A 67,434-nucleotide genomic window follows, 5' to 3' on the forward strand; every position below is an offset into this window, starting at 1 on the left:
AGACTATACTCTCCGATGTTTAGCGAAGGACATGTCCAAACCATTTCCATCTTTCGTCATGATCTCATCTGCGTGTGGAACTTCCGTAATTTTCTTTATGGTATCAGTTCTCCCTGTGTCCAGTCATCTGACCTCCAATAGGCCTATTCTTCTTGAAACTTCATTCTCAAGGCTAAAACATACTTCCATGTCCACACAGCAACTCAGGTATTACTAGACTTAGGTAGTCATGTTCCTTTATGCAATTTAAGGCTATTTTATTCCCAAATCTTTCTCAGTCTGCCGAATATTTGATTCACCTTTTTCGTCCGCACACTAAATTCCAACTCAAGAGAACCAGACCTGGATCTGATTCCTCCAAGATATTAGAAAAAGTCGTCCTCTTTAATTCTTTCTTTTGTCTAGCTTTATTTCATCATTATGTGCATACTGTCTCCTCATTACTTCAGTTTTTTATATTTATTTTTAGTCCCATCCCTTTAGATATGTGATTAATTGTGTAAAGCAAACTTTGTAAATCTTGCGGTGTTTGTTATTTAAAACAGCATCAACTTCGTATTTTAAGTCTGTCAACTTTCTGTCGCTACTCCAGTCCATACCTCTTCCAAACAATAAAGGTGAAATAGCATTCCCTTGTAGTACCCCACTATTTACTTCGAACTGAATGCTATAGTGACGCAAGGCCTTCTAAAATATTGGTCTGCTGACGCTGCCAAATGCCTTTCCGTAATCAATAAAAGCCATCAGATGTGGGATTTTTAAATTCCATACACTACACAGTATTGTTTAACACAGAAATTTTATCCGTGCGACGCTTTTCTAAAACCTTCTTGTTCATCTGAAACCTTCTTATCTATTTCTTTCTCTAGGCTGTTTGGCATGAGCATATTGAATGTATATATTACAGCCGAGGTAAGCGCAATGCTTCTGTAGTTTCAATCAGCCAGGTCACCTTTTTTAGGTACCCTTGCTCTAACTTCCAGTTCCATATGCTGCAAAACAGTCTGATCTGTGTATGAGGTGTCATTTCAGTTTCATCTAAAATCATCTCTGAATTTCAAGAACCTTTCCAATCATATCACAAGACCATTCAAGAAAGTTGGGCTAAGCATACATGTAAAACCTTCATGATAAAAATTCTGTACTTTTGCAACAGACATTACAGGTCTTGTGCGAGCAGTAATGGGTGGCAATAATACCCGAGTCACTCGATTGTGTGAGTGTTTTTCCATTGCTGCAAAGCTTTCAACAAAAACACTACATTTAAAGAGAATGTATGCCTAATCAACACAATAAACACATCAGAACTTTAGGAACGTCTATGAACCTCGCTATTCATTTGCAGCAAAACGTAATAATAAGAGGAAACTCTCTAACACAGTTCGCGAAGATGAATGAGGAGATAGTCTAATGCGTCCCTCAAATGACCTCTGGAAGCCGAAGGCATTTTGGTGTGAAATTCAAGCGTTTTTGCGACCCGCTCGGGTACCGAGAGAACCCCCCAGACTTCGAGGCAACTAGGAAAGATCGAGAGTTGAAAATAAATACCTTATTTGGTTGACTGTTCTTTCCTTCATCCGCCCCCGCAATGATATATGTATATACATCAGAAGATCGATATCACGAACCTGGAGTTACGAAAAAGGCGTCTGCCTGTGTTAAGCGTTTTTGCGGACGTGCGCTCCGCTCTGTTGGCGGACGAGCGGACGGGAGTCCTCTCCGGAATGATCTTTTCTGCGGATTCGTATGTAATCATGTCGTGAGAATCATCGGTTGTGCCGAATGAAACGGATATGCTTAAACACAGCCTGCGACATTAAATTGGAGCTTCCAAAAGGGCGACTAGGATAGAAGAGAAAAAATTTCCTTTTCATCGTCACTCGCCGAATGTCTGAAATGCTGCGAGGCGGTTTACGTCTAATTTATGCTCCATTGCTTAGTTTTGCCGTCTTCTGTCCCTTCCCTCCCCCCTACCCAACACACCCTTTCCCTTAGCAGTACCCCAACACCTCCCCCACCCCACTGGATAATCCCCTCCACGACGAAGAACAGCTTTTTTCTTTATTTTCTTCAGTGACTGTTATTACTTCTAATGCCACTGTCGTCTTTATCCTGTCATCATCGAATACAACACGGCCACCATCGCTATTGATTCGGGTGTTACCATTGTCATTAATGACCTGGTAATTGAAAAGCAAATGCTACTGCTTCCATCTGCAATGCCTGTTATTGCAGTGAGGAGTGTTAAAGTAATTGCGCGAAATTTGGTGGAGTTTGCTTTCGTGTGATGAGCAGAAGTCAAGAGGTTTTTAAAAATATTATATATATAGAGGGAGAAATGAGCTTAGGCAAACTTGATTGTTTATTCGGTTTATATTTTTTCCTCATATATATATATATATATATATATATATATATATATATATATATATATATATATATATATATATATATATATATATATATATCTTCTTCTTCGTTTTTAACGTGCATTTTTTTTTCATTATTACATGGGGTCAAGATGTTTTTTGAAGGACTTGGATTTGGCGGTGGGGGTAGGCCGTATCGATCGGCTGCCCTGCCTGACATCGCTTAGACCCTGGTAGCGAATGTGTACATGTTAAAATCCCCAGCTCCCTTTCTCCCAGCAGCGAGGAGAACTGGGCGATTGTTTTTATATATATATATATATTTTATATATATATATATATATATATATATATATATATATATATATATATATATATATATATATATTGTACATAATATATATATTATATTGTGTATATATGTATATATTAAAAATAAAAGTAAATAAATGATTAATTAGGTAGCGTTATTGTTATTGAACAAGTACATAAAATGGGTATCAGTAAATTACGAAAGATGTAAACAGAGAACAGATAGGGAAAGATATACACTGCCAGATAGCAGATGAAAAATTAATTGAGAAAAAAAATATATATGTGTATATATGTTCCCAAATCATTTTTATCTACTTTTTGACAGCGTATATATTTCCTATCTGTTTTGTGTCTACATCTTAATTTCTTTCTTAATAGACTATACCCTTTTTATGTACTTGTTGAGTGGCGCTACCTGTTTATTAATTTATTTATTTTTGTTTGTAAGTTTGCAGTTAATTTATTTGTTTTTATTAAGTCCCTTTGTCCTAACCTGATAAAGGTATACAGTAAGGTTTCCCGTCCCATCGGACTCTCGATTAGTATTAAGTTTTGTATTTATTTATTTCTTGATGTTTTCATGAAGGTCTTTACATCCCTATATTTACTTTTCCATTCGTTTTTCTCTTTACTTTTTTATTTCCTTTTACCAAGGACGCCGAATTGCATGTCTTTGCGAAAGAACATCGTGCTCCCATCCGTCATATATTTTTTTTCGTACTTCTTATCACTTCTTGCTGAAGATATCATTCCTAATTGAAAGCAGTTGCGAAACGAGATCCTCTTTGCAGTTTGCTGCCTTCTGGATGGTGAGGCTGATAAACTAGATTGCTGCCGGTTGTGCGGAGATGCGATGCCCAGCTGATGTCCGAGATTAGCCATCTGGGTATTGTTGCACTGCAATATTCTTTGCTTTTGATCGCAGGTTTTGCATAGTTTTTTTTTTTTTTTAATCATCTCTCTCTCTCTCTCTCTCTCTCTCTCTCTCTCTCTCTCTCTCTCTCTCTCATTACCCAAATCTCTTTCAAGTGCTTGGTCAGTCGGAACTTTTTTCACCCCCATTTCCAGGGAGATGAACTGGATATTTCCTTTAATATTTTAGCGGAAGTATAAAAGCAAGTAGTTACGTATTAATTTCGTTTTATGTTAATTCTACGTCAATTTACAGGTGCTGCTTCATGAGAGAAAGAAGACTAGTTATCAGTGGCAATTTCTGATATGAGAGAATTTCATTCAAGAATGCAAACAATATTTTTTTAAATATTTGGGACATAACTGGGAGTCATCACTCATGTAGCTAAAACTCTCTAAGAATATGTTTTAACTCATTCTTTACGAACAGGTTTTATAAAAGTCGCTTTAAAATAAAAAGTCAAATTGGTGTGAATAAATAGCGCGAGTGAACCACTCTACTCTTTACTTGATTTTAGACGTTGTTTAGAGATTTTCCTTATGACAGCATGGTTTGCTTTTCTTCAGAGTAGCCATTATGGTCATTAGAGAAAAAGTTACACCATTTCGATTCCATCGACAACAAGAATAAAATACGAAGGAACGTATGATTGAACTTGTTCAAGGGAAGGCGCCCAGGTACAAGGTAGGAACATACGGGGAGAAGGCAATCATGAACGTAAGGGTGAGGAAGATTGGGAGTGGGGATGGCTGAGGAGTAGGAGGAGAGGAGGCAGAAGAGGTTGTAAACCTGATAAAATAGTTGAAGAGTTGAGAGATTTCCTCCCGAGATGAGATACGCGAGAGGAGGGTGCTAAACACAGCCCCGGCGGGCGGACTTCAAAGCCCACCGCGCCCATCTAGACTAATTACAATCAATTAGGTGCGGTCTAGCCCGCCACGCCACCCTGAGAGCTCGCACCTAGCTTTTGTTGTTTAAAGCTGCATGAATATCTCGCCCCTTGCGTACTTTGCAAGCGTTAACTCTCGTTGCCAGAATTTGCACGCTCAGGGCGGCCATTGTGTCGAATGGCTATAACCCCCGCACGTTTTCTTTGTTCTGCAGAATATGTGTGACAGAAAATGGGAAATTTCTCCCCAGTGAATAGAAGATGGGAATTTCATGCCTACCAATTACATCAGAAAGGACAATAAAGATGCGTTAAAGTGTGCAAATGCCATTGTTTTAGTACAATGGGGGGAGGTGTCAAGGCATAAATTAGGGGTTGCCTCTAGGGCGGGAGCTGCACTCACACTGTTGGTTTTGTCCAAGCAGGAAACAATGGGTAGAGATGGTGCTGTGACATTGCCAACATAGTGATCATTTCCACGCAAGAAAAGCAGAATAAAGAAGTGTAGCCGCTGATAATGACATTGATCTATTATTTTTCTTTATTCTGTAAGATTAAAATTAGAGTACAATGACATTGTCGTCATTGTAATTTCAGGGCATGGTAAGGGTGCTGATCTTTTTTAGTGCATTTTATTTCTTTATTTTTTTGACGGCGTAAGGTCGATAATTAATTGATGTTATTGCTCGGTTTGAGGTCGTCCGCAGCCACTTGTCGATAGCTTCCAAGAAAAACGAAGATGGTTATCAAATGAAAATTTCAAGGAGTCTTTCTGACCCTTTAATTAAAATATATATATATTCCTTATCTTATTTAATTAACTAAAACATGTGCCTTTAAAGCCATTCCCGTGTCTTTAAACTGTTAAATATGGCAATAAATAAAAAAAGATCATAAGATCTGCAATTTCTCTTTATTTTTCGTACGGCAGCGCGCAGGGACGCAAAATGTGACAAAAAATATCTTGCAATATCAGTGCTTGGTCGTAGAAAAGAAGAGAAAACTGAATGTCGAAGGAACATGTTTTGCATTAGTTCCCAACTGCGCGAACTTCATATCATCTCTTAGTTATTAAATACGTCTTTGCAACTTCCCAGAGACTAACAGATGGCCAACTGACACCTGCAGAATTCTTGAATGATATGTGGATGAATTTACCCTCCTCTGCTTCTTTATCAAAATCGTGTTTGAGAAAAGGAAAGCGGTCTTAATGAGCGTTTGTATTGTTGAAATGTCTCTGGGTACCAGAAAACTAAGAGGAGATTTTTAATTGAGAATAGTATGGTTTGCTAAAATAAGTTAGTATTATGAAAGCATGCACATCGTACTAAAAGTGAAGTTTGAAGTAACTGAGCACAGTGAAAATGCTGCGCACTTTTTATAGCGAACTGGCAAAAGCAGTTCTCTTAAGGTGGTTTCGTGTGAATAGGCTTTTTGACATCTTTTAGCTTCTTGGTCCCGTTTTCTTACATTTTTTTAGTATCATGTCACCAAGTAGCCAAAAGATTTTCCCATGATTGTACAGAACAGAAGTCACAGACGGATATACGAACCATAAATGTTGTCACTAGTATGACTATATTTTAAAAAATATGGTGGTTAGGTGCTGGCAGATTCCAGAAAAAAAAAAGTTCTTAAATGGTAGCACCGACCTTATGAGCTTTCCCTGATAAAATATACCGAGTCATGATCATTAAAAAATGATAAATTTTTCTAATAAAGGAACAGCTTTTTACCTTGCTGAAAGGTAAAAAAACTGTTCCTTTATTAGTAAAATGTTCATATCTCCCCGCTGTGCATTGGTATATTTGAATTTTAGGAGAAGTACGGAATCACGTAATTCTTGAGCCTTATAATAGTGTCGCTTGGGCTCATTTTTGTGGCATCGTTCACCAGTATCCCACTAAACTTTGCAGACAAGCAGTTGATATCTATGTCAAAATTTAGTTTATTGGCGGTCCTGCGTAGATGTAGTTGAAACACTGTCAGTTGTGCTTTATTTTTAGATTGAAAGAGGGATATCTTATGTTCTCTCGAATGCGTTTCCTGCCACGAAATTATTTATATACACAAAATAGGCCTTTTCAACTTTTCCTATAATTTTTCTAAAAATATTGGTTAGTAACGTTTGTCTAAGTGATATAGTTATGTTGTGAATAAAGGTTGTAACTGCACACACACACACACTCATACACCATATATATATATATATATATATATATATATATATATATATATATATATATATATATATATATATATATATATATATATATATATATATATATATATATATATATATGACTATATATATATATCGATACCCATATCTATCAGGTGGAATATATAATATATATTTCTGTTCCATATATGATTGTGTATATGATGATTTATATATATATATATATATATATATATATATATATATATATATATATATTGCGTGTTTGTCTTCTATGACTCCAGTAAATGCTCTAAGTTACTGAATTTTTTTCATGTTTTCTGAATGAGATACTCAAATTCTTGTTGGCCATAAACACCAATGAAAATACCTTTCACACTGGTGGTCAGTTGAAGGTTCACCATGCCTGAAGATTTCAATGATATAATGTATATTGAAACTGCTGTTTTCCGTATTTTTTGGAATGGAATGGGGTATAGAGTTTTAGCCAAAGGCCAAACGATGGGACCTATGAGGCCATTCAGCGCTGAAAAGGAAATTGAGAGTAGGTAGGTCTGAAAGGTGTAACAGGAGGTAAATCTCACAGTTGACCTGTGAAATAATTGTTAGGAGAAGGTGGACAGCAAGATGGAAGAAAGATAATATGAAAGGGGGTACTTTAAAAGGAACGGAAGAGGTTGCAGCTAGGGACCGAAGGGACGCTGCAAAGACCCTTCAGTAATGCCTACAGTGTACCTCGTGAGGTGCATTGACGGCACTACCCCGCTACGGGGTGCGTATATTTTGCCACCGATATTATGACGCATGCAGCCGAGATATTTAGTACCTGTTAATTATGAATTCGACATCATTATCTCGACTCATATTTTCTCATCTTTATATGTGTTTTATTAACTCGGATTCCTAAATTGTTAGTGAAAATTTTTAACACCAAACTTTGTGATAATGTAAATAGAAACGTTATAAAGAAATCTTTTGGGTATTTATTTTTTAATTGCTCTTCTCATCAGTAACTGCGCATATGTTAATCCATGTCTTGCCATTTTATTTTTTAATTGCTCTTCCCATCAGTAACTCACTCTAAGTAGCTTTTTTTGACGCTGTTTCTCTTTTTCACGTATGGGTACTCCATTTTATGGAAAATTACATAATGAACTAATATTATCTTTTTTTGGTTTATTCCACATAATTGTAGAATAATAATAATAATAATAATAATAATAATAATAATAATAATAAGAAGAAGAAGAAGAAGAAGAAGAAGAAGAAGAAGAAGAAGAAGAAGAAGAAGAAGAAGAATGCACCTTGAAACTCCACATTAATCACTGGTGTTCGAATCTGTTTACCTAAGGCATTTGAACGCATGCCATACATTGCATCCGGTGTTCGAATAATTACTCCTGAAAATGAGTACTTTCGAAAAACATAAGATTAAATCGCTTGTAAACATGACATTCTTCTATTTTCTCCTGCTGAAGACCTTGATTGTTCTATTGTTTTTCAGTTACCTTTTTTTTTTTTGTGAAATATTCCATCTATTCATTGTTGCAGGAACCGGAACAAGACTCTTTCCTCCCATAGTGTTAAAAGAAGAAGAGGAGTGGTACTCGATCCCCTGTAAACAATAGATCCTGAAGATTACCGAGCGTATGGCATTCGATTCCCTTAGGAAATTGAAAGGAGGATTGAAATGAAAGTCTAGTGTTTGTAATCCTTATTATTTTCTTAGATTACATTGGCTTTCCGCCATATCTTCTAGTATACTAGGCCATAAACACAGTAAATACCCCCAAGAAACAGTTAATAACATTTCTAGATTCGCCGCTGCTATTTACGGTAAACGTCATATCTAAGAACGTAGCCTATACCGCTGGCAATTTTTCTGACAGGCCGTATGGGAGGAATCTAATGAACGGCGATATTATTTAAATTATGACTGTTTTCGTAATAGTTTTTATTATTATTATTATTATTATTATTATTATTATTATTATTATTATTATTATTATTATTATTATTATTGGCTATAACCAAATCTATCTCTACCATTATTTTTCAGCTATCACTGTACAGAACATTATTATTATTATTATTATTATTATTATTATTATTATTATTATTATTATTATTATTATTAATTGGCTATAACCAACTCTTTTTTACCATTGTTTTTTCACTACCATTTTACAGAAATCTAATTATTTTATTATTATTATTATTATTATTATTATTATTATTATTATTATTATTATTATTATTATTATTATTATTGTTATTATTATTATTATTATTATTTATAGGCTATAACCAACTCTTTTTTACCATTATTTTTTCACTACCATTTTACAGAAATCTAATTATTATTATTATTATTATTATTATTATTATTATTATTATTATTATTATTATTATTATTATTATTCAATGGCTATAGCCAACTATTTTTACCAATATTTTTTACACTACCATTTTACAGACATCTAATAATAATAATAATAATAATAATAATAATAATAATAATAATAATGATAATAATAATAATATTAATAATAATAATAATAATAATAATAATAATAATAATAATAATAATAATAATAATAATAATAATAATAATAATAATAATAATATTAATATTATTATTATTATTATTATTATTATTATTATTATTATTATTATTATTATTATTATTATTATTATTCACTGGTTATAAACAGATTCATCTCTACCACTATTTTGTTCCTAACATTTTTAGTATTATTCATGCTAGTAATGCATCAACCACAGTATTATGTGACAAAGGACACAACTATACATTTTCGTGAATTACGCCATTACTGGGATCATTTATACTGACAACACGAGTATACAATTTCCGCACATCGGAAAACTGTGCAACCTTTTTCCGCACCTCCCATATTGATGTTGTATCTCCTGCCGCAGCTGTCAGTATAAATAATCCCATTAATGGCATAATTCATGAGACTATAGTTATGTACTTCGTCACGTAATACTATGGTTAGAGCATTACTAGTATGAATAATACTAAAAATACTAGTAGGCAACAATGGTAGATCTGGATTTGGTTATAGCCAGGGAATAATAATAATAATAATAATAATAATAATAATAATAATAATAATAATAATAATAATAATAATAATAATAATTAGATATCTGTAAAATAGTCGTGGAAAAATAACGATAAAAATTATTTGGAAATATATATATATATATATATATATATATATATATATATATATATATATATATATATATATATATATTTATATATATATACATATATATATATATATTTATATATATATATATATTATAATATATATATATATTTATGTATATGTATATATACTGTATATATGTGTGTGTGTATATGTATGTATATTCAAGGATTCAAGGAGGTTGGGCAATGAGAAGAAAGATGTTTGGATGTGATCCTTTAAGAGTAAGGTATTTAATTCTCATCTTTTGTTTAACGATTTAGTAATAAAAAAGAATTAGATTGATGGCGTTTGCAAGACTTAATTTTTTCTTTCGGTAATTGGTATTCTGGTAATACTGTGAGGATGTTATTTCCAAAGGTAATTTCAACTACGACGGCAGTGCTGAGGTAAGGGTTCTGCACATATACATATATATATAAATTATATATATATATGTATGTATGTATATATATGTGTGTATATATACACACATATATATATATATATGTATGTATGTATGTATGTATGTATGTATGTATGTATGTATGTATGTATGTATGTATGTATGTATGTATATATATGTATGTATATATATGAAACGGATAAATATGCCATGGATATCCGTGTAAACATACACCAGTCAAGCAATGCATATGCGTAAAATGCATATATCATATACAGAACCCTTAGTTTAGCGTTGCCGTTATAGTTGAAATTACCCGTGGAATTAAAAAGAAAAAATATATATATACACACATACATTTATACATTATATATATATATATATATATATATATATATATATACATACATATATATGGTTATAAGTATATACGCCTAAACATACCTCAGTCAACCAACGCATATACTCTAAATATGTAGAGCGCGTACAGAACTCTTATACCTCAGCGCTGCCGTCTCGGTCGAAATAACTTACTGAACGAATATCCTCACAGCATTCCCATCATGCCAATTACAGACTAAGAATGAAGAAAAAACTCAGTCTCGCCAACGACCTCGAGCCAATTCCTTCTTGCTACCAAATCGTTAAATTAAGAGATGAAAACTGGACCTCTCTTTCCTTATATATAAGTTGCATGTGCAAACCTCTTCCTTCCAGGTTTTCCAACCTCCTTGAATATGAGGGTTTGATTAAGAGTTGGTTGATAGCACAAGTGTTTTATTCTCCTCGGGGGGTGATAGCAACTGGGTTGATAGCATCGCCGTAGCCTCGGGAGGCCTGTAAATATCAAAAGACAAGCGGGAGGAGATTAGTCGATGCGTAAGTGGTGCAATTAAGGGTCCTTTATCGCCCCCCACCCCCCCACCCGTAGATGAAAGAATTAACTACCGGTAAATGCCGGATTAAGGAAGCCATATAGCCGGGGTTCATTTTAGAGCGTAATTGAATGTTAGATCCATAAGGTCGTCATAACGGGAAATTATTTATTCTAGAGCTATTTTTTATTTTGTATTTATTTATTTTTGTTTATTATTTTGTGTTCATTTGCTTAGATTCATTTACCTTTTCTGTCATTGAAGTATTTTCATTAAATTGTATTGTCAGTTTTATTTTTCTTTATTTTAACATAGAAAAATCTTAATAATGTTGGCAAATTTAAAGACTTTGATTTTAGCATAAAAAGATGCAATTCTACTTGTTACAATTAGATTCGAAATCATTTCAGTTTCGTTACAGTGATTTACTTATATAGCCTTTCAGCCAATTAGAAATCATGATTTACAATACCTGGCCCGCTTTCTTATCCATGTTATAATTGTTCTTTTTTCAAATACCAATTCGAGAAAATACTAAGCCCTCTAAGAAATAGATTGCAACCAACCATAACATTTCAAGAAAATCATGATAGCTTAGGATACTACAAGATGTGATTGTGGACAGTTTCCCTTTATCTAAGATACATCAGCTGTCGAGAATAATAAAATACCAAGGCAGTTGTAAAATCAGGAAATCCTTCTACGAGTGAAACTAGCAAATTTACTCACAATTTGTATTCATTTGCCTATCACATGTACTTGAAACACAATATTTTTTTATAACAGGCAACAAATGACTGAAATTATAGACGAACTGACAAAACACTCCGCGTGATTTTTGTTTGGCTTATTTCAGATAAGCGGAATTTCTTTTATTTTGTTTTATTTACATACAGAAAGAAAATGTTAACCAATATATCTGTCTGATGGGTTGCTATTCTATCCTCCTGAAGTGCATTTGGAATTCCAGGGGTACAAGAGCCTGGAAGATGCATGGAAGAAAAACGTCGGCAAAAAATGCGGACCCTGGAGGTTGCAACAGCGATCGTCCAGAGTTCGGTGAGAGAGTCTACAGTGCGTCAGGGTTTGAGGAGTTATCGTCTAGTATTCGATAGATTAAAGCACTGACGTCGTTAATGACCGCCTCTATAAACAACCAACAGTTTGATTTACATATTACAAAACTGATGGGAAACATTCAACTTGAGAATCATCTTACTGTAGATAAGATTACACCACTTATCATAACTTATTTCTGATTGGTTAAAAAGGTACTTAGCGAATAGTTGTAGCGATAGGGTACCTTGATGAGTTTGATCTGGCAAATTTAACGTTTCATGGCGTGACGATGGTGCCCGTGGAAATTTAAATACTCACTGAAAAATGTGAACAGGTGAACCTGTTGTCTTAGACACCTGTTCTTCCCACCACAGATTATCTCAATCCTTTTATTTATAACTATACTAAAATAATTATTTTCTTTAAAAAAATAACTATTTCTCTTTCAGTTGTCTGTCAGTTTGCTCAATAATGATGATAATAATATTGTTATTATTACTATTACTGGTATGAGAATGAAATATTTTCAGTATTGCTGGTACTTTTCATGAGACAATCCCTTTAACTTAAATAAAAATCTACGTATGTCCTTTATGATTCCACCATGCATTTCAGATAACCTTCATTTTCAAAAGACTATACTCTCTATGACTGTTAATTTCACAAGCTCACTTAGTCATCTCGATAAAAAAGCTTCCTCGTATGTTCTGTTTTCCTTATTCGTTCCAAAACTCGTATTTTTTAGTCATTTTCTGACGCTCATTTAACCATGTGTATTTATTCATTTATTTGTGGTTGATGTGTGTATTTGTGATCGGAATAAGTCGACTCGAAGTTTAGTTAATAGTTTTTTTTCGTAAACTGCGATTCCCTGTTTTCAGTACCTCATAAAAGGCTTCACGACCTTATTTAAGTCCTTCATGACCTTGTCTGTGTCAGAAGAGCCAGTTTCTGAAATTACAGATTCGTTCAGCTTTACAGATATGACGGCGAGGCGATAGACAGGAGAGAGAGAGAGAGAGAGAGAGAGAGAGAGAGAGAGAGAGACATAAATATGACGACCTATATTTTGGATAGGCTCTCTCTCTCTCTCTCTCTCTCTCTCTCTCTCTCTCTCTCTCTCTCTGTTTCTTAAAAGTACGAAATAGACTTCTAAAATTCACCCCTCGGTCCTGTTGCTTACTTTATTCGACCTTTATTATTGTTATATCAGTTACTGATCTCTCTAAACTGCGTCATTCTTTTAAGCTAGCTTTCGGCATTCTTCGTCATTCGAACGCTTATTTCACCTTCTTGAGAGAGAGAGAGAGAGAGAGAGAGAGAGAGAGAGAGAGAGAGAGAGAGAGAGAGAGCTCAAACGCATCCCTTTCGGCTTGTGGGTTCCTCCGTCTCCCGTGTGGCCTCCCTTCGGGTCGTGATTAAAGACTACAGATCACTAGGATAAAAATTTATAACCATGATTACTGACATTACCCTTCACTCCACCCGCCTCGGCTTTTCAATTTGCTCCTCCGCTTCACACCTTTGGCCGAAGACTTCTTGCAGGGGCTTTAGGGAACTGCCGTCTCAGGCTTCCAGCACGCGATCCTCGGCCAATGAGAACGCGCCGGGACCAAGAACAATCGCTGTGATTGGCCAGCCCGTGCGTCTGGAAGGGAGGAGTTTATGGTTTCCATGCGGCGCTGGAGGGCACGACTCGTCACCTTGTAAAATACCTGGTGTGATGGAGGGCGGGTGTGAGTGGGGTGACGGGGTAATGAGCGATGGAGGCGTGAGGGGTGGGAGGGTGGTGGTGGGTGGAGGAGATGAGATGAGGTTAGGAAAATGATTATCATGGAGAAACAAACGATGGAAATGAAAGAGGGGAAAAAAGTAAAGACGCGGTCGTTGCTGTTCTTTTCCCGAAGAGAATTACACACGATAATGACCTCCGTTCAAATTCAAAATTTTGTTTTCCGGTGAATGTTTTGCCTTATCACCAAACAGCAGATTTGATCAAATACGAGCCGACGCTTGAACACTGAAAACAGACCATTCAAAGGGATTATTTTCTCCAAAATCTTTACACATTTCTCCTTCATTCCTAAATGCTCTGAAATGTAACCACATCTGGTTAGTTGTAGTGGCAATGACAAGTTATAAAGGGCTCAAACAATATGGCTAGTTGACCCAAGCATTACTTGCCCGTTTCACTTTCGAAAGTGAAAACCTGATAGTTCAGTTGTTTAGTATCTTGGAGTAAATTACCTGGATAATTTCACTTTCCCTGTGTATGTTAGTAAATTGATGATTTTCATTTTTTTCTCGCGATATTTCGAACGTGGCATAATCCCATCAGATAAGGAATATTTCATCACAGGTTCATTTCATAACGAATTTTATCATCAGTTGACGACCAATAGAAGGCTTTTAACCTTAATTGTTATTTTTTTCCTTGAACAATAAACATTTTAATTTTAGGCATGGGATTTGCTTAATTCTATGTGCTATGATCACAATATCTATGGTTATCGACGCTATTAAGACAAAGACTATTTTATTTAAAATGGAATTAATAAAATCGAGAGGGAAGTATTGGTATTTTGTGGTTACGGGTTTTCTTCAGTGTGAAACCAGAAAATTCACGAAGAGGCTGAAGACAATTTAAAAAGCAACGAATGCTAGAAAAAATGAGAAAAATAGAAAAATAAAAATATGTATTCATGTATATATGAATATTGTACGTCTATCTGAATGCGTATATTTGTGCAATTTTTTTAAAGTCGGACATTTCGAATTCGTGAGATTAATTTGACTGAGAATTAACAATGAATATGCACATAAGGAAGAACCTAACGTTTGTGACCACTAATAAACAATGATGTAAAAATTGAAAAGGCTTTTCTTAAGCAAAATCTGATTTTTCTTTACGATATGTATCGTAAACCGAAGTCTTTCATTTTCTGTACTAGACTTTTTTTTTTTTTTTTTTTTTTGTTATCCATTCAAGCTGTACGTCATTTGTAGATATGTTTCGTCAGGTGAAAATAATATTTGTCATCATTCCTTCCGGCGCAAGTTCTGAGTACTAGCATCTTCACTAGAAGTCTTGAGGCTAAGAGACTTCTAATGAATCTAGTTTATATATATATATATATATATATATATATATATATATATATATATATATATATATATATATATATATATATATATATATATATATATATATATATATATATATATATATATATATATACTGTATATATGGAAGTTGCATGCCTCTGTGAAATTAAAAGAAACAATTTTACTGTTACTCTTGATAGTCACTATAACGTAAAGGAATATATAGTACCAAAAATAATTTATTACTTATTTTTATTTATAACAAAGGCCTAAAATGATGCCCAAGATAAATTACGTATTGTAATCCGCGCACGGTTATTCGTCACAGTCATTTTCAGTACAGCTGTGACTTCTTTAAGTCCACTGCTTTTCAAATTCTTAAACAAAACATTAAAATTCTTTTAAACAATTGAGTAAGTTGAAGACAATTATTAGACAGAAACACTTGTTATGAAAAAGATGTAAACTAAGTCAGATACAATGCAAAGTACATTTCATCCTAAAAGAAAATAAAATCTGTTCAATAGAAACAGCTTAAGAATGCTTAAACGTCCTTCAGCAATAATAAACATTATTTTCAGTGTGTTATTTGAGACAAAGAATTTAATTCAGAATGTAGCGTAGCTTTATCTTAGCAAAACGTCAAAAATTTATGAAAAAAAAATCTGCTGTGACTGGTTACAGATACGAGAACTAGAAGCGATAAACACGATATAGAAGCGATAAACACGATATAGAAGCGATAAACACGATATAGAAGCGATAAACACGATATAGACTATTATCTTACAATTGACTGATTCAGAAAAAATGTCGAGATCATTCAGTGGTTCAAAAATAAGTTAAAGATAAAAAGCACATTCTCGATAAAAGTTTTATCTCAAAGAAAATATATATATATATATATATATATATATATATATATATATATATATATATATATATATATATATATATATATATATATATATATATGTGTGTGTGTGTGTGTGTATATATACATATATACATATTATATATATATATATATATATATATATATATATATATATATATATATATATATACATTATATATATATATATATATATATATATATATATATATATATATATTGATAACAAATGCATAGCATAAAAAATAGGAAAAGTCTAAGGTATAATAAATGTAAAACACTTCAATAGAGGGTTCGTGAACCTTTTGAAATACATGTAAAACTGTAGGTTTAAAGTTCTGAAAAGCTTTGATGAATAAGAGATATAAAAGTGGCAGGAATTATAAATGATTGGGCCTTGAAACATAGTGTAAAAGCGTGAAAAAAGTCCAAAGCAGGGGAAATAGGTAGACAGACAGAATTAATGTATAACTTGTGAACAAAGCAATATAAATTCGCAACAAACCATTGATTTTTTTTATCTAGTTATTGTAATTCATATTTCTGCTCTTCGCCTCGTACTCGACTTTCGAGTATCAAGGTGCTCCACGGACGAAATCACCAGCCTCCCCGCTATGTAATGATGAGTGAATATATAATGAAACGTAACGCGTTTCATATCATTCTGCCCGACACGAGAACTGGTGTAACCAGTCCTTTCGATGCTTCTTGCCTGCATTTTGCTTGCATATTTCTGTGACATTTCCTTTTCAATCCATCCCCCTTCCCTCAAGCTACTCTCTCGTAATCTCCTTGGTGCGTCCTCATTCTCGCCGTCTCCCTCTAGCGACGGACAGTAGTAATTGAGGAGCGTTCGACGGGCTGATGATGCGAGTGTCCGTCTTCTCAGATTTCCATATCGGGTCTGTTCCACTCTCGGTCCAGCATCCTGGACTCGATGCTCTGCCTCGCTGATGGCATGTTTGCGGACACTTACGGATTCGTTCCGTCTTGCGTAAAGGAGCCTTAGTCTTGCTATTAAAAATATTACTTTTCATTCACTTTCGTTTCTTCGCTCAATTATCATAGTTTGTTTTCATCGTTTGTCAACGTTAGGAAGGCCATGTTTTATATATATATATATATATATATATATATATATATATATATATATATATATATATATATATATATATATATATATATATATATATATATATATATATATATATATATAGATATATCAATGCAGCACGAAGGAACGCGTGCTTAAGAATATTATAAAATCCACGTCAGAAGGTGAGTGAAAACCGGGACTTTTGAGCAAGTACTTTCGTAGTTTATTCTACATTTTCAAGTTCACATTTGAACTTGAAAATGTAGAATAAACTAAAAAGTACTTGTTCAAAGTCCCGGTTTTCACTCACCCTCTGACGTGGATTTTATAATATATATATATATATATATATATATATATATATATATATATATATATATATATATATATATATATATATATATATATATATATATATCCTTTGTCCATAATGAACTTTACATCTTCAACAGGCGGGCGCACCTAAAAACAGTTGCATTCATAGTTTTTTAAATAAAAGTGATTTTGTATTAGTGACTGTCATGGTACTACTTTTACGAGGTACCTCTTTGAGGTCAGCCCTTCTGCCGGGGAAGCCTGTCCCTTCATGTTGCTGAAGTAGTCATTTAAATGGTGGCATAAGGCCAGCTGAATCCAACTGTAACGAAAAATGTATAGCCCAAGTAGCCCCTTTGAATAAGGATGGTGGGGGAAGCACGAAAAATTATTCATATACAACGAGATAGTCTGTCTAAAGGACACTAATTTCACCGCAGCTCCTTTAATGATTGTTGCATTTATAAAAGATAAGTAAAAGTGCAATGCTTTTAATGCTTTGTTAATTTTTTTTTAGAGAAACTAAGAATTTTCGAGCTTTACGGAAAGTATTGCTTTAATCAATTATTCACTTGGCGACGTAAAGGTGAAGTGCTTATCATGACGTCTCTTATACTGGAATGTTAGTTCATTTCTGATTAGCTTTTCAAGGTTCTTCATTGGAAGATACGAGGAATTTTTTCAACTTTTCTGACAACAGTCGAAACAGTGACTATGATAGTAAAGTCAAGAAAATTTAGGCATTACTAATGGTCAATACAAAACTTGAGTAAATATCGATTAGTAGGATTTCTTACAGTGAATCACTGGAGAGAGAGAGAGAGAGAGAGAGAGAGAGAGAGAGAGAGAGAGAGAGAGAGAATGTGCGTTATTTATGAAATAATCTGTGTAACATATAATATACACCAGGTTTTCAAATTAAGATTTAAGTAATTTTTTCATTAAATAAATTCTGATATTTTCAATATTCAGAAAGCTAGATGTAATTAGTGAGTGATCCTTTTCTGAACTGAAAATGAGATAACTTGTTGGATTTTTATGACTCACTCGTAATTTCAATGAAGGTTAGAATTATGAAAAAGAATATATAAATAAAGCATGAATTCATTCTGTCCATTGTGTCTTAAACTACGTGGAGGTTCTGTGGCCTTGCAACTGAAAGACATTTAGCAAAATATATCGCTTTGTTGACAATTTTTTTTTTTACCACTTAAATTATGAGGTCATTTTTAGGTTAAAAGTGGAAAGGGAAGCGCCGATATTAAATTTTCTCACTGATCATGATCGTCAGAAAGATAATCAAATGTAGCTTCTTTAATTTATTTTACGTCACCACTAAAATTGACAAAAAAAGATGTGTCAGTATTTCCAAGTTAACTGAAAACAAATGGAGGGGAAAAACTTAATTTACTTCTTTCTTTGTTATCGTGAACAGAACAATCACCAGAAATTTCTGTACTTTCAGTTACATGGGAAACTTTATTTCGAGTATTTCCTTTTTTCCTGGCGTTTTCCGCTAAGTTTATAATCTTTGTGCAACAAATTATAACCGCTTTAAGTAAAATATATCTCTGATCTTCTTCTCATGAAATCTGCTGTATCTCCGCGTCACGACTTCGAAACAGCATCTCAGTAATTGCATTCTCCCGCAAATGAAGGCATTTCCAACGAGATTATTTGGGTTCGCAGCTCATTCACAGGCAACTGACAAAGTACAGTTCAATCAAAATGAACAAGGCTACGTGATGCGAACCTTCAATGACAGAAACTCGGTCGCCCCGAGCGCCAGCTTTCGTAATAGGATTCTGTTGTCATTTGACTCCGATGACAATGATTTTAGGCACCGCCCCACCCCCCCACCCCACCCTTCGTCATTTGTGTCTCGCAAGCAGGTGATATTTCTAAAGAACTGTGCTTTGTGCTTTTTTTTGTCCCACAAGCGATTTCGATTTCGTTTTGTTATCCTGTTTTGCACCTGATATGTTCTTTATTCGGGACTGTAATTAATTTGACATGGAACTTTTTCAACAATTTTTATCTCCTCAAGTGGATGAAATGGTGAGTTAATATAAGTTACATACATAATTATAGTGAATATATATATATATATATATATATATATATATATATATATATATATACAATATATATATATATATACACAATATATATATACATATATATATATATATATATATATATATATATATATATATATATATATATATATATATATATATATATATATATATATATATATATATATATATATATATATATATGTATATATACACAATATATATATATATATATATATATATATATATATATATATATATATATATATATATATATATATATATATATATATATATATATATATATATATATATATATATATATATGTATATATATATATATATATATATATATATATAAAATATACCCGTGCTCCGTAAATTGCCTTGTTTTGCCAGTTTTCCGCTTTTACTTAAGTATTCTCACGTCATCATCACCCATCATATTATGGTTATTATTATGAAGCTAATACCAAGAAACCCTTTAACTATCGACACTTATATTTGTTTTAAAGACTCAGCATTTTAATAGCCTCTGGCGTGATGTACAAATTTATTTGCCTCATGTGACCTGGGGACATAATTACATACACTGCTAACGTAGGTTCTTGAGGGTAAGTTTAGATTCTCATCGCGGTCTTGAATTGAATTGAATATAGAATTTAGGCCAGAGGCCAAGCACTGGGACCTATGAGGTCATTCAGCGCTGAAACGGAAATTGACACTAAAAGGTCTGAAAGGTGTATGAATCAGTTGTTAGGAGAGGCTGGAAAGTAAGATGGAAGAAAGTGAATATGAAAAGATGAAAAGTAGAGTAAAAGGAACGAAAGGGGTTGTAGCTAGGGGCCGAAGGCACGCCGCAAAGAACCTTAAGTAATGCCTACAGTGCCTCCCATGTGGTGCACTGACGGCACCAACCCCTACGGGGTCATCGCGGTCTTAACTTAAGAATAAAGATGAAACTAATGAACTCCTAATTTTTCTGATATAAGAGAACATTTTAATATATGTAAATATAAAATAGAATAAGGGTTTTGAAACTGTTGGTAGAGCCTTGAACAACTCCTACCAGTCTTCTGACGCACCTCGGTTTCTGCCGTGAGTTAAGCGTGCTTTTCTGTTACTTTTGTTTGTTCTGTGATATTATGTTGTAATTTTATTTTTATCTGAGTCTTGTAATTATTTATATTTTTAGCCCTGCTAGGCGTCATATCAGAAAAAGCAGAGGAAACTAGGTTAGAGAAAAGAGAATAACACGAACATTTTGGAAGAAGGGCGTATATGCTTATAAACTGCTGAATAGATGGATTATAAGTAGTACTGGGAAGGAAAGGCCTAAAAATTCAGGAGGAAAGAGAGAGCAAACAAGCTAAGAATGAGTTGCTCAGTATGTGCAGGGGTTTTCTCAACCGCAATTCATCTCAGAGTCTGGAGCTGAAAAGTTTGAATCTAAAGGGAACCGCCATGTTTTTTAATTCTTGTATTTATCCTGCTATGGAAAACACACACACACACACACATATACATATATATATATATATATATATATATATATATATATATATATATATATATATGTATATATATATATATATATATATATATATATATATATATATATATATATATATATATATATATATATATATAAATATATAATATATATAATATATATATACATAAAATACATAATAGAACAATTATATATTATATATATATATATATATATATATATATATATACATATGTATATACTGTATATATATACTGTATATTATTATAAACCTAGAATTTGAGGAGTTTGGTAAACCCTTAGATATACATAGGTAGTACATTTTCGAATAGAGTTTTATTTTATGGAGCGGAACCAACTCTGTAGATGTTGAAAGAATTCCGACGATATTGCTCATGAAGATTAAATTTCGTCCATTAGGAAAGAGTTGTCAGTCTCAAGAGCGCGCGCAGTGGATAGAGGTAATGCTTTAGTTTATCTTATAATACTTGTTTTCTATAGATATGCTTTCAAATATAGAAAATGGATAGTTTAGTCTCCATTTTCATGGGGAACGAAGATTTATTCCTTGTCGTTCAAGTTGACGTATAAATTACAGGCGTTAGTCTTGCTTACAAAATTAAAATGATAGTTGAATAAATACTGAGGGGGAAGGAAAAGAACTTATTTCTGAACAACAAAGAGGAATGAAAGTATTATTCTGGAAATATCTTAACTAATATTTGGCACTATGCATACAACTGCAACAAATTTTCAGTCGATCCTTTTCCCTTAGTTATTAAAAGAAAAAAAAATTAACTAATATCTTGAGTGTATTGCATTATTTGACTTAATTTTTATTAGTGTGTGTTTTGCATACTTTTTTTTTTTTAGTTTTACAGATTTTTATTAGTTTGTCCAAAAATATACTTAGATTTCTCATGCTCCTGTATATAAGGGATGGACGAAATCTACTCAACACTGCCCGCTTTTTCTAGAGGCAAATATTCCTCTTGTTTCAATACTTGTGATTTATTAGAAAATGTAGTTGCGTTTGCCCAATTACACACGTTCGTGTCGTTCCATGATTGTACTATACTTCCTATACAACGCAGAATTACCACAGTTCTTACACAAATATTGCCTCTTGACTGGAAATAAATTAGCACTGCATAAGATAACTTCTAACGCTGTCCCGCTGATATCTTCCATTTTTAGGCGATATAAAGGTCTAGACACAATTTCACATGAGTAAGTTTAGAAAGCCCTTGACAGTTACACTGTTCAACGCCTACTTCGCCACATATGGCGGGCGTAGAAACATTCAAGATTAAAACACGTCTCAGGACATGATGGCCGAATGTTTTTTCAAGAAAACGTACCACTACACAGCCGGTACTGAGCGATAGACCCCCTGGACTATTGAGTTCAGAGTTTTAATGTATCTTTGGTAGTATTAATTTCCGAAGAATATTTTCATATATTGACGGTAGATCGATTCTTGATAGTGCATTAACGCTGCCATAAAACTGTTGAACTTCAGGTGGATTATATTAAGCCCTTGACCAGCAGTTAATTACATTATTTACTTTTAAGTATCGTTTAGTTATCTTAGAAATTAGTTGAAACAATCGTGTTCACAAAATTAAAGAAAATTCTTGCATAAGATTTGCAAATATCAAATACGTCTAACCATATTAAAGAATGATGGCAAAATTTACATAGGTTTTCATCGATACTTAAACTAATAAATACATCTTCAGGACATCGTGATAAACTTTGAATGCTTTTTTTTTTAAGGAAAGGAATGAACTTCAAACATCTGGTGACTAGTTTACTAGTTTCGTCCTACGCAAGTTAAAAAGCATGATGGATATAAAAAAAATATTAGTTTTCTTCTTTAAAATATTCAGTCTGTTGTCCAGAATGTACGGATAAAAAGCTTCCGATTAATATCGTGGCCCCTTTCCAAGGTCAGCCTCTTGGGTATTTGGGCAGCTTGAAGTGTCTGAGGAATCTTCAGAGCACCTGCTCACTACTCTCCTCTTCACTCGCACACAAATCTGTTGGTTTTAAGGTGGAAAAGTTGGTTTATTACATATATGTTTAGTTTACCACTGGTTTATATTAGCGTTTAGACCAGTTGTGGATCAAAACTCAAAAAAATATGGAAACACGCTGTTCCTTAGAAATTGGAATTCCCTTTATTTCCGAAATGCAAAATTACCACTTGTGCTAACAACCCTTAAGAACATGTAAATATTAAAACTTTCTGCTTTATTTTTTTCACTGTTAATGTCTACAGAAAATATATATAAAAAAAGCATTTCGATATCATCACCTTCATCTGTCGATCCTTTCTCGATCAAGTCGTCAACGGCCTCATCAATCTTTTTCTGGTGATCGAACAACACTTCGTCCAGTTCATGAACTATAATATCACCATCTAGAGTTCTGCTACTTCTTATCAGGACGTTGTTAACCTTGATCAGCCCTGCGACGAAAAGTTAGCGTGGAATACGTTTATTTGTAAAGTAAGGGGTGGTCTGCAAATAATAAAAGTGTAGACTTGAGAATTAAAATGAGGTCGCGAAACTACAGTCCCTGACAACATTGCTGCGCAAAAATATTTGTTTGCTGCATTTATCTATTCTAGCTGGAATGGAAAGGTATATCAAATTTAGTCCAAAGGCCAACCGCTGGGACCTAAGCGGTCATTAAGCGTTGAAAGACAAATGGAGTGTAAAAAGGTTTAAATGTTTAACATGAGGAACACCTCGCGGTTGCACTGCAAAGCAATTGTAAGATGGAAGAAAATGTGAAAGGAAATTCAGTAAAGGGAAAACAAGGGGGTTGCAAGTATGGGCGGGCCGAAAGAACTCTGCCAAGGACCTTAAGTAATGTCTTCATTTCACAGCGTGAGGTGCACTAACCACCCACCCACAAGCTCTATTCGAGTTGTCGTGACAAGGAGTGAATCGGTACCGATGGGATGCGTTGATTATTACTTTCAAAGACTGCAGTAGTCTCATTATTAGGAAAATGCACAATTACAGATTTTACCCTATAAAATTAAATCTCATTACCGGGTAATACTTCATTTTTAATTGTCAAAAGTTTCAGATTAGCTATCACACAAATCTACGAAGTCTGTCACCGATGTTATCAGTCTATACAGTTAATATACAAAACCTTCTTAGAACCCCACACTGAACTTACCATTTTGTAGCTTCTTAAAATTCAGGGACTTCCCATTCAAGTTCTTGACCGTGAGGCCTTCCGGCTCGTCTATTTCCGGGTCATCGCCCTGCACGACGTCGCATGTCAGATAATCAAGGACGAATTCCTTGCGCAATTTCCTATCCGCATCGTCTTCGTAAAAAAGTGGATGAGGTCCGAACATCACCAGGCCATGCATCGCGAATTTGTCCGGAGAGAGTATCGTCTTGACTTCTGAAAAGGTCAAGGCGACGATTTCAGCGACGTTCGAAATTGAGTGATTGTTAAACTAGCTTTGGGACTTTGTTTCATGGTCATCTTAAAATGAGTAAGATTGCAAATTACAAAAATTACTCAATGATATGAGACTTATTACCAGCGTTGTGACGCATTCGCAAGTTGTAGTCAGTCTGTGCTCAGTCTGTGATGTTTTAAGAGTTATTTTTGAAAATATGAACGAGAAAATTACAGAAATATAAACTATAACAGTTATGTAGTTCACTATCTGAATTGCTTGTTTATGATTTAACTGGAATAGCTATGCTCATCATGGAATAGCTATGCTCTTAAGTGATACACGATCGCATAGGATTTAGTTCAAAATTCACGACTGGCAACTTAACAAGATCCATATTAATCTGCTATTTCAATGCGAAAACACCGATTTCATACAATAAGGCCATGATATGCTTCATAAGAGTGAAATCTGTCATATTTCAAAACTCCAAGAAAATATCACGTGTAGCCAAATTTCGGAAAAACAGTAACGAAACATTTTCAAAACTTTCGTTCACTCATCGCAGATGCGTTCGACAAAAAGTCATCATCAAACCTCAGTTCAGATGTTAAATATATATATATATATATATATATATATATATATATATATATATATATATATATATATATATATATATATATATATGTATATGTATATATGTATGTATGTATATATTATATATATATATATATATATATATATATATATATATATATATATATATATATGTATATGTATATGTATATGTATATATATATATATATATATATATATATATATATATATATATATATATATATATTATATTATATATATATATATATATATATATATATATATATATATATATATATATATATATGTGTGTGTGTCATAACATTAATATTGCTTCCAATGCAACCATAAAATTTGAAAAAGCCTTTGACTGTTTTTAGGCCTCAACGCTGAAACAAGGTAAATTAGTAAATACGAAAGCATTACTGTAGCTAGAACGCATCCACCGATATCAACGGTTGAGCGGAGCGTGTGTGAGGCAACCATTTTAGTGTGACAGCATCATGAACCAACTGAACAAGGGTCTACAATGAATAGCATCAAGGAAATTCTCTAGAAAACGTGTATCTTAAATCTGATAGAGGACTATTAAGATTTTCATAAAAACAAAATTATTTAAGTTACACTTCTTAACCACTTAAATAAGTATGGCTTACTAGCAAATATTCGCCTATGCAGTTCTTTTGTTAAAGCCAAGATTTTGTTTCTAGGTCTAGGTGTGTTAGATTTCTTTACTTATTATAAATATATTTCACTTAGCATTCACATCTCTATATTAACAATTTCAGGGCAGAAAGCAAATGAAGTTATCTACACATTCTTGCACTTCAAGCTACCTTATGAGTGAATAAATTACACACCAAAAGCGAGGACGACGACGACTTGTAAGAAAATATATTTTATGCCAGTTATAAAACAAGTGTTCCATAGGCCTTGATAATACTAATAGATATTTCGATTAATACCCATTTTCTCCATATAATTAAAATCGTCTTTTATTCTCAAAGAACAGGTAATCTCTACAAATAAATTCTCATTAACAGATTGCATCTCAGAAGGCTTAGATTATTTTTTTAGACCTATAAATCATTTTGCAACATACAGGCAGCTTGAACACAGCTTAAAACTCAACCATTCAAAGAAAACCTGTAATTTATATTCATATTTTGAAAATGTTATCACTGTTGAGCTTATTGGGTCTTATGTTATAACGCTGCCGAGGTAGTTATGTTGACCAGCCAGAGGAACATGTTATCACACCGTGCTTTGAGCTAAGCAATTAAAAAAAAAGTTCAAATCACACACGTTACGAATTATGCCAATGCATAAAAGGGATCATATTCGTATACCCATAGCGAAAATAGTGTTAGCTGTGAATTTGCAAACTTGTCGACGTGTCTGACATTGGGAATAAGAAAAAAACACTACCTGGCAACGTTACGTTGTCTGAGATTTTGGACGATACAAGAAGAATCATGTCGCCTCAGATTTGAGCATGACTGTACATCTGAGTTGTCTTCAACCAAATTTATTACTATTTTGCAGCAAAGTGTTTTTCAGTTGGGAAAAACCCAGCTACCTAAAACAACTAAAGCTCTTGCAAATATTCAATGTCACTGAAATAATCTAAAACTCTTGAAAACGCAGGAAAGCCATAACTTGACACTGTTGATGCTTAAGGGATTAAAAGTTTTGAAGTCTGAACTGGACACCATAGTCAGCCACAGTAATCACTAGGCAGCAATCCAAACCTAACTTGTCGTAGGGCGGCAGCTCCTACGTGGCCCAGCAATTCATCCTTGGCAAAACGGGACTTACAAAGACTATGACAGTCAGTCTTAAAATTGTTACGATAATAATTACACCAATTAGGGCAAATATGAAAGGAATCAGTATTATTTGAATAAACAAAATGTTTGTCAATGTAAACTTACTTTTCAAAGATACAAGTGGCTGCGCAGACTTAGGTGACAAATACTCCGGGACTGAATATGGCAGTGTATCCACAGGTACAAAACTAATTATAATACCAAGCTTTGTTTCTTCTTGCAAGAAGGGAAAATGAAGAGTTCCCGAGAATAGAAACACTATATTAAATTGTTTGCCGTAGGCTGTGCGGTTGCTCCAGTAATTATTCAAAAAATTAAACTTTAGACTTTATTTTCCTTGGATCTCTGCTTTGGGTCAGAATATTACATTTAAGTGCGTAATCTAGAGCTAAAGTAAAATATATTACTCTGATACTTGCAGGGGAAACAAAATTAGTGAAAGAAATCGAAGCAACGGCCAAAGCAGTTTCATTTACTCGAGTGCATTATTCAAACTAGGAACCAACAATGATTCATGCCCAACTCTGCATATAATCCACGTAATTCTTCGGGTATTTCAAACGTAGGTACCAAAAACAATGGTATTTTTTAAAAGACCCATTCAATCATACGCTAGGCTGAAAAATAGCATGTGAACATCGCTACAGAGTTATTCCTAGATTTAGAAGACGTCAACTCAGCTACCTCACTCAATACACTGTCATGATCGTACTTGGGTGATGGGAAAAACTTCAAGTTCTGGGATATCCCTGAAGTACAACTTTAAAAAGCTAATCGACTGGAGAAGACGAGGGACCCAGAAAAGGAGTGATGACACCACCAATGGTAAAAGACAAAGGTTATTCACTTACTAATCCTATCTCTCCCTATGGACGAATCACTTCTCATGGCCAATTCCCATACTGGCGTGAGCGGAACTTCATCATCATATACGGAACCAGGAATAGCTGGGACGACAACGGGCGAGGGTTGGTTTGTATCAGCGGACGCCATCAGTAATCACGATTAAACCTGGAGACAAAATTAGCTGGTTTTAGCGCTCGTCAGATAACTGAGAACATTCGTAGCGATCTTATGCCAACCACCAAAGCTTATCCATAGCGGTATTGTCAAAATGTCATTCACTATATTTAACTTCATATTTTATGTTTAAGTCACTAGTTAGTACAAAAATTACAGAATTTAACAAGAATCTTTACTAAAGTATCTTGAACTGTGTCAGAAAACTTGCAACTCTTAATAAGAATATTTAAAAATAACTTTTACTGTTAAAATGGAAAATAAATAGGCTTAAAAAATCTTGTCAATTTGGGCCACGTCCTCCATTGAATAGACCGATTTGTCACACAAAACAAGCACCTCCGGTTTCCAGGAGGGAAAGCGCCGGGAGTTCATGTACTTTTTTTTTCGCGTAGAGATGGCGCTGCTCACTCTCGTGTAATGTTATTGACCGTGATCTTCCACTTTACAGGACGTCTAACTTTTACGTGTTATTTATATGTTTATTTTCCTGCTTGTGTGCATTCCATTTTATTGGTAATTTTATCCGTAATGTGTCATAACTGCTTTCTTTCTTCACGTGCGTGGTTTTTCTTCACGTGCGTGGTTTAACAGACACGGTAAAACTTGGTATTTACTTTTCATTATCTTTTCGTTGCATCTTCCGCTGGGAGCCGAACACCACTGTAAATCAGGCGATCAACTTTCAAAAAAAACACCATCTAAATCTTCAGTCGACGTTTCCGCCTAACGTGAAAATGGGTAGGTCAAAATGAGACCCCAAAAATCCATTAGTTCATGTCATCAGCTCATGACATGACACGGGTTCATGATTGAGCTCAGTTTCAGCATGGGAAGCTCGGAACTAATCCACCGACTGTGAACAATTTTCGACAGTTTCTGTAAATTCTGTCATCTCTCTTATCATCCCAGTATTCTCCCTCTTTAAATAAAAAAAAAGTTGAAATCGTATGCGAACATTTTCTCCTTCCTCCATCAAAAAGTTTGACAGAGGCGCGTTCCAGTGGTAAACTGATTGAAATTCGCCTTGTTGGTATTATTTAGTAACGGTATCGGTCTCCGAAATACAATCAAAATTGGTGAAAGTGAATACTAGTCTATTAAGTAGGTGTCACACGAACAGGTTCTCTGGATTCTTTAAGCAGCCCGCCACCAACTTCACATCTGGTAGTTAAAGTTTTGTGCAGAATCGATTTTCAGAAATACGAAGCCTGAAAACATTACTTTATTATAAAAAAATATGATGTGGTTTTTCAAAGATGGAATAATCACTACTAACAGAACTATGAACTTACAAAAGGTAGAGGTTAGTTCTCCATTAACTGTTGTAGTCATAATAATGGAAACTTTTGGAAACCGTAAAAAAAAGCATAGAAGCCTCACGGTTATATACTTTTGCTCTTGTGCAGTTTTACTTAGTTCTTTTAAGAACGCAACCATAGCCAGCGCCCTCTAAGCTCCACACTGTCTATTCCTTCCCTTGAGCTTCCTTGCATTAAAGAAGGCCATCTCCTTTTAACATAACAGTCGTCCGTTAGTAGAAGGAAGAAACAGAGGTCGTCGAGGGTTTTAGCGCCTTTTCTCTTGTGTTTTACTGTGTTTGGAACGAAGTATTGCGATCATGGAGAATAAGTATATGGGTGAGTGAGTGGGGAAGCCCGTAGATCAAGAAGTGATTATCGTTTTTGTTTAAGTATAAACTTTGAAAGCTTTCTTGAAGTCTTGGTAGTTCTTAATAAATCAGTGCTTACTTTCTTGCTTACCTAATATACTTTTGTCCTAAGGAACAGCAGGATGGCTGTGGATTATGCAGATCGTCGGGTTAACGAAAGGATATTTCGAAGTCCCACTTATTCCTGGTTCCGTATCGGAGGGCGATGTCACGTTCTTGGATATATGGAACATGGAACTCAACCACGATATTTCCCTCGAAAGGAGCGTTATGAGTAAGTTCGACACGCCTCTTTATTTTTCATTTTTTTATTTTTTATTTTTTTGCGTTTAGTAGTGTTAATCTGTTACTGATTTGTGGTAAGAAAGTTTCCGTCAACTTTAGAGTGAAAAGAGGACAATGAGAAGTTTAAGTTAGAATTAAGCATTATTCCCTCGAGAGAGAGCAATTTTATTTACGTCTTAGTTTTGACGAGACAGCTAAAATGCTCATTGCTCTGTTAAACTTAACGCGAAATATAAAACTCGAGGGTGAGCATTCTATTTTCTTAACTAATAATTTTTCAAATGTAAGTTTTGAGCTATGACTCTGTGATAAGGTCTGACTTTATTCAATTCCAGAACCCGGGACAATCCTCACTCCGAACGATGTGGCCATGATTGGATTGGTGCCCATGGACGGACCTCACCCTCTATATGACGACGACGAGGAGAGTACCCAATTGCGCAAGGAGTTCCTCCTCGACCATATGGCTCTTGAAGTAGTGAATGAGGATGACCCGAGGATGGAGGATCCAGAGGGTCTAACAGTGATGAACATGAACGGGAAATCACTGAACTTTCATAAAACACATGATGGTAAGATAAGCTTCAGTTCATAGAAGCCTTTTTACTTATGGCAAGAGGCCTCTGTTTTGGAGATTTTTTTTTGTGGTGTTTTACTTGAAACCGTCATTGCATTTTGGACTCTGTTGAACACATCCTTTTCTGTTTTAATGTGTGCTTAAAACGTTTCTGACATAGCTGTTAGCAAACGAGTATTTTTAGAGATAATGGAGATCACCTTTGTCCTATAAATTGGGGGATACCAGTGGGAAAGTGTGGTTTTGGGTGGGGAGAAAGTTAAATAAGTAGATTCGTTCAATTGATTCTTATTCTGATTAAGTTCAAATGTTATGCAGTAAGGTAAGGATCTGGTCACCCTGGGTTGGGTCATTGCTAACGAAAAGGACGTCAGAGTTCAAAGCTGAAACTTGGGAAAGGTATTTTCAAGTCCATAATGTGTTAATGGTTTAATGTAAGACTATATTTTCTATTTCTTCAAATTATAATCATGGTATCTGTCCCGCCCATAGGATCAGTTACGGTGAATGGCTTGTTAGTGCAGAAGATAAAAACGCTGGCGGATGACACTGTCATTTACGAAGTGGACGACTTGCTGTTCAACCACCAGGATCAGGTGGCGGAAGCGTTTGAAGCGAAGACTTTGAGCGATTCAGTTGCAGGGCGCAGTGAGAAATTAACTGCAAGTCGTCATAGAGATGAATTAAATGAAAGCGGTCATCATGATGAAGTAACTGAAAGTCGGCATAATGAAAGTGAAAGTCTGCATGATGAAGTGACAAAAAGCCGGCGTAATGACAGTGAAAGTCTGCACGATGAAGTGACGAAAAGTCGGCATAATGACAAAGTAACGGAAAGTCTCCGTAATGTTAAAGTAACTGAAGGTCGGCATGGTGTAACTGAGACACAGGATGATAAAGCAACTAAAAGTCGGCACAATGAAGATAAAAGTAAAAGTCTGCATGATGGTGATGTAAAAACTCTGCATAATGAAAAAGTAACTGAAAGTCGCCGTAATGTTAAAGTAACTGAAGGTCCGCATGATCCTGACAGACAGGATGATAAACTAACTGGAAGTCGACATAATGAAGAAAGTGAAAGCCTGCATGATGACGAAGCAACAAAAAGTCGGCATAATGACAAAGTAACTGAAAGTCGCCGTAATGTTAAAGTAACTGAAGGTCGGCACAATGATGAAGAAACTGAAAGTCTGCATAATGAAGTAATTGAAAGTCAGCGTAATGAGGAAGCAATTGGTAGACGTAAGTATAGTATAAATAACCTTGACACCTGTCAAAGTTTAAATGTGCCGCTTATGTTATTTAAGTACAGTATATGCAAGGCAGACTAGATTCATTGTGTAGTTTATCGTTAAAAACTTGCAGTAGGAAGGGTTGGGGTAAGAAGAGATTGCGCACATGCTAGGCCAGTTTTCCTTTACTCCTTATGGTCGTGGTTTGCTTATGTGTCAGTATAATTTTTTGTAAGAAATTAGATAAGTAGGTTTCAAAAGATTCAAGGACAAATATGCTTTGGAAGTCAGTTGCTGCATGTATGGTTAAGGGGTTAACATGTAAGGGATATTGTAAAATACTGATTTTAATACCTTTTGTAACTTTAATTTTTTTTTTTTTTCGACAGAAGAGGATGCGATGAAGGAGGATCACAAGCATTCACAGTGTTTTGCAGGCAAATGATGCATCAGATGGATTTTTTAAAGTTTTAAAATTAGCCGAAAAATGCAGTCATAATGTTTGTAAGACACGTTAATGTTTTTAAGATTATTTATTAAATAAAGCTTTATGTATTAAAGTTGTAGCTTTTCATTCCCGATACACCAGTTTTTCTATAGCAACAAGCCACAGATTGATTTCTACCCTTGGAACGGCGTCACAACTATCATGGTTACTTGCTTTGACACTGTAATGGTAGTATGAATTTTCTCTTTTTGAAGAATTACTCGTAATGGATAAGAGTATTTAAAATTTCGTAAAATGTAGTCTTGATACTGGAATCGGTGAGATCGTTGTGCTATGGAGAACATTTATGAATATAAAGTACTTGATTAGAAATTTAATTTTTTTCGTAGGTTCAAATATGAAACATTAACATCTAAGTTTTTGTTTAATGATGGATTCCAACAATGGTGACAGATATGCTTAAATTTTCATAAAAATGACAAATGCACGGCCATCGTGTACATTTTATAAGTTGGCAATGAACAGTTGTCCATCCATATGGTTTTTTTCAGACGTCTGTTTAAAATATATATCGTGCGTTAGCAGCCATTCGTAATGTACAGTATAGTCAAACTGACAGCGATCGAAAAACAAAAGAGAAGACCTGGTACACTGGTAGGAACAATAGTTAAAAGCCAGTTGTTTTGTGGGCCTGTGATGAACACTGAATACCCGACAACTAACCGGTTCACGAGTTTAGATGAAATAAAAGATTTGCTATTATCGATTCATTACCCTAGGTTATTTCGGCAGGGTATCGCCCTTGTCCACTCTCTGGAAAATCAGCTGGTTTTAAGGGCCCTGCCGTTCGGAGATTTAAACAGTCTTCATTTGTCCGGTCTGAGAGGCACAGATTAGAGAAGCCATCTGTGCGAGCGAGTAAGTATGCTGAAAATTCTTAAAAGATTTATAATTCTTTAACAACCATGTTTGCAGCGCCTCTTCTGATGGATCGAAATCCTCCTGTAAAGTCAGTTTATTACAGTATTCCCTTGATACCTAGCGAATTAAGTGTTAACTGGAATGCATATCGTTGTAGTAGGATTCTTTGGTATAAACATTCGTAAATTGAAATCAAACATTGTATTGTTCGATCTTGATACATCTGATTCTAAACGAGCCATCAACTCCTAACACCCAACCCCATCTTTTATATGTTGACGACGATGCCCTTTCCCATTCACCACCCTGAACTTTTAAACGTTAAGTTGAATTGAATTTTACGTCAAAGACGAAATAGGTGTTGATTTAATAGGCACTGATTTAATTACGTGCGATTTTTAGACCAAATAATTGGTAAAAATATATCAATGTGAGTGAGAGAAAAGTTAACGAATGATGGTAGAGAGATTTTTTTTATTTTTGGGAAAATAATGGTTTCCTTGAGAGAAGGTTAGGACATTCGTTCTAACGGCATATAGTGTTATCTCTCGAAAACTGCGTATTAAGGTAAAACGGTATTATCTGTATGTGTTGAGGAACTAAAACAGCTTCTTGATTTGTCCGTGGTGGGAATTGTTTTTTTTTTTTTTTTTTAACCTAATGACTTTTTCTCCCAAAGTGCAACAAACCGATTGCGAATTGATTTATTGTCAGTCGTTCAGTGGGGCAAAGGAGGAAAAGCTATATTTTCAGTGTATCTGGCTTTTTTCAAAAAATCTACTCTTACGTTTCCTTACCCGGTCCCGCTACTTTTTAACTTCGCTAGAATTAGCAGTTGACGCATCCAGAGAGTTACTCACCCAACCGGTGACTTGAAGACAACGTTTTAGACTTTGTTCAAATTACTGTGCTGTTCCTTTGTTAAATCCTGAGTACCCAACTTTTGGAAGAGTCACTGTTTCTTCTGGTTCTTACCAAAAGGTGAGGTCAATGTTCGTGATAATCAATTCCCGTTTTCGGCGCAAAGGCTATGTTGCGGAAATACTTGTTTTTTATCCGAGCTAGTTGAACCTAACTTAAGGATCCTAAGCGTGAGAAGTTTCTTCAACGCATAAAAGGCATATTTCTCACAGTTCCCATCTCGACTTCATTTCAAATATTAATGAACCTGCAGTATGCTATTGTTACTGTTGCTTTAAATTAGACTAGTTATACACCAGCAGGGAATCTTGCTTCCTAGAACGATTAGTATCAGATGATATGATATGAACCAAGAATGAGGAGGAATATAAAGGACACAGAAAAAGTCAGGAAGGCTAACAAACTTAACACATCCTGTTATGACAAACAACACCAAAGTTTTCGAAATGTTATAAGGAAAGCATAACCACTATATATCCCATGAAATAAAGTACATTTAAAGCCTTTTATTAAATTTGATCGTTATGCCTCACACAATTATGGGTTGGTTCTTTAGGAAATGTTGGATCACTGTGGTAAATGTTGTACCTCGGTAATATCTTGACAGCATGACTTACTTTTGCGAAACTCACTTTTGGTAAACTAGATTTCTCCATTTTAATCGATGCACACCATTTTTATCCGTTATTACATACATTATATAATTCAGTATCCTAATTTATCATTCAGTTATCGAACATCGATGTTCCTCGAAGAAAGACAATTGTTTTAATTCCCCATCCCATGCTTGTTCTCGTTCATAACTTTATTAAAAACTAGAAGAATATAGTTCATCGATAGAACAAATCAGACACACTGACTTGTCGACTTTGCTACCTACATGAATATGCCAAAAAGCTTAAACCTTTTTTGTGAAGAAAATATAAAATACTCATTTTTTATGACCTCAATATTGTCCGTCTTCTCTGGTAACGCAGTTTTTATGCTTAATAAGTAACTTTAGTAATAAAATGTTAGATATGAATGAACAATTTTGCCTGGTGTGTAGAAGGAATTCTAAAATTATAATGTTATGTTGCAAGTGAATTTGCATTTTTTTTTTTTTTACAAAATAAGCGATCTATCTTTTTTACCCATACTCAGTGTGTTATCTTACCCTTTTTTTAGGAAATAAGCGAGAAATATTTGTTAAAATGCCTTTAATATTCTCGGTAATTCTATATATTAGCTCCGCGCCTGTTTTTACCTTGTAAACTGGTTTTTCTACACTTTTAGAGTTTCTGATACTGGCGGTGCATTTGTTTGTTGTCGGCCAAATGGAATGTCCCTTCACCGTGTTTAGTACTACTGGCCCTGTGGTGGGGGGTACCCATACGTTAACAAGTTATTGCACTTGCCGAACGGGATATGAACCGTTCCAAACAGACGTAGCCGTGCTCTGTCTTGTGAAGATCGCGTATGGAAACCCCTTGTTGGGTGGACTTCAGGGGTTAATTACAGGTTAAATACATTCATGCGACAAAAATTTAAGGTAAATCCATAATTAGCAACCAAAACACCGTAGGAAAAGTCAAGTTAGAAGGAAATCGCCGCCGCGGAGCTACTACATAGATCTACCAACTCAAAACAAGGTAACTATATATCAAGCTATATATTTCTTATATGAAGAGGCACTTTTACTGAAAAAAAATCAACTTTGTACCTACAGCTTATGTTTATCGAAGTTATAAAACGATAAGCAATATTTTTTTTCTCCTGATTTTTCTAGAAACTTGTCATCTCTTATAATCTAAAGAAATGAGAATTCACATCTCACAGATGACTAAACGACGGTTGATGAAACTTTGGGAATTGGTAGTATAACGACTGGAGTCTGATATACAGTTAAGGAATAAGATTTTGGGCTGCAACTTATTTACATAAATATGAAAAATGGTATAGGGGTTTTTACGCAAATTACATAAACTTAGAGGCTGAATTTTTCTGTTCCGTAAAGAGACAACTTCAAGCGTTGGTTGAACGATGCCATGTGGATATTTCAAGCAAATCCATTTCACCATAGCCAAAACGCCAAGAACCCGGTATTGGGGTAGGACCACTTGTGCACCTCACGCGGTACACTGAGGCATTATTATATTTATATATTTGCAGAGTCCCTTCGGCCACTAGCTGCAACCCCTTTCATTCCTTTTACTGTATCTCCGTTCATATTTTCTGTCTTCCATCTTACTTTCCACCTTCTCCTAACAATTGTTTCATAGTGCAACTGCACGGTTTTCCTCCTGTTATACCTTTAAAACCATTTTAATCTCAATTTCCCTTTCAGCGCTGAATGACCTCATAGGTCTCAGCGCTTGGCCTTTGGCCTAAATTTTATATTCCAGTTCCTAAAAGCTAGAATACAGTATAATGGGGCCTCATACCATTAGAGAATATGGTAATTCTATATATTAGCTCCGCGCCTGTTTTTACCTTTCAAATGGTTTTTTCTACACTTTTAGGGGTTCTGATACTGGCGTGCATCTGTTTGTTGTCGGCCAAATGGAATGTCCCTTCGCCGTGTTTAGTAGTGGCCCGGGGGTGGGGGGGCGGTGGTTACCCATACTACAAATTATTGCACTTGCCGGACGGGATATGAACCGTTCGAAACAGACATAGCCGTGCTCTGTCTTGCGAAGATCGCGTATGGAAACCCCTTGTTGGATGGACTTCGGGGGTTAATTACAGGTTAATTAGACTCGAGCGCAAAAATGAAAGGTAAATTCATAATTAGCAACCAAAACCTGTTGAAAAGGTCAAGTTATAGTGCCGTCGGCGACGCGGAGCTACCCTATAGTTCTACCATTACCATGGTAAAGTTGCTTTAATATTTAATCATCACGAGAGAAAATTATCCAATACTTCGTATTTTATCACTCGAATTAGAAGCTGTACTTTTAATTTAGTTACCGTAGTACAATACCTACGTTTTCTTTATTTCCCCTTCATGCAAAAGAAAACATTGATATCTCGGTAGGGTGACTATAAGTAAAATTAACAATGTCGAGGTATTAGGAAATCATACGAAGTACTGTAGCTAAATACAAGCGGAACAAAACTGTTCATAATCCTCTTTGAAACTTTTTTTTTACAAATAATACTTTATGATATCTTTATTTTGACATTAAACTGTTTGAAAATTTCAATAACTACAGTATATTTTTTTATAATTTCACGAAATTCAGTTATGGGTGCGATCACGAATAAAATAGTTTTATTTTAAAAGCGGAACAAATTTGCCTGTAAACCTCTCTGAAATTATTTTTTAGTATTAATGCATTCAGATGTATTTTTCTGGATATTGAACTGTCCGAAAATGTTAACAATTAATTTTTATAATATCTCGAAATTCAGCTAATGTTACACCCATGAAAGAAATAAAATTTTCCATTTTAAACTGCGAGGTGATTTTAGTTTAGACTTTTTAAAATTTTTTGTCACAATCTTTGTTTTCGTAGTAACTAGACACAAAATCAAGGTCTTTAGAAACGGGACAGATGTATTTCATTTTAAGATTTATAATGAAAATGTAATAAAATAAGTAGGATTTTTGTCTTTTGTAACAAACGCGATCCAATAGTCTTCATAGCAATTATTTAATTCATATATATGAACAGCGTAACCAACAGATGTCGCTAGTGGCAGATGTTATGACGTAACGTACTCGTCTACTGCATTCCTAAAGATTCCTTGGTTGGTCCTCAACCAATCACGGGTCGTTATTTCTTACTGTACTCCGAAGGAATGCCACGGAAGTTTGTGATTGGTTTTTCCCTGATGAAGCCAATAATGGCGAAAATACTTCTCAGCTGAGTGAAATCATAGCAAGATGTCGTCGGTTTCTGCAGCATCAGTTATAGTGTCTACGAGTGTTATTGCGACGGTGTTGGGTTTTATTTTGAGATGTTCAGGTATGTGTATTATTTAAAATATGCCTCAATATGAAGCATGCTGGTACACTAGGAGTGAAATGTAGGAGTGGCTTTATTAGATGTTTTTTTAGTTAAGGATAGGTCAAATTAAGGTTCATCAATGATGTCCTTAAATTATCAATTGTGTTAGTTAATTAATGAACGACGTACGCAGAGCGGGTATGGCTGGAAGCTGGAGATAAAAAAAAAATTCTCTGACCTTGAAAGAACGCCTTGATGTTACCATTGGAAAATCCTCTCTTAATTTCGCTAAGTCGTCGCTACTCTGGATCGTTGTATAGTAAGCTGTCGGTCCTTGGAAAGTCTAGAAATACTGTTTTAAGCATAATTTTACTTTAGACTTTATGAGTAATAGACTTTGAGTAATTGGCTGTATCATATAGAACCTAGAATATTGGAGGTAGAAACGTAGAAAATAATTTTCATAGACTTGATGGAATCAGGGTAACAGCTATTGACTTGCCTGTCGTTCATTGGTTAGAGGTAGGAGTAAGTAATAACCTACACATAAGCGTTGGTTGCTCATTGGTTAGAGGTAGGAGTAAGTAATAACCTATACGTAAGCGTTGGTTGCTCATTGGTTAGAGGTAAGGAGTGAATGAAAGAACCTATTAGCACGTAACGCGTTGTTCGGTTTAACTGTCCACAAGTGGATAAAGATCGCTTATTTTTCGGAAGAGTCCAGCCACCTCCCAGGCACAAAACAAAAATTTTATTGAGTGAAATGAAAATAAGAAAGGTAAATAGGCCTCCAACGCGTTGTTCGGTGTTAACTGTCCACAAGTGGATAAAGAATGGGGTTATTTTTCGGAAGAAAACCCAGGTTTTTCATGCAAAATGGCATTATAATTTATATTTTTCTTGTTATTTTTTTGGTAAAACACATCAAAAGTCCACAAAAATTTCATCTCGATACATGACCTTCTGTTTCAAATGCATAATAAGAGAAAAACTAAACTGGTTAATCAAATTACGGCTTATAAGGTAATTTGACAGTTGGCCCCCCTTCTGCCTCCATAGCTACCCATACGGCAAAAAGTTTTGCAAAGACCAGTAAACACTACCAGTGGTTACTCGTGTTAGGTTGGTATTTTTCCCATCAGTTTTTAGTGCCCTATTCAAAGGTTTGTAAGTTAATTTTTTAAATTGCATGAAAAATACCTATTTCAAATGGTTTTTCAAGTTCAAAAATGGCTAGCTGGAACCTCCCGAAATGGCTGGCTGGAGTCTTCCGAAAAATTACCACTAATGGTTCATAATTATTGATATAGCGGAAGTTCAGCGGTATCGCCGAACTCTGCAAGATTCTCGATTTTTTCAGAAATACCCTTATCGCTTCAGAATAGTACTAAGTGAAACTGCCAAGTTCTGGATTGGCTTGAGGGGAGGGTCATAAGTTTTTTGCTTGCTCGTCTTTGTGGCAATTTTAGTGACAGAAATGCATTTCTTGTCACATCGAAGCCAACCCTAAACTTCTAAGTGTTAATTATAGCCTTCCATCTAAGAATAATTTTAGAGGTAATACAAAAAGTATCTGCATTTATTTCTGTAGGAGTTGAAGAGGGGTCGGAAGAAACAGTGAAACCTGGATGAGTCTGTAGTTAACGGAATGAGCCGAGATTATTTGGCTGACTTGTAGCGGTAAATTCATGACGCATGGTAGTTATGAATAGGAGGAAAAAGTCAAGTATACCTTGGTTTTACCAGACCACTGAGCTGATTAACAGCTCTCCTAGGGCTGGCCAGGCTATAATAATTTTCTTTAAGTAGTTTTGAATTCATAATCATAAGGATATTGGAAATGCTTTGCTTAAAAATATCCCTCTGGGTACCAATACATTCCAATAATGCAGATTTTCCAAATAAACAGCAGACAAACTTTTTAAATTATTCATCATAAGTACGGACATACTAAACGATTTACCCTTAAGTTTAGTGGACTAACACTGTTTTCGATACGTTTGTAGAACATGTCATTGAAAATATACTATAGCTACGAAAGAGGGCAACGTTTATTTAACCCAACTAAAGGGGACTTTTATACCGCATGTAAAAGAGTGAAGGATAAAGTCCGTGCCATATTGGGTTCATAAGGGTTCTTAAGTAGTTTTTGTGGGACGGTTCATAGAGAATTTAACGTGGCTCCGACCCAGTTGCTTTAATAATGCTCAAGAGTATTTTATTAGTTATGAGTCTGAGTCTGTTACGGTTTGAAGTCCTTACCTACTCGGCCAGTGTGCTCCTGCACGTTGAACTAAACGGGTTCTCTCGAATTTTGGACATTTTGAACGTTACAGTAATGATTCAAATGCTAGATACATGAAACATATGTTTTTCAAACTTATTAATTCGTGTATTATGAATATCCGTAATGTTAGGGAAAATCACTGAGTTTATTTTATTCCAGATATCCAAATTTAAATTTAAAAAACAAGGGGGGACCTCTGTCCAAAACAGAGTTTTTAGGGTTGGGAACCCAAATTAAAGCTTGAACAGGGTTGGTCCTAAACGCATAAACTTGAAGATAAGCAGTCCGGAAAAATATGGTTAATTTCTAAAATTGGTTTCAACCGTAAAAAGAAACAGATGCTACGAGGCCAATTTGCTTGCTTCTTCCACCTGTTTAACAAAAGGGACGTGTACAATACAGGGTGAGGATGCACCATAACTATGGCGTTCAGATCCATCTGATTAAAGGGTCCAAACCTGACGTAGAACGACACACATCGTGATGTGTGATACAATACAGAAAATCACCGAAAATTGACATTGCACCTAGGGTCCTAACTAGCATCGCCTTCAGCACTGCGTACACCACATTTTCTAAAAGTTGAGAAGTAGCAGCTACAAGGCACGTTTGCTCCCATTACCTCAATCGTAGTAATTCAATATGGAGAGCCATTTATTACTGGAGGAGAGGCATTCATGGGTTACGGCTCATCCAGATGAATAAAGTAGTTACCGTTGCTTTTAAGGATAAAATTAGTAGTTGGTTCCCTCGCCATCGACAGTTGTTACATACATGGCAGCCATTGTTAGAATGAATGTTTTGGGAGCTGAAAACTGGAAGGAATCTGGAAAATAAATCCGTTACTAAATCAGGAGGAGTTTTAAAACTTTTTTGCTGGCTAAAAGTTACCTGCTCCTTAAAAGGAAAAAAAATAGCAAGGGCTCATGTTTAACGCATGTGTTAACGATGACTGACTCAAAGATAGGGTCATATTTCAAAAATGATAGTCCATGGTAACTCGACTGGTAATCGCAGAAAAAATGCATTTTGAAACTGAATCGCACAAGACGTGACAGAGATCACATACTGAACGAAAGGTAAACAAAGTTCAGAAGCTTTGGATGAGTAAGAGTAGCAACAAATCCTGATCAGGGACTAGTATTAATGCCATTATCAGTTAAAGCCAGAACAGCTTAGAGTTTTTAATCTTTGGTGTTCCGCGTTTTCTTGATAAGTACTGATGATAGTCACATGGGAGATTATAATGAAGTGAATAAAGTAAATGTGCCTTTTAATGGAAACAAAGCTTTTAAAGTAGTGATCGTTTTTGAAAATATTCAGTACTGAGGATATGGCAAGTGAGGATATGACAAGTGGTACGAGACTTTTCGATTGTAGTTTCAAGTGTTTAAAAAGTGTGTGGGCCCTGCAGAGATCTTGCTGCGACGTGATACAAAAAATGATGCTTAAAACTTAAACAGTAACACAGAGTGAGTGTTTTCCGCTAGTTTACAGTGCGTCAGTATTACAAACCATTAAACGCCGTTTGTCCATATTTTCTTTCAAACGGTAGTATACAATCAATCTAAAATACCAAAGTGTTCTATGAAGAATTTTAGTCTTAGGCCTTTATATCAGATTTATGTAATTTTCCTCATAAACCTTTGCTGGTTCTAGCGGGGGACTTCCCAAGGTAATAGTTGAACTAGAAGGAAATTCGCTACTTTAATTTTATTCCAGTAAAAAGTACATTGTAGTAAGTTGTTTACCCCCTCCTCAAGGATTAGAAGGAAATTCTGAATTAAGTTAATCCGTGATGTAAGTAAGCTTGAAACATAGCATCTGAAGGCTACCGAGCTTTTTTTAGTGACTAGAATGTTGCAAAGCTTGCTGGGAACATTATAATGATTTTGCGTGTTTTAGTTTGATATTAAAGCTTGTTTAAACGAAAATACTTAGTCTTGTGAGGCTGCATTGTATATTTTATTACTTTTGTTCGATGAAGGTTATGGTAGAGACTTGAGGAGTTGAATTTCAAAGTATCAAATATGTTAACAGTAGGCTAGCGGTATTTTGATATTTTGTTTACTAGACTTTAAGCAAAAAGGCGAGGAGTAATGGCTTCAAGTGTGAGGACACAGGTGCTCATTTTACGTGTATAAATTCAACATACCCATGTCAGCGGGTTAACTACTACAAGGTAGGTCTCACCCTGTCCTAACCTCTAACAAGCGAATTACTTTATCAGTCGACTGTTTTATGTTTCTGTAGATATCTTCAATGTGAAATTTTTTTTTTTTTTGGCCTCTAGATACCACAGTCCTAGTAAGTTAATCTTGACAAACTTCAGAAAACTAATTTTTTAATGTTTTAATCTATATTTTTTTATACTGCTGGTCAATTTTTATGTCATTAAGTTGCTAACCTTGTAATGTTCTTAGGAATTGTCTTTTGCATTACCAATAAATTCATCTGTTTAGCCATATGTATATATTTTTTTTAGTAGAAAGGAAGTTACACAGTATGAATTTCCTGGCACAAACTGTAATGCTACAAATGAAAATTTCCGGTGAGGCTAAATTTTTTCCTGCAATAAGTCTTCCACTAGCAGTAATGTGAATTGTAATAACTCATGGTATATGGTACTCCTCACCTACAGGAGATTTGACATGGAACAAATTAAGTTAAAGTAATTTTTAAGTTAACATAAAGAGCATTCCTGATTCATGGAGAACGGGTTTTATTTTTATAATTTGGAATTTTAAGTGACACTGGCTTTCAGAAAATTGTCAACATTTTAGCTTAATTTTAATTGGTACCTATTTTTTTCTTAAGTAGTAAACTTTCGAGATAATTTTCTCACCCTTGGGTGGGACAGAAAAGATTCCAGGATATTCACGTTGACAATTGTATAGTTAACAATGTTTAAAGAATTTTAGTAATCCTGAAATATATTACAATGATTTATGGTGTACTTGGCCAAAAGATTTTTCTAGGCAATACCATAATTTGATTTCAATACAGAGGAAAATTAGAGGAAAATTGTAATATAGGTTATTTGATCGAAGTTATCGTTATTTCCATGATAGCTTTTATTCAGTCGGGAAACTTGTGCACTTGGGTAACGGCGGCTACACTCTTGTAACAGTTATGATTTTATCTGACGCAGTATGTCGAACTAGTTTGTGATACAACAAAACCGTACGCTATAGGAACCGTGTAATACACAGTTTAAATTCTTGTGAGTAAGGTTACGGGCGCGTCAATACTACAGAGAAACGTCCTAAACGCACACATTATCAGACAGGTTGAATCCAACTTTACGACTTACTGCTAGATAGACAAGTCATCAATACTTTTAGCCAGCATTTGCCCAAGGTTCATTCTCCGTTAACGTCAACTTGTTTTCAACTTGTTCGTGATATACATGTAGTTGCTGACGTGTGTTGAAGCCTGTTTAAACATGTTTTGCAGTTTTAATGTACAAAAGTTTCAAGTTTGTCCTTTATCATTCCGTTAAAGTAATAATAGTCCGCATTAAGCTGTGTCCACTTTAAACTATTTGACAGTTGCAGTAAATTCATAGGGTAGGGTGTTTTAACACTTTTACCCAATTTCTGGCGAACATTGAAGCGTTTAATTTAATGGAATTTGGCTTTTGTATTACATTCAAGTGAGCATTGTGTTAAATTTAATGGAATTCGGCTTATGCATTAATCGGTTTGTAGGAAGACGGGTGTAAAGAATTCATTAAAGTGGCCCAAATATCTCTTGGCAATGGAAGCTTGAACTGGAATATTTTCTCAAATACTGTGCTAGGTACCTACCTTATGTACCTCATTGGTTAGGATGAACTTTTAAAAATGTTTGGTTTGGTGTCGACTCGGTAGTTATGAACTGCTCTGTTGCTATGTTCTAGAATAGTACAGAATTTTGGAATGCTACTTTGCTTAAAACCTTTAAGGTAATCCTATGATAATGCAAGAAACTGAAAGAAAACTTGTTTAGAATGTAGTGGTTCCTATACAGCTTGGTAAATGAAGATTTACGGTGACCTATAAGTTTTATTTCTTTCCACAGAATTTTTAGTCTGAAGCTGGATGGCTGTAACTAACTGAATGTGGCCACAAAACAACTACAGATTAGGGAGGAACTCGAATGGGAGAAAGTAACCCCTGGCAAGTGAAAGTCATGAAGTTCATATACTTCACATGTGAAAAACTAAAAACTACATGTTGCATGGTTCAACTGCACGGGGGAGTAGCACTGAATCCGCATTTGGTAAGTTTAAGTAGACTTCATAATTTTAAGATTTAGGTTGGTTAATACTTTGACATAGATCCTTATGAGGTTTGTTCATAGTCTATAAAGAAAATTGTGTAGTTTATAGATATGATGCAATGTTTTATTTTTGAGGTTTGATGTATTTATGCAAACTTCTAAGTAAGGGAAATTGTTGCATTTGTTCAAATAAGGAAATCTTATTAGTTCAAACAAAGGTTTGCAAGTGAGAAGAAAAGGTTTACAGTCAAGGGAAGGTTTGCTTTTGTTAAAATAAAGGAACAAGTTTTGCATCTGTTCAATCAAGAAGTAGTTTTAGTACAAGCAAGACAAAGTCTGCATTGGTTAGTAAGGAAACCCTTGCATTATTCCACGGAAGGAGAAAATTTTGCAGGCAAGGAAAGCTTGGCTTTAGATCAAACAAAGATCAAGGAAAACGGCTGTAAGCAAGTAAACCTTTACATTAGTTTAGGCCAGGTTAAAAGAAAGGTTTCCATTAAAAAAAGCGAGTTAAAGTCTGCACCAGTCCAAGCAAGGACAGGCTAACATTAGCTCAACAAGGAGCAAGGACAGGTTGTAAGTCAGTCAATGCAGTAGCCCAAGCAAGGCTAAACGAAAGGTTTGAGTTAGTTCTTGCTAGGTAAGGTTTCAATTTGTACAACCAAGGAAATGCTTTGAATTAAGTTTAAGCAATGAAGGTTTTGTACTAGTTCAAGAAAAGTTTTCTTGTTTATGTAAGGCTTAAGGAGAGGTTTGCATGTGTTAAATCGATTTAATTTCATTATGAGTCTGTTCAAGCAAGGAAAGATTTTTAGTTAATTATTTTTTCTAGTTGAGAGTTCACAGCCAGTATGAAAAAAATGCTAGATAGTGCCTATCTAAAATGGCCGGAATGTCTAAATTGTTAATCTGCTTAATCTCACAAATCAAGTATAATCATATGGCCTTAAGTTCATGTTAGTATGTAACATTTTATACTCAAATGCCAGTGGACATTGAAGTGTTAAATTTAATGGAAATGGGCTTAGACATTAACCAGTTTGTACGAAATTGTGTAAACAAATTCTTTAAAAATTACCCTAAAATCCCTTGGCAATGAAACTGAATTAGAAAGTTTTCAAATACTGAGCCAGGTACATACATACTGTACCTAATCGCTTGAGGGTGAACTTTTTAAAAAATTTTGTTTCCAAAGATTAAACAGTGTGTGGTTGTAAAGCCAGTAGTTATGTTCCACTGCAATGTTTTGTACTATTTTGCTTGAAATCTTTTGATATAATCCTATAACTGGCAAAGAGTTGAAAGAAAACTTTGGTTGCTCAAAGTGGTTCATGTGCTGTATGGTAAATGAAGATTGACGATACTTAAAACTTTTTTTTCTTTCTTTTCACAGAATTTGAGTAGAAACTGGATGGGATATAACTTTTCAACACAGCAAGGAAAACCCTATATGGTCTCTGGGCGATATGAGGGATAAGGGAAAGCTAGGAGGAACTCGAAGTGGGGGATAAGTAAAACCTTTCAATAAGTTTCACTTTTTCCACCTGTGAAAACGACGAAACACCATCGTGTTGCAATGCATAAACTGAACGGGGAATGCGCTTGCTGAGTATTTTGGTAAGTTTAAGTGGACTCTGTAATTACTAAGTTTTCGGTTCGCTACTACCTTGACGACATCGTCCTTTGAGGATGTTTGTTCATAAATACTAAAAAAAAAATTGTGTGGTTTATGAAGATAAGGCATTATTTTTTATGCTACTTTGAAGTTGCTGTGTTGACGCGAAATTCAAAGGAAGAGTAACTTTTCAATCCAAGTAATGAATGGTATCTATTAATTCAAGCAAGGAAATTGTTGCTTTAGTTCAAGCAAAGAAAGGTTTGCAAATAAAGGGGGTTAAGGTTGACAAGCAAGAGAAGGCTTGCTTTAGTTAAAAAGGAAATGAAAGTTTTAAGTTTGTTCAATCAAGGAGAGGTTTCTATCAGTTCAAGCAAGGCCAGGTCTGTAATAGCTAACAAGGAGTGTTTTACATTACTGGAAGGAAGTAACATTTTGCAAACAGGAAAAACTTTGCTTTAGTTCGAGCAGGGATTAAGGAAACGTTTGCATTAGTTCAAGCAAGGTTAAAAGGTCAGTTCAAACAAATTACGGTTTGCATGCAAGTTTTTTATTGATTCAAGCAAGGAAAGGTTTCCATTAGTTCGAGCAACCTAAAGTTTGCAAGAAAGTCTCCTTTAGTTCAAGCAAGGCAAGGTTTCCATTAGATCGAGCAAGTGGTTGTTTTGATTTATTTCAAGCGAGGAAAGTTTCCTTTATTTTAGGTAAGGAGCAAGAAAGGCTTGCAAGCAAGAAAATGTTATAATTATTCAATAAGGCTGAAGAAAAGTTTTGCATTAGTTCTTGCAAGTCAAGCTTTCCATTGGTTCATTCAAGGATAGGTTTTAAATTGCTTTTGTTCAATCAGCTTGGTTTGCAAGGAATGGGTCTGTATTCGTTCAAGCAAGGGAGTCTCTTAGTTTAATCAAGGATTGAGGGAAAGTTTGCATTAGTTCCACAAAGTTTTACTCTAATTTCAAGAAGGAAAGTTTTTTGCGTTAGTTCAAGCAAGGAAAGTTTTCAAGTCGCTGATTTTTTCCTGATTGGGGAACTCATAGCCGGCAAGAGAAAATGGATAGTAGCATTATCTAAAATGGCTTAAATGTCTGAATTATGAAGTGTCTTGTTTAATCATTCAAGTCTGGTTAATTTTTTTTTTATGTGTAAAGGTATTAGGTCATTTTAAATACAAACATTACCGGAATGAATTGTAAAATATATAAATATGTCATGGAGAAGTCTGAATAAATATTTTGAATTGTAAAATATATAGTACATGTCGTGGAGAAGTCTGAATAAATATTTTGGAATATTGACAGGTATTTTTTTTCTTTATACTAAGACTGCAAATACTTGAGCTTTAATGCAACTTTTAACTGTACACCAGACTTCGTAAATGCATTGAGTCCTGAATAGCCGTCGGTTAATATACTGATATTCCATCGTAAATTGAGATAGGGTTTGATGTCTCAAGTGGTATCAGACAAGTAGATCTGTCTTTGCAAAACCTGTCGCACTTGAATTTCTCTTATTTCTCTCTGCTCATTAGTCTGGCGTCACCCTCCTCCTCAGTAGGACTACCTTTTGTTGCCATGGATAATTTATAGCAAAACATCGTTGACACATTATGATCCTCAGCATTAGCGAGCATTTTTGTTAATGCTCAAAGAGCCATTGTTTACTAAAGCTCTCCGAGCCAGAGAGTTGATGATATAGGCAATCTATATAGTAAATAAAAAATGTGGTCCGTGAATGCTCATTTTCTGTACATTCGAAACCCAAAAATAGGATATACTAGGGCATTACGATGTCAGGATCATATGCACTTGACGGTGCCTGTGATGTGTATGTGTTAAAAAGTAAAATTGTTGCTCGGAAAACTTTAATTTTTGTTGAATATACATAGAATGTCATGGGCTTTCCCAAGTTTTTGGAAAAAAATACGCGTACTTCACTGGAGTTAGAGGTATTGGTCTAGTAAAAAAAATTTACTCCATCTGAGAAAGCTGTATGCTTGTCAGTGGAGAAAGGTGATGCAAATTACAATGGTAAGTGCTTTCCTTTTAATCCTGTAGAAATGCTCCGTTTTTTCGGAGAACTGATAGGCTTTCACTTACTACCAAAGCCAAGTGTATTTTCTTATGAAACTGACAGAATGGGTACGTGAGGTATTAAGGTTGTCGATTGAGCAGCTTTATAATACGAAACCGTTTTGTATTGATAGATAATGCTGTATTTGATGAAAACCTGATGCTAGCAAGCCTTTATCAATGTTTAATACACTATCCTTCCCTTTGGGCATCTCGTAAATGCATTTTGCATGTACTTAGGCTAAGAGAAGACTAAAATTTCCCATAACCCTGCATCACTGAATTTCATAGTGGATGAAGATTTGGTGAAATAGTCTTCCAGTGGAAGAAGTCATGAGGATGACATCTTGTAGTAGAAAACTTGGCTAGCTGAAGATATTGTAGTGAGGCTTTAAATAATAGTTCAAAAGTATTGTTAATTTACAGCTGCTAGTGAATTATGTACTCGTGTGGTTTTACAAAACATTGTGAATAAGGGACTGCTTTCAAACTTTTTAGCGTTGCTGGGCACTAGTTTTTCCAGACCAGATTTATAGACCCCAAATTTTTAAGTGGTTAACTAAATTGATGCGATGGAACTGATTTTCCATGGCAAAACTTCATTAAAGTTTGATTTTCTGTTGATTTCAGCCTCTCTACTCTTGAAGGTGGGGTCCTGAAACTTCTCTGAACTACAGTTATTACTACAACAAAGTAAATGTCATTACGCTTCAGTTAAGCCTCCACCTATTAATGTCTCCTGAAAAGTTCACTACTACACTGGATGTTATGTTCGTTTACGGATGTGTTTACTAAGCCGTAAGTAGAAATCTGAAATTCTAGTTATTTTCTAGGGTTCGTAGTTAACGTTCATTACCGATTACTGTATATACTTTTAAGTACTTAAATTTGCAGTATTAGTGTAACTTTTTTTACGACAATATATAAGCCTTGATATTTTACTTTGAATTCGTGAAGGTTTGTTTACAGTATAAAACTTATTATAAACATGAAAAATTACCATTTACTTGAGAAATTTAAAGTTTTAATTGTTGATTCTGACCCATCTTCCAGATATTTTTTCAAGCTTTAATTGCTGATTCTGGCCCATCTTTGATATATTTTCATACCTTCACACTAGAGACAAATTAAATTGTCTGGTTGTGTCTGAAGCAGTTGAAGTTACTGGATTACTATTAATTGAAGGAGAAGGAACCCGAATAAGTTAAAGTGTTTTCTTTGAAATAACGTTCAATGACATTAACAAGTTTCTAAAGTTTCTTTTACCAGCATACAATATGTGTAAAGGATTGGTGTGCCAGTGCCAGCTTTTAAATAAAATGCTAACTAATGGTTTGGGAATTACAATTACTATTGCAGAGGTGGAGCTGACAATGTGGTCTTCACTGTAACCATGTGCTAGGGATGTTATAGTGCACGAATTACATCCGGCAAGTTTTCTGAAGTGTAAATTTTCTCCATTTACGATGTTTATTTTTGCATAGATAAACACTGATTTTCTTAAATTTTTGTTTTTCAGAATTCAAGAAACTTACTGGAAGAATGTTTGGAATCCGGTTTGTTAGAAGTGCCGTTGACCAAATGATTTCTAGTTAAGCAGAGGAAATTTCAAGCAATTGGGAAAGAGACGACCTGGCACCGCTGCAAGCTTAACGAAAAGGACATTGGTACATAAGTTAAGCAGAAGAAATTTCAAGCAATTGGGAAAGAGACGACCTGGTACATAAGTTAAGCAGAGGAAATTTCAAGTAATTGGGAGAGAGACGACCTGGCACCGCTGCAAGTTTGACGAAAAGGACATTGTGTACCAAAGTTAAGCAGAGGAAATTTCAAGCAATTGGGAAAGACGACCTGGCACCGCTGCAAGCTTGACGAAAAGGACATTGGGCAATTTAACTCTGGGAACGAGCTTTGCCACAACAATGAAGCAATTTAGTTTCCTATAATATCCGTTTTGTACAGAACTTAACATAAGACTTTAGGGAAATGAGTAACCTACAAAAACTGTTGGTTTAATAACTTTAAGTAGCAGTTATTTTGGGGTTTAACGTTACCTTGTCTTTGAAATTATTTTTGTACAAATTAGATTTATTCACGGAAACTAAATGGCTTCATGGGTTATGTTTGGAGGGAGGCTTAAAGAAAACTATGACATCAGGGAAAACCATCATGAAGAGAAAAATGTTCTAAAGGGAGTCGGAATCTCATCCATTTTCCTGCTTCAGGGGAGCTTTCCAGTTAAAATCGCTTGTTAGATAGGCACAAAGGAATAATGTATTTGTCCTGCTTTAAAGGCTACTAATAAAATTACTAGGTGAAAAGTTTTTTTTTTATTTTTCTGTAAGATATGTTCTGTATAAAATACTTATTATATGCACACAATGAACTTCGTTGACTAGTTTCGTAAGTCGACCAGGCATTAATACAAACTCTACCAAATACTATTTAACCCCACGAATCGTCACAATTAAACTCCCACCAAATACTATTTAACCCCACGAATCGTCACAATTAAACCCCCACTTCAACATTAAGTAATATGCAGTCTCTGTAATCTTACCCCCACTTCAACATTAAGTAATATGCAGTCTCTGTAATCTTATCACCGAAACAGTCTTTTTCCCGAAACTTTAGGTTGTGACATTTCTGCCACACGATAGAGTATAGGATTTTATCTACCATGCGTTATATAAATTGTCACAACCTCAAGGTTGGGGGAAAATGATAGTCTCAGTAAAAAGAGCGATTGCGAAATAACCTCAGAGGCAGCATGTTACTTGGTGTTGAACTATTGTTCTCTCTCAATTGACTTATGGTTATGGGTTAAATTCATTTAACCCATATGATAATAGAATATTGTGGTTGACTAACTCTTTCGGGCAGCAGCAGAAATAATGTACTCGTGGTTGACTTGAACTCTCCCGGGCAGCAGTAGAAATAATGTTCTCCAGAATGAATCTTGCATTTCTCACTCCCACTCTTCATTTGTGTGCCACTAAATGAATCTGCTCCACATCAATCCTGAAATTACATGTGTAAATTTTTACAAGAATTAGCATATCGTGACTATCATGATAGACACCTTTCAATCTGATATGAAATATTCGAATATAGAAACCAACACACCCCTCCTCCTTACTAAAAAAAGTAAATATCTTGCCATTAAATGTACTGACTTCTACAACGGGTAAAACAAAATTTTAGATTTCATCCTGTCATTCATCAATCCCGCCTGGAAATTACAAGGTCCAAATCTTAATTTGTAATGTTCTTGAATATACATAAAAACCCAGCTGCTTTCAGACAATAGTAAGGGTTGGTTACATGGCGGATATTTTGACAAAACTGGCAGGATCCCATCCAGTCAGCTCTTATTAACGTTGGTTAACAAATTATTCCGGGCTGGGTAACAAAAACAATGATGCAAAGCTCTAGCTTCTATATATCCAAAATCTACCGAAGTAATGGAGATGTAACTCTCATAATTAACTGGTCCTACTCTGAAAGCTGAACACACAAGGTTTCAACATCTAACATCTTTTAAGTCTGCACTTGTAACAATAGACCGGAGGTACATTCAAAAACCAAGCTGAAATCATCAAGATGCAGAGCTGATAAGACCTAATTCCATATGTTAACTAACCATATTAGATCGAACTTTGTTTCGATTTATTTTGAAAAACAGGAAATTAAAATGTCAGTAGGTAGATACAAAAACTAAGGCTGAGTATTAGCACTCTACATCATCCCCCTTACACCCCTTGTGAATGGACATAATCTATGGACTAGACCTCAGTTATGGAAACCCCCTGCAACCTCAAAGCCAGCACAAACACTGGCTGGGCTGTTGAAGGGAACAAAGAACTGGAAAAGACCTAAGTCCAAGTTCTCTTTTTAACAACTATTACCCAACTCTGTGTTCCTTTGAAGAAAAAAAAAACATTTGTCAGCATCCTGCCACTGATATCTAAAACTGAAGTTTCACTTGATCAGATTTGCCAAAAAAAAAAAATAACCAATTGCAACAATGAGCAAAACATTGGATCTGCCTTGCAAATAAATCGAGAGGCAACAAGTGGCACAGAAGAGGAGGGTGCCAAGCTCACCTCCCAGTCGGTGCAGCAGGAAGACACCACATTCGGATTGAAGGAAAACAAGACATGCCAAGAATAAAATTGGAGTACAATACACATATTCAATATGAAACTTCCTTCCCGGGATGACAGAAGCTCCTTAAACCTCACAGAGGCAAAGTGTGAATAATATCCTCAAACATGGGAGAGTAGAACAGAACAAAGGAGTAACATCTGTTCATGAAACCAAGCTGACATAATTGACTACATATGAGAAAGAAGAGAAGTAAGAGAGGAATGCAGAGATGACCTAAAGGACCCAGTCCAGATCGGACATTAACAAGAATTCATCAAGGCCCTATGCAGCCCGTGGGTTAATTTTTTTTCTTATCACAGACATTTAATAATTACCAGTAATCTCTCCTTGAAATAAAAACTTCACTCTTGTTCTAGGGTTACAGTGCTCCTGCAGGGGACACAAAACCAATCTAGTATATTTTTTAAATATTGTTCAATTTCGGTAAAATATATTAATGCAATGTTTACTTTAAAAGTTCAATAATATTCAAATATCAATGCACAAAATCAAAAATGAATTTTAATAGTACGATGGCAGATAAATCATTTGCATATATTCAAAGTGACATTTCAGTTGGCCATAAGACACTGGATTATTAAAGCAAGTAATTGACGATATCTGACAAGACAACAGGAATGTGTTTACTGCACTGCTTCGTTTGCTCTGAAAAATTCCAGGTTATCAACCAAAGAGTAGCCTCCCAACCACCTCCCTTGTAGAAGTCCATAAACCAGAACAGAAAGCTGCCAGAAAAAGAACTAAGACAGGAAGAAGGGACTAAGCACAAACGACACTACCTACTCCCAACATCTTCATTACTCAGTCCCCTGCTGCAGTGGTTACGACCACAGGAAAATAACCAACACCAACTGTAGAACAGCCTAAGTGTGTTGCAGGAACTTACAATCAAGACAGAAGAGATAATGTACACTTGTCCATTATAACCATACTAGTGTCATAGAAGGGACACAACTACATTCTAAAGACCTCAACAGCACTGACTGATAACTCAAAAGTGTGAAGAAGGGCATCAAACCCACAGGATGGTGAGAAGAAACCTGAGTATGAGCACGCTTTCAATCTGGAGAAAGGAGAGGGCGAGACAGAAAGGGTCGTGAAGCATGTCTCAGCCAATCTATAGATCCTATTCTAAAATCTCACAATCCTCCACGAAGAGTTGAACATACAAAGCGTATGAAGGCAGGGGTCACAAAGAGCATGAGCACAGGCAAACCACATACACCAGGGGATGACCTCCATAGAGACTGGCCAAACAAGGAGGGAACAGCTCCGCCCCTCACTGGAAGCCTTACTGAAGAATGGTTGCAAACCTTGTGCCTGACTGGCAGCTTCTCCAAGTTTATCCCTTAAAAGGCAAGACAAGCAGCAGCTAGATAAGAGGGAGCACTCCTGGGAAATCCTGAAGGATAACCCCTAGAAGAATCCTGACAGCCTCCCTTCTTCCGTGTACTTAAGAGTAGTTCATATGAATAAATCTGCAACAAATTCAATTTATCAGGCTTCTCACAACCACCACCACCTTTTTCTAGCACACAACGTCTTACTGTAAATAAAGACTTAATTGTCATGACACAGCGAACCTGATAGCATCATATACGCTGGTTTATATAAATATATAAGTTGCTGTTGAGAGAAACTTAAATACCAAATTACTGCCCAACGAAGTCAGCCTCTAGGACCACATAAAAAACTGAGATGGCTAAAACTCTAAAATGGCGAAAGAAAAGCAGCAGGTTATAGACAGAAAGTGGGCAATACCCCTCGGCTCACCTACCTGCCACCAATTGAATGTGATTTAATAAGCTTTGTTTCCAGCTCATGCCTATTTAAAAGGTAGTAGTCAGGCAGGGCAGCCGATCGAGACTACGGTCTACCCCAAAGCCAAATCAAAGTTCTTCAAAAGAAGGCATCGTGCTTACCCCATAAAAAAAATGGGAGAAAAGCGCGTTAAAAGTAGTAGTAGTAGTAGTAGTAGTAGTAGTAGTAGTAGTAGTAGTAGTAGTAGTAGTAGTAGTAGTAGTAGTAGTAGTAGTAGTCTGTGTTCTCACAAGAACAAACTATTCTAAATATATTCCTTGAATTTACAACCAAAATTCTTGAACATCCATGTATACAGGGCATCAAAACCTATACCCTTGCCTAAAAAAGAAAAGTATTTGCCAAAGAATGTAGTAAATAACGTAATTCTAGACTGCAGTCATAATAAAAAAAAATGATCACCTAACTCATTAAAACAAATCTTGAACAGAATTAAGACAGCCTTGAAAACTATTTTGAAACTAACAACTTTTACTGACAAAATTAGAACCCGTCTTATTTTTCCCTCACCTCCACCACCACTGAAGACCAGCAAATTATGTACTCAGCTCAGATTCCTTACTCCTCCCTACACCAGTGTTTATTCAGTATCGTTGATGGTTCTTGCAGTTTTCTGATGTTTATTCCTTAAGTCATCAGTTTGGTCTCTTCCAATGCATCCATCACAAGTCCCTGAAGCAAAGAAATTACATTAATTTGGTACCAACTTTTCAAAGTAATATTATTCAAAATTTACTAAAACTACCAAATTGGATTTTGTGGAAAAAGCCTCAAAAATTCTAAGTAAGCAGAGGGAAGACGTGGGAGGCGTAGACAGGTTTGACTGACAATGAGGAGGAAGAGGAAGAAGGAGAGGAATGCTTAGATGGCCTAAAGGACCTGGCACAATAAGACAACAGCGAGAATTCACCAGTGCCCTGTACATAATATCCCCTGGGTAATCACAGGAAATTTTTTGCTTATTTTTCAAAGGCACTTGAAACTACCAATAATCTTTCCTCGAAATAAAACTATCCTTGTCTTAAAGTTAAATTCCTCATATAAGGGAACTTTTTAAAAATTTGTAAGATAATTCTTAAATACGGTTCATTTGAGTTACATGAGAATCAGTGCAACATTTTACCTTTTTAAAAGTTCATTAATCTCAATACCAGCTGAAAATTAAAATGTTATTTTGCAAAGGCGGGATGGCAGACAAATCATCGGCCTATAAACTGACATTTCGACTGGCTATAAAACATCGGCATATTAGGGCAAGGCAATTTAATAATTATTGTATTAACTGAAAAATTGGCTGTGGCCATTGTTCAGAGATTTCAATACTAACTGGCATACTGAGCTTCTCTGTTGTAAGGATTACCTTGTAGATGACACCTGTGTGACACCCATTTGAAGTCGAAACTCTGTTCCTTCCCGGCATCCCAAATAAAAGCATTTTGCTTTTATTTGAAATGAAAGAGTGGGTTGAAGTTAAAATTGTTCAGGGTTTAACTGAAAAATATTGGGTGTTTGGTGCACTGAAAACTGTCATCATAACTTATATTTCACAAAATTTCAGTTCCAAACTACAAACATCCTTAACTTTTTGTTAAATCACTCTTGCATTTATACACAACCAATACCAATTGTAAAACAATCAAACACTTCCCTGTAATATACCTCAGTGCCATTCTTGCCACAAACTGACTAAAGACTCCATTTCCCTATTTTGAATATTAACCAAAATCTTCCAAAAACATTTTGGTAATACTATACATACCACCACAGGCACCTTGTAAGACTGGCATTTTTGGATGGAGGAAAAGGACAGTAATGAAATAAAATGATGCATCCTAAACTTACCTAATTTATGGCACTGGATCCAGTCTGACCAGCCATGGTCACCACCATAACCAGACCTAGAGCACTGGGACATACTTGAGAAGGCTTAGGAAACAACCTAGGATACCACAATCATGTGAAATATGGCAACTAGAATTTTAAGTTAAGCAAAATTAGACAATCTAGTGTTAGTTAAAACTATTTTAAGGGAATAAAATGCCCACTTGTAACCAGATGCATGAGAGCAAGAAGTACCATTTTTTTAAATGGATGAAGTAGGCCTCGGTTTTATACCTTTTCAATGAGAGGTTAATATCAATTTGATGCACATGTTCTGGAAATGACTTAAGTTTTATATGCGTGAAGAGATTTTCATAATTGAGTAAAATTTTAGCAAATCTGTTTATTTTAAATGGATGGTTTACCTATTACAACTCCACCCCGCACCTAGTTTAGCAAATATTGGGAGCCACATTGGTAAACTATAGACCAGGGTTGGTAGAGGTTTAACTAATTCAAGTAGGCAAGTTCAGTTTATTTATGACACCTTAGTGTTAGGTCAAGATAGGTGGAGGGAAGGTCCATAGGAGACCCTGGCAAGTATCTAGTCAGGTTAGATTAGAGGTGGTTATGATGCTTCCCTGCATGTCAAATTCTATGTCTAGTGGTATTTAAACATGGCAAAAAACATATACAGTATTCACTGAGCTACAATAAAACTAAATCTTCTCAGTTTTATCTACAGTTTTTCCCTTAGTTCCATTTTAATGCTTTATAAGAGCCCCCTGTGCATGAAAATGTCTGCTACGAAAGTTAATTACAATACTATCTTTATCTAGGGTTGTCAGGCAGAGCTGGCAAAAATGTTGGAATATTCATTTCGGAGAGAAAACTTGCAAGCACACTGATAGGGTGTGGAAGTGGTGTCCTTGGCCCATGCTGTAGTCAAATTTGTACACAATGAAGCCTGAGCACAATTATTAATTACAACTAATTTTTATTATTGAACCTTAATAAAAATAACTAAAAAAGTGACCCAGACCTAAAACACACGAATTGACAACAGCGGAAATCAAACATTATCTACGGCAAGCTACAGTTAAGTTCTAATTTATATAGTATTGTAGATGTGGTGGAGGATGCTAGGATAAAGGCACGGAGTCAGACAATGCTTAAGTCTTGTCTCCACACTATGGCATCTACTGTTTACCGTGGCACAAGCTTACCGTGAATTCCTGCTACACAGAATGGCAGATTGCAATTTCAAACTAAGCCTTAACAGCTCAGAACAAGGGAAGGTTCAGGTTGTGCAAGAAATGCAGAATGGGGATGCAGCAAAACAAGAATTGAGAACCTTAACATTCACTGACACTTCCAAGTCACAGGAAAGGCACAAACACTAGTGCCAGGCTCTCTCTCATACAAGAGCAGATTTTGCATACAAAGAAACAAAGATTTTATGCAAACCACTGTGATCCTTCATATCAAAATGGCATTTGTTAGTAATGTCTAAGGCAAGATCCAACCCTCAGCTAATGCCTAAATGATCACAGCAACCTGTTCAGGCTAGACTTTTCCTCACTCACTCATTCAAGACTAAAATGCAAAAATGGATGGCACCATATTTCAGAATCAAAGTCAGTAGCCGTATTACCACTACCACTAGGTTAGGGAGAGAGCCGCTGAAGTTTAATGGAAATCAGAAATGAATAAGTCACAAATGGATAAACTAAATACAACAGCAAAATATGGTGTTTGATAGGCCCAGCAAAATGGGCTCCATTTACGAATTGTTTTGAATAGTACATGCAATGACACATTCAAATTCAAAACTGAATTATGCGACTAAAAGTAAACACTACTACTATACTATGCTATATTCAGTAATGACAAAATACAAGAACATGGGCTTACTGGTTATGTGCAAAAGCCATCTGAAGGGAGGCGGGGGGGGGGTGTTAAGCCCTCTACCAAGTACCAGCATGTTGTATATATGCCATAAAGTTCCCTTTTTGTTAAAACAATGTGTATACCTATTTTGATGTGGAAATGATATAGACTTTGTACAGAAATACGGATTACTGCATCCGTAATTCATTCTAAGCCGTATCTCATGTCACCAGCTCAAGTTTAACAGAGGATTCGCCACTTTTAAGTGTAAAAGTCTGAAGGCCTCTATCCCAAGCTTCCACAATACAGTTTTCAATGTCACTAATTATTCCAAGTTGGATATCATCGGAAATAACCAACATTCATTGGCCTCACCATCCTAGATGGCATTATGACTTGTTCATTTTACGGTTTATTATGAATTTACCGTTGCAATGTCTTTAAAAAATGCGCAGAAATACTAAAAATTTAAACATCTCGAAATATTTCTAACATTATATTTGTACAAGTGTTGTTAATAGCCTGGGATTACCTTTCGATATTTTTCCGACCAAAAACCCTGGTTTACCACTGTGGTCACCGTTACTGTTACGATTACGGGATAATGTAATGGGTGACGTCAATACCTATTTTAGTTATACCTATTTTAGTTATATTCCATACAGACCTATTCTGAAGAATTACATTTTCCCAAAATTTACATTTAAGTTTTTCTCGGCCACCATACCTTCACTACCAATCTTGCCCGTTTTCTTCGATTATTACTTAAGGGCCTCCAACAAAAACTATTCCAGTCACAAACAGAATGGGAAACTCATGTTCAGTAGACAAAAACTTATAGGAAAACCCCTGAATGTTAATATGCACCTTGTCACAAAGTTCTAAAATCGCTCTGGCTCCACTGACCCTTTCTTGGAAAAACCGCCCCACTCTTGGTATCACAATTTATTAAAATCAAGAGTAGCAGGCTTGGCTTTGGCTTTTCCTATACTTGTAGGAAAGTGACATCACAATCTGTAGTACTTAGATCACTCTAATTTATTGATATTGAGGAAGGAGGGCTTGAAACAAAAGATCTCGCGTCTTTTTGAGTTACGAATATAATTAAATATCTTGGATTCCTCAAATACCTATGAAAAATCAGTCATCGTGTATTATAAACCGCACAATTCTTCATTGCAATGGACGCAGTTTAATCGATTCCACGTTAAGCCAATGTACCAGTGGCTTAATCTTCAAGGTACGTGCATAAATAAAGTATTTAACAAAAGAACCATTTCATTACTAAAAGTATGTCACATTGCTCATTTGAAAATGCCTCTGGGCGGACTGTGAACAGTAGTCTAGTTAACACTGCATTTACAGTTCATAGTAAAGCACAGGCTTAAATTTCTCAATCGTGTTCATCCAATATTTGCAGACAATGTTTACCCAAATAATGAAAAATTAAAGCTATTTTGAATAGGTTACTCTAATACTGGAAAATTAAACCTATTTGAATGGTTTACTGTAATACTGGAAAATTAAACCTATTTTGAATGGTTTACTCTAATACTGGAAAATTAAACCTATTTTGAATGGTTTACTCTAATACTGGAAAATTAAACCTATTTTAAATGGTTTACTCTAATACTGGAAAATTAAACCCATTTTGAACGGCTCACACTAATACTGGATATTTAAACCCATTTTTGATGGCTTAACCCTAATAATGGAAATTTAACCCCATTTTGAACGATTTACGATGTCTTAACATTATTCCGCTGCCAACCGCGTTTAAATTCTTGAGTATTACTCTTGGTTAATAATATAGTACCAAAGCACACATCGATTTTTCAGTGTCATGTACGATTTACTTTTAAGTATATTACCACAAATCCACACCGAAAAAGCCTATCAAACACTGGACAATTGTTACGCCACTGCAACGGATTGAAGTTTTCCATTCTACGGCACTTACATTTATCAAGTAAACTCTGGTTAAATTCTCTACACCACAATTCTTCACTCAATTGCAGTAAAACTTTTCAAATAAGTTGCTGGTGAAATAATTCACTCAAAACACTACCCCTCCAAATAACTTTAACCAAAGGAAGCAACGTATTGCACCGTGTCTGTAAGAACTTTCGTTTGTTAGGACAGTCTCAAAGTCCGCCCATCTGCAACGCCAACACCATACACAATCATAATTTACATCACGTAAAAGCAAGCTAAATCATTGACCAGCAGAATCTATGAATTATACTAACCCACTTCATAACAATTTGATAGTTTTTCTTTTACAATAACTGTTACAAAAAACACAAAACCCTATTAAAACTTACTTTTAACCATGACGCATCACAAGCCCTTCACCTACCAAATGACACTACATTACTCCTAAGCATTGCATGTAGAACACAGAAAATCAGGGAGCTTGGAAGCAGGAATTCTCTGAATAGGTGTAACCTGTAAGACAAGACAAGTGGCGCCATCTCAATCAGACTTTCAAGGATCATTGCTACTTCTGATCTTTTCTGTTTTTCAAGCAATTTCACATTTTCGAAGAATGCCGGGTATTTTTCAAGACAGTGACTTATTTATCTCATTCTTAAAAGCAATTTCCCAATTACAGAACGCTTGCAACTTAACAAAATACACTAAAAACCCCAATGTATTCCTTGTTCCTTAGAGCTTTGACTGATTGATGAATACCCGATGTGACAACATCTATGGTCATCTACGCAGTCTAAATCATACAGTAATTAAAGATCGTAAAATTATGTTGAGCAGAACATGACAAAACCAAATTCCCAGCAGCATGGAAATACAGAAATGTGAGAAAAAAGTGAGATATGGAGAAAGGTCAAAGATTTGGGCAGATCCAATTGCGTATGTACCCAAGGAGGTACCATATAGCATGGAAATTTGTTCCGTTATTAATATGAGTCGTTTTTGAAATATTAGTCTTGGCAGCCCATGTTATATCAAGTTTCATGTATATATAAAGCCAAGAAACTTTTTTCACACTAAAACCTAATCAAAATTAAAAAAAAAGAAAAGTCACTTTTTAGTTTAAAGATGACAATGCATTCAGGTAGGACACGTTAAACTGACTAATGACCATTATTCTATTAAGCAACTTTCCACAGAATTACATGTTTATATATGAAAAAATACAGTGAATCTTTCGTTTAAACACAGTCCGATATTTGATGTCCTCTGTGTTCATGGAAGTTTAATTCCAAAGTACCTGTTAAAATCCGGAACTAAGCGCAACACTATCTTTCACAACCCTTTAGAAAATTAAGAAAAAAAAAAAAACTACCAAATCGGTTCCAGAGGACATTTTCGTCTTGTTCTGTCTTAAGTGTTAACATGTCTTCTCAAAAAAATGCACGGTGGACTATCCCATTTTTTGCTATTCAGCATTCTAAGGAACAGAATAGAGGGCGACTTTTTTGTGATTTTTTCCCCTATTAAATTATAAATTTATTCTTAAAAGTTATCATTTATCTCACTGCCTGCTTGCCATATTACCTTGCAAATATCTATTTTTAACAGTTTAACAAGCAATAATTGCTGTTGTTAACGTACAGCCCATGAAAGAAAACGAGTAAGCATTTGTATTTAAAGAAAATGTAAATAATCTATTAAAACATAAACTCGTACAAAATAACTGTTTCTTTTAAACATTAGGTTAACTTAGAGAAAAATATGAATAACTGTTCAGACTGATTTATATTTAATTTATATATTTTCCATTCACTTCAAGCGCTTATTTATATTTAAAAAATGTGAGGCTATAATATCATTGTCGTTATCATTCTATCCCTGGTATTTTCTATGAATTTCACAAATGGAAGCCAGGCTTCATGTTAAAAATGTAATTTCTTTTACTACTACCACTACAGTAATATAAATATCAATAATAACACTAAAAAAACAGTGAAAAAATATCATCGTAACAATATAATATAATAATGATTAATTTTAAATAGCGATTAGTAAAGCTTTCCTCAGCATAGTAAAATCTTTTATTTCACGCGTCTCACCAAAGCTGAAATTAGGGTAATCATTATGGTAGCTACCAGGCTAATTATATTTTTTGGGGTGGAAACAAAGTTTATTTTTAGGGCTAAGTTTGTATTCACAACATACCAATATCCCAAGATAGAGGAGTACTTGTTCAGAAGGCAAAAACCAAAGAGAGCTGAGGAAGGAAGGCACCCTTTTTAGGAAAGTCTGCTCCTATCCCCCAAAAAGTGAAGAAATGCACTCAACGCACCACAAGAGAATGCTCACACCTAATGAAGGTCTGCATCCAAATATAAGTGAATAAATACAACAAAAGTACACACCAGCCTCAGGGAAATAGAGCACGCAACTAACAAAGGTCTGCACTCAAAGGTCAGTGAAGGAATATAATATCAAAAGGCAAAAGGCACCACCAACCTCAAGGGAAAGAAGACACATAAAGGGCATCTCAAAAGGAAGGTCTGGTGTTAATGTACTGTACACTTAACACTAGGTTAGTGCACCTTTACCAAAAGAAGACAAAAGAAATGCAGTGATTCAACATACAATGTACCAACAATCCAGGCAATCATAGGCATGTTTGTACGAAAGAGGTATTCCCAAAGGGGCGGGGGGTGAAATGAAGGAATACAGTGACAAAAGTCGCAATGCATCTCCAGCCCAAGGGAAAGGAAAGAATAATTTTATGGGAGTCCTACGTCCGAAGAAGAGTGAAGGAAATGTATGAACAAAAGGCATACTGTACAATCAATTCCAGTGAAGAATATGCTTACTTCCAGTGTGGATTTACACCTGAAAAAACTATGTCCAACAACCCAGAGGAGGAAAAGTATTCTTGTAAAGAGAAACTGCACCTAAAAGAATGAATTTGTTTTTTGGAAACTTACCATAACCCAATGAAAAAGAGTAAACAACTGCTATTAACGGCTGTATCTAAAGGAAGGTAATTAACTGATAGGATAAGAGGCACTGCTACCAAAACCCTCTAGAAAGAAAAGCGCACTTCAAGGGATATGAGGAAATTTGGTGGCAAAAAAGACAATAAAAAATTGGGGGGGAAGCAAAGTCTTAAGGGGTGCACCATAAGAAGGTAAAGAACAGCAACTGACTCAATGAAAAAAGATAATCTTCAATCTTATCAGGGAAATGAATGGAAAAATTCTAGATTATCTGAAAGTTAAAGGTTTCACTATCATCCTACAGAATGCAGGTTTGAAAGGGCTAAGGATTAGACAATTGTATAGGAAGTGTCCAAGGCTTTGTCTGGAGGGCCACTGCATTATTACATAAACCTTTCAGGAAAGGAAGGAAGAAGGTACAGCATAAAATGACTTCTCTAAAGTGATTTGGGAGAAGTACAAATTCCAAAAGAAAAAAGTCAAAGATTGTTGTAAGAGATTTAGAAAATGAAAAGGAAACCGCTGCTTGAGAGCTGCTTTTCCAAAGGAAATATAAAAAACAACATGTTTTCAGTTAAAAAGAAAGCTGAACCGTATTAATATGGTAGTTCTACTGGAGCGGGACTAGTATGGCTGATAGGTGTACCAACTTAAGTACTGGGAGCATTTTCGACAAGGGATTCGGCACACCCAACTCGACGGAGGAATTATCTTAGTTGTCACATTTTTTATCCTGTGATACGGCCTTTTTTTTTTTTTTTTTTTTTTTAGAACAAACACCATTCTTACTTTGACATGTCTACTTTAGGGATTCAGCATCTCCTATATGTAGCGTTAAGTAGTTAAAGTAGTAAGAAAATCACACATAATCCATTTGGGACATAACAACGAGGAAACTAATAAATTTGAAAATAAACTGTAAAAACTGGAAGTTTTTCGAAGTGTTTACATAACTTCAAGGCTAACATTTACAACAGTCATGATGAACATTATATTTTTTCAAGATTCATACCAAAGCCTGATGAAAATAAGTATTCAGTAAATCACAAGTCAATCGTATTTGTGCTCGAGCATAAACTATAAACGAATATTTTATTTACGCTTGCCTCTGCCGACGTTTGCTTTCTTTTCATGACAAAAGATTTTCCCACACTTCCGTCGCCTGCAGCAAAATTCATTCCATTCGCACAAGGCTCTATAATTCAAGCATGGGGGGAACGGGTTCCTTTGCTATTCCGAAGGACCTTTAGCTTAGGATTTAATCCTTTATCGTGAGAAACGCTTGAAGAAAATTTTTACGATATTTGTACCTCATGTAAGGATGGGGCGACGCAGAGGTATACACTTGCCGAATAAAGCCGTTGAAAATAATTGACAGATATCTGTGGAAAAGAAATTTTGGCGTTCCTGACATTTCATGCTTTGAGAATAATTGATGAGAGATTCGAAGCAGTAGCGCCAATGATTGTTGACGACGTCGTTACAAAATGAATCTTTAAATACGCGAAGATATACGACTCAGATAAAGTTTGCCTATACAATGTATAATACATGTACAATATACAGAGAGGTTATATACATTCACCCACACGTGCACAGTATTTACTAACATGCACAAACTATATTCATATTTCATTTACGTGTCTTCACGGTATTTTGCTACTATACAGTATTCATTACAATAATATTTTTGAGCTGCATTGTGGAAATATTCTCAGCAGTATATGCAAAAATGATAATCATGTGAAAATTACTATGACTAAAAATTATCTGTTGTATTTTTTCCTGTGTTCGAAATAACTTTCTGAATTTTTTCCTCCATATTTAAATGTATGCTTCCATGAATCAAAGTTTATGAATACCTGTATCACCGAGTAGCTAAGTCGTCAAAACCACAGGCGATTTTCTGTCGACAAGTGAAACGGCTTCCATCATCGTCGCTTCTAATGCCATGCGAAGCAAAGGATCTCTGGCCAATTCTGCCACCCGTCTCTCCTGTGCTTTGTCTTCCACAAATCTCCGCTCATCTCCAGCCTCCTCCCCTCTCATAGTTCTCATCCAAGTAAGTCTACGGACTTTATCTCCCCGGATTGGTGCGAAGGACATGTTCATGCCACCTCCATCTCCCTTTCATCATTATCTCATCTACACACATAACAGTTTTACGGAAAAAAATACGATACTGTTGACGAAAAATTCACTAATCATTTTAGTTTTGGTTTATGGACATCCAACACCAAAAGTGATATCCAGAATTAATTTATTTCCAACGTAAACATCAAGAGCTTACCCTTCACTTCCAGGCTGAGGATTTCTTTGGCCTCCTGTGCATTTCCATAACAGACGGTCTGTCATATCCTTCCATTTCCTGGTTTGATTTTGGTAGTTATGCCCACGTCCGTGTTTTCACCTCTAAAAAAATGGTGCCCATCAGTGCCATAGTCTCTCGTTCTATCATCAATATTCTTGTGAAATTATTTTTTATACTTGAGTTCCATGCTTACACATAATTACATGTCTTTTGATAACTTTATACAACAGTGACAATTAACCCATGTAATATAAGGCTAGTATACGTTACCTAGTGGTCCTCTTTTCAGTAAAATTGAATATATGAATGGATAAATTTGTCTACGATAATCAGAATGATAAAATAATCATTAAGTCACACATTCATGAAGAATAAGACAAGGAGACCACCATTAATTAGCTTAGAAAAAAGAAAAACTTACAGAAGGGAATAACGGTAAAATAAAGACAAAACAAAACAAGCCATCCGTCAAATTTCTGTACCCATACATATACACAGAAAATTAATAAATGCCAACAAGTTTTCGTTCGAAACTTTACTTTGCTACATAATAACTTCATCGTGTTAGGTCCACTTGATTGGTCTTGTAACGTTTGTAGTTGTTTCTATTATCAATTTATAATGCAAGGCTCATACTTCCACTAAGTTCTTGTCCTTGACGGCAGACTTGTAAAAGGTTATTTCTTTTGTATGCTATTACTGTGGATTAATCATTGCATATTGCATGTTATACTTTGTATGCTATACATTGCGAATGAAAGGTTTCCACATTGCAGTCTTATCCTGTTATGTTGTATTTGCTGCGTAGAGAATGGAACAGAATATAGATTTTCGGCCAAAGGCCAAGCGCTGGGACCTATGAGGTCATTCAACGCTGAAACGGAAATTGACAGTAAAAAGTTTTCAAAGGTGTAACAGGAGGCAAACCTCGCAGTTGCACTATGGATCAATTGTAGGGAGGCGGTGGAAAGGAAGATGGAAGAAAGAGAATAAGAACGGAGGTACAGTAAAATTAATGAAAGGGGTGGCAGCTAAGGGCCGAAGGGACGCTGCAAAGACCTTTCAGTAAGGCCTATAGTGTACCGCATGAGTTGCACTGACGGCAATACCTCCCTATGGGAAATATTTTGTTGTTTAAAGTAATTATGTCTCGTGTATGTTATCCACAGAGAATGACGCAAGCTGTGTACTGAAAATTGTATATTTCTAATTATGTTGCATATTTTTTGCGATTTCCTCCCTGGATAAAAAAAAAACGTTATTACCTCTTCGCGAACAGTTTATAGTGTGTACACATCAAGCCATCAATAACTGTTATTTATTATTATTCCTCTTTATGTTTATGTCAATAATGGCCAAAGGTAGCCTTACATTCTTTCTGGGAGTGTAACACACATTTATCTTTTTTTTTTTTTTTTTTACCAGGCACTTATCCTTAGACGTCACTCATTTTGATGGTTTATTCCAAGGACTAACTTTTACAAAGTTTCTAGCCAACAGTTTGCTCAGCACACTGAAAATGTAATTTTTGTGGCCATTTGCTTCGTTCTACGTGACAGTTACCGCAATTTTTGAGTAATAATGATAATGATTCATCTTATTCTCAGCTTAATCCTTAGTCGAGGTCGCTGTTTTTAATGTGCCTCCTCCATCTGTTTCATTACTTGTTGTGGAAAATTAGACGATTTTGGCACTTACTTGGAATTAGATTTTGGCTTACCCCCTCCCACCTTCCTCCTCCCTGGGTGGCTAGGTTAGTACTGATAACAACAATACTGGTGGTAAAAATTACGAATTATTCTACATTATGGAAATGTCTTCTTGAAAATATGGAGAAATGCTTGGAACTTAACTTCGTGGAATTTTTTTTTTTTTTTTTTTTTTTTGGTTGAGTAAGCTCACACGAGTCATATTTCCCTTGGGTTCTAGGTTGCACCTTGGCTAATATATATAATAATAACAATAATAATATATATATATATATATATATATATATATATATATATATATATATATATATATATATATATATATATATATATATATATATATATATATATATATATATAATTACATCATAAAATAAAAGTATCTAAAATTGCTAAAATTGCTACTGTTTTGCTAATGTCTCAACTGCTGGTCATTCGTGCATGGTCCTTTTTATTTGTTTACC

General features: G+C 35.1%; 2 protein-coding genes and 2 long non-coding RNA genes across 7 annotated transcripts; 2 read left to right on the forward strand and 2 right to left on the reverse strand.

Moving 5' to 3' along the window:
* Positions 1-23,028: 23,028 nt before the first annotated feature.
* On the reverse strand, positions 23,029-28,493 carry LOC136848082 (uncharacterized). Of its 3 annotated transcripts, none has more exons than XM_067120265.1 (5): positions 28,357-28,493; positions 27,942-28,101; positions 24,427-24,660; positions 23,549-23,701; positions 23,029-23,270 (listed from the first exon to the last, which is right to left on the reverse strand). In XM_067120265.1, exons 2-5 carry the CDS (start codon positions 28,081-28,083, stop codon positions 23,227-23,229), a joined length of 573 nt encoding a protein of 190 aa, XP_066976366.1. In that variant the 5' UTR covers positions 28,084-28,101; positions 28,357-28,493; the 3' UTR covers positions 23,029-23,226. The 3 variants fall into 3 exon arrangements, with proteins under 3 accessions (XP_066976366.1, XP_066976365.1, XP_066976367.1); XM_067120264.1 differs by having other exon boundaries at positions 28,290-28,438; XM_067120266.1 differs by having other exon boundaries at positions 28,268-28,385.
* A 1,034-nt stretch (positions 28,494-29,527) lies between these two features.
* On the forward strand, positions 29,528-32,436 carry LOC136848084 (golgin subfamily A member 6-like protein 22). Of its 2 annotated transcripts, none has more exons than XM_067120270.1 (5): positions 29,528-29,750; positions 29,901-30,056; positions 30,403-30,639; positions 31,137-31,886; positions 32,266-32,436. In XM_067120270.1, exons 1-5 carry the CDS (start codon positions 29,732-29,734, stop codon positions 32,319-32,321), a joined length of 1,218 nt encoding a protein of 405 aa, XP_066976371.1. In that variant the 5' UTR covers positions 29,528-29,731; the 3' UTR covers positions 32,322-32,436. The 2 variants fall into 2 exon arrangements, with proteins under 2 accessions (XP_066976371.1, XP_066976370.1); XM_067120269.1 differs by having other exon boundaries at positions 29,597-29,750; positions 29,895-30,056.
* A 12,549-nt stretch (positions 32,437-44,985) lies between these two features.
* On the forward strand, positions 44,986-47,558 carry LOC136848085 (uncharacterized). Its single transcript, XR_010855932.1, has 2 exons — positions 44,986-46,835; positions 46,900-47,558. It is a non-coding gene; the product is annotated as an uncharacterized lncRNA (long non-coding RNA).
* Positions 47,559-50,892: 3,334 nt separating this feature from the next.
* LOC136848086 (uncharacterized) lies at positions 50,893-60,484 on the reverse strand. The gene is made up of 3 exons (XR_010855933.1): positions 60,359-60,484; positions 54,834-54,995; positions 50,893-51,353 (listed from the first exon to the last, which is right to left on the reverse strand). It is a non-coding gene; the product is annotated as an uncharacterized lncRNA (long non-coding RNA).
* Between the last annotated feature and the right edge of the window lie 6,950 nt (positions 60,485-67,434).

This window comes from Macrobrachium rosenbergii, chromosome 18, assembly GCF_040412425.1.
Source record: "Macrobrachium rosenbergii isolate ZJJX-2024 chromosome 18, ASM4041242v1, whole genome shotgun sequence".
Taxonomy (NCBI): Eukaryota; Metazoa; Arthropoda; class Malacostraca; order Decapoda; family Palaemonidae; genus Macrobrachium; species Macrobrachium rosenbergii.

Bases quoted from the DNA above. Each gene is read 5' to 3' on its own strand.
- LOC136848082 (XM_067120265.1), bottom strand. From the start codon at position 28,083: ATGGCGTCCGCTGATACAAACCAACCCTCGCCCGTTGTCGTCCCAGCT. The intron at 24,661-27,941 runs GTAAGTGAATAA...TGACCTTTTCAG, and splicing joins CATAGGGAGAGATAGGATTA to AAGTCAAGACGATACTCTCT. The intron at 23,702-24,426 runs GTAAGTTCAGTG...TTTTCGTCGCAG, and splicing joins TTTTAAGAAGCTACAAAATG to GGCTGATCAAGGTTAACAAC.
- LOC136848084 (XM_067120269.1), top strand. The intron at 30,057-30,402 runs GTAAGTTCGACA...ATTCAATTCCAG, and splicing joins CCTCGAAAGGAGCGTTATGA to AACCCGGGACAATCCTCACT. The intron at 31,887-32,265 runs GTAAGTATAGTA...TTTTTTCGACAG, and splicing joins TGAGGAAGCAATTGGTAGAC to AAGAGGATGCGATGAAGGAG.